General features: G+C 51.0%; 5 protein-coding genes across 7 annotated transcripts in view; 2 read left to right on the top strand and 3 right to left on the bottom strand.

The window, feature by feature from the left end:
- Positions 1-5,517: 5,517 nt before the first annotated feature.
- LOC126488780 (keratin, type II cuticular Hb6) lies at positions 5,518-11,748 on the bottom strand. The gene is made up of 9 exons (XM_050122465.1): positions 11,380-11,748; positions 10,539-10,747; positions 9,837-9,897; positions 8,968-9,063; positions 8,639-8,803; positions 8,283-8,408; positions 7,799-8,019; positions 6,151-6,182; positions 5,518-6,024 (listed from the first exon to the last, which is right to left on the bottom strand). Exons 1-9 carry the CDS (start codon positions 11,746-11,748, stop codon positions 5,843-5,845), a joined length of 1,461 nt encoding a protein of 486 aa, XP_049978422.1. The 3' UTR covers positions 5,518-5,842.
- A 9,323-nt stretch (positions 11,749-21,071) lies between these two features.
- On the top strand, positions 21,072-25,533 carry LOC126488782 (keratin, type II cuticular Hb1). The gene is made up of 9 exons (XM_050122468.1): positions 21,072-21,440; positions 22,058-22,266; positions 22,788-22,848; positions 23,469-23,564; positions 23,729-23,893; positions 24,124-24,249; positions 24,513-24,733; positions 24,940-24,971; positions 25,260-25,533. Exons 1-9 carry the CDS (start codon positions 21,072-21,074, stop codon positions 25,424-25,426), a joined length of 1,446 nt encoding a protein of 481 aa, XP_049978425.1. The 3' UTR covers positions 25,427-25,533.
- Positions 25,534-31,447: 5,914 nt separating this feature from the next.
- LOC126488810 (keratin, type II cuticular Hb1-like) lies at positions 31,448-36,178 on the bottom strand. 3 transcript variants are annotated; one of them, XM_050122513.1, is made up of 5 exons: positions 36,044-36,178; positions 34,984-35,109; positions 32,366-32,583; positions 32,065-32,096; positions 31,448-31,806 (listed from the first exon to the last, which is right to left on the bottom strand). In XM_050122513.1, exons 1-5 carry the CDS (start codon positions 36,044-36,046, stop codon positions 31,622-31,624), a joined length of 564 nt encoding a protein of 187 aa, XP_049978470.1. In that variant the 5' UTR covers positions 36,047-36,178; the 3' UTR covers positions 31,448-31,621. The 3 variants fall into 3 exon arrangements, with proteins under 3 accessions (XP_049978470.1, XP_049978468.1, XP_049978469.1); XM_050122511.1 differs by lacking the exon at positions 36,044-36,178 and having other exon boundaries at positions 34,984-36,037; XM_050122512.1 differs by lacking the exons at positions 32,065-32,096; positions 36,044-36,178 and having other exon boundaries at positions 34,984-36,037.
- An 8,937-nt stretch (positions 36,179-45,115) lies between these two features.
- On the top strand, positions 45,116-51,297 carry LOC126488811 (keratin, type II cuticular 87-like). The gene is given in 6 exon segments (XM_050122515.1): positions 45,116-46,316; positions 47,630-47,847; positions 48,793-48,853; positions 49,589-49,684; positions 50,141-50,305; positions 50,532-51,297. Coding segments are annotated over 6 exon segments (1,068 nt in total). The 5' UTR covers positions 45,116-45,950; the 3' UTR covers positions 50,694-51,297.
- Positions 51,298-54,639: 3,342 nt separating this feature from the next.
- The window catches only part of Krt7 (keratin 7), a 13,566-nt gene continuing 2,784 nt past the window's right edge, over positions 54,640-65,421 (bottom strand). Inside the window, exons 3-9 of the mRNA XM_050122501.1 lie at positions 64,455-64,515; positions 62,575-62,670; positions 62,089-62,253; positions 61,146-61,271; positions 58,926-59,146; positions 55,353-55,387; positions 54,640-54,978 (exon numbers count right to left, since the gene is read on the bottom strand). Coding sequence (XP_049978458.1) covers positions 54,821-54,978; positions 55,353-55,387; positions 58,926-59,146; positions 61,146-61,271; positions 62,089-62,253; positions 62,575-62,670; positions 64,455-64,515 — 862 coding nt within the window. The 3' untranslated portion in view covers positions 54,640-54,820. The remainder of the gene's footprint in view (positions 54,979-55,352; positions 55,388-58,925; positions 59,147-61,145; positions 61,272-62,088; positions 62,254-62,574; positions 62,671-64,454; positions 64,516-65,421) is intronic.

Here is a 65,421-nt window from a genome sequence, read left to right as displayed (position 1 = left end):
CCCTCTCTCTCTCTCTCTCTCTCTCTCTCTCTCTCTCTCTCTCTCTCTCTCTCTCTCTCTCTCTCTGCATGGCCTATGTGTCTGCTCCAAGGCCTCAGGTGACTAACTGCTGCCTCTTGTGGGACCAGTGCCTTCATGGGACCAGTCTACCACAATATGTTTATGAATAATAACAGTAGCACATGCTTGCAATTCCAGAACTCAAGAAGCTGAGGCAGGAGGATGATCATGAATCTGAGACTAACCTAAGCCACAGTGTGAGACACTCTGTCAAGAAAGAAAGAAAGCAAGAGGGGGGAGGAAAGACTAGAGAGAGAGGCTTGTCCCTGAAGCTTGTTTTAAAGGAGAGGGTTATTGACTGTGAGGAGTTACCCAGGCAGACAGGCATGTTTCAGGCTTTCAGTAGCAACTGAAAAGGAACCAGGCAATCCATGGGCTCAGGGAGGCTGGGGATGTCCTGGAAGCTTGAAGTGAACCATCCTGCTTTTCACTCTGCTCCCTGTCCCCAATCCCACCCAGCCTCCACCCCCTAAAGCTTCCTCATGCTGAGAAATTTCTCATTCTTGTCATCTTTGCCCATCACCTCGCTGGATCAAGGGCAACCAAGCTTTGCAGCAGCTCTGATGAAGAATGGAGCTGCTCTGGCCATCAGGCCCTCTGTGCTGACAAGCCTGAGATAAGGTGGCTTACATTGTGATGGTGTCAAAACAACTGTTCCTTGGCTCCTGCTCTGCTCTGTGCATCAGCCAGAGCTCTTGAGCATCCGTGGGCTGGCAACATCACCCCATTAGTCACACAGGTCAGTGGTTCTCAATCTGTGGATCATGACCCGCTTTGCAGGGTGATTGACCCTTTCCCAGAAGTTGCCCAAGACCATTGGAAAACATAAATATTTACATTATGATTCATAATAGTAACAAAATTACAACTATGAAATAACAGTGAAAATAATTTTATGGTTGGAGTCACCACAACATGAGGAACTGTTTTAAAGGGTCGCAGCATTGGCATAGGCAAACTACCTGGGGTCTGGAAGTGAGGGCCCTCAACTACATGTACTGGTTGACAACCCATGATGAAAACCTGAACAACCTGTCCTTTTTCTACCACCCCACTCCACCTTCTCAATCGGATGACAAGAGATGCTGTACCAAATGCTGTTAGTAGGGCCCTGGAAGCTCTGGTATGCCAAGCTTAGCCACCCATCCTCAGTAGGCCAGTTAAAGACAAGTATAGTGGACAACAGAGGAAGAAGATTTACCCAAGGAGGCCACATTGGGAAGAGGAGTAAAAAATCTAGTGACTGCCCCCAGTCCACTTTTGGGATGCTGGCATGAGGTTTAAGTTTAAACTGACTGCAAGAAGCATGCATAACTAGGCAGTTCTAATCAAGGTGCCATCCCATTTAACCATCTGTCTCTGCTGCAGTCTCCCAGCCAGGTGATCTGACCAGTTGTCAGAATTCCTCAGGTTTGGCGCCAAGCTTTAGTCTTTTAATTCTCCACATATGATATTCCTGGGGCATTCCTATTCCCACGGAAACATTGTTTCGATAGCCTGACAATGAAAGGAGGGCCACAAGTCTCTGTAGAACATCCTCATGACAGCTGGGATGCTTCCAGTGCCACTTAGAGCAACAGTAACAAAAGGGATGAAGACCTCATCCCCAGTATCATTTAATGCTACACAGTGTCCAACAATTTATGTCTTTTCCAAGTTCATCCTCCTGAGGAAACTGTCTTCAAATATGGTCCCCAACAATTCTGCCCTTCTCTGAGCACAAAAAGGGTTTAAGACTCAATCTTGACTTGGGATTGGTCCCTACACTCTCTTTGCCTGTGAGGGCCCCTCCAGGCTTCTGCGCTCTGGCATTGTGAGAACTTGAAGCCATGAAGGAGAAGAAAGGCCCCTGATCATCACCCCAGCTGAGCTTTCCAAAATCCCAACCATTTTAGTGAAGGCATTTAGGACTGTCCAGTCACTTGAAGCCCATGCCCGTGTCATAAAGAAAAACAGTTACCTGCTACCCCATGAAAAATAGTATTTTAAGCAACTGCCTTTGGGAAGTTTGGTTATGCTATAAGAGCTAAGCACAGAGAAGTTGGTGGTTATAGGAATCCATTCTGCCACTAGCTTTGGGGTACTGGCCTTAAGTCATGTCTTCTATCCCTTCTTTTAAGAGATCACATCTGCAGACAAGGAGCCACACCTTAAGACCAGTGCCCCAAAGCTATTACAAAATGCTCCATATGGAACTTGCTTTTTGTTTTTTTGGCAAAACTGGCCTATTGGGCAAAGAAGTGCCCTTACTTGACTTCTGACAGTAAGTATGTTGTCCAACCCAGACAGGATACAAGGAAATGTGACTACTGAACCTTGCCAAGACAGGGTAGAACAGTCTTTCAAATTTTTCTGCTTCTAAAAATGGTCTGTCAGATATTCTAGGCCTATATCCAAATTGGTTGCCTAATGTTGCAGAGAGACTTTGGGTGACTATCTTGGTAGCCAGTTATTCCTGTTGTTTCTCTTGGAAGTTACTTGCTTGCACTTCAAGATTACTCAGGAAATATTATTTTCCATCTCAGGTCTTTGATGGGATTGAAGACTAGATGGTCACTATTACTATATTCTCTTAGCTAAGGCGTATTAAGTACAAGACTTAGACTCTTCAGGATAGGACAGATATCAGAATAATCTCTGTTATTTGCCAATTACCTACAGTCTGGACAACTAGAATGTGTTTCTTGCTTGATGTTGTTCCTGTCAGTTGTACTTTCATTTTGTTTATGTGGTTAAGATAATTATTGTAAATAGTTTTATGTTAAGATTAGATCCTTCTTATTTAGACAAAAATGAGAAGTGTTGTGGGAATTCATTCTGCCAATAGCTTTGGAGGCACTGGCCCTAAGGCATGGCAGGCATGATCTTTTAAAAGGAGAAAGAGAAGTCACGCACATTCTCTTGGGTTGTGAAGACCCAATCAGGCAGTGTGAAGTGGTGTGGTCGGTTCTCAGCTCCCTCGATTCCCAGCTCTGTGAATCTTGTCTTTCCCAAACCCCTTAATAAATTGATATGTATAATTATACATACCTTTGTGGATCATGTTACAGTTAGTACTTGGTATTGAGGTGCTGTTGTAACAAAATCTAGAAGCTGTGGTATTGACTTTGGGACTCAGGCTGTGCTTAAATGTCCTCAAGAAGATATCTGGGGAAGAACTGATTAGAGTCAGGGGGTGAACATGAATACTGGGGAGCAGAGGGGATGCTCCTCATGTCTCTGTGTGTGTACGTTTGTGTTCTCTCTCTCTTCTTCCTTTCTCTCTCTCTCTCTCTCTCTCTCTCTCTCTCTCTCTCTCTGAAAACAGGGGCCTCACACATGCAAAGTGTATTGGATTTTTGACACCATGGTGAAGCACAATTAATAAAAACTCAGAGAGAGAAATTGGGGTTCAACGTGAAGATCCAAAAAGTAAAACAGCCAGCCGCTGGCTCTTTACTTGACCTCAGTCTGAAATGGCAATTCTGCCTCCAGGAATCTCAGAATGAGACTGTATTTGAGAGCTGTTTCCTCCCATTTTATAATCCTCTCTAGTGCTGGGATTAAAGGGATGCACCACCCAGTTTCTATGGCAACTAGTGTAGCTACTGGGATTAAAGGTATGTGTCACCACTGCCTGGACTTAAGACTGATCAGTGGGGCTGTTTTACTCTCTGGTCTTCAGGCAGTCGTCATTTATTAAAATACAAATGAAATACCCCTACCCCATGGCATCAACGTCTCTGAGAAACTATGTGAGACAGGAAAGAGTTACTTTGGCTGGATGTTGTGGACATCTCCATGGAGAGCATGTTGGGGGAGCAGAGTCACGCCCTTACTGCAGCCAGCAAACAGGAGAGAGCTCTTTAACTGACTTCCTCCTTTTCTCCTCTGTCATATCCAATCCTCTAGATTGCGGGGCAGTGCCCTCATGTTCAGAGTGGATCTGCTCCCCTTCGATCAGTTTCCTTTGGAAACCCCTTCACAGACACAACCAGAGGTGCGCTTTGCATTGGATGGTCATTCTCCAACCAATGAACTAAGAATCAAGGTTAATACAGCACCAGGCAGGCCCCAGCCATGTCTATCCCCACAGTCCTGCGGTTTGCTGTTTTCCTGTTTGCTAGCCCACCCCTCGTTCCCCTAGTCCTCCACTGTAGTTAACAATTATTTGTGATCATTTCCTCTGCTCAATTATTCCCCTCCCATCCAAACCTAGATGATATAGTCTGGCTGACAACCCTTGCCCAAGCTCCCAACTGGCAGCCAGCACCAGGACCAGCCTTGCCAGAGAGGCCCTGAGAATCTCTCAGTCATCACAGTACCCAGAAAGATGCCAGGTAAAGAGGAAGAGCTTCCCTGCAAGCCACAGTCAAGAGAAAGCAGGTGGAGGGAGGAAGTTGTGTTTGAAGCCTCTCTGGCTGGAATTAGAACTCAGTGGGAGCGGGGAGGGGGACACTTGTCTAGGATGTGCAAAGTCATGGATTTGGTTCTCAGCACTGGTCAAAAAAAAATATTTATTTTAAATTTTAGAAAGGACACTGCTCTGGAGAGATTTGCTGTGTACCATCCTTGCCCAGCATTCTCACCCACACAACGAAGGCAGCATTGCCCCATTTTGCAGATGAAAAGCTGAAGTCTGGTGAGAGTGAGACCCTGCCTGCTGTGCGGGGAGCTGGAAATGGCCCAACCAGAGCTGACCCCAAGAGCAAGGCCCTTCCCTCACCTCAGAGAGCTGGGAGCTTCCTCACTCCCCAGCGGGGAAACTGAACACTCAGGGTGTCAACAACTCGCTCATTCACCCACAGCAGGTGACAGCGCTCTGAATACCAGCTTTTCAGACTCTGGCCTGCCAGGGGCTCCTCTCCTCCTCCCCTCCTCCCCTCCTCCCCTCCTCCCCTCCCCTCTTCCTCTCCTCCCCTCCTCCCCTCCTCCCCTCTGCTGCTCACTACGTTCCTTCCATTCTCCCAGTCCCTTCCTCTAGCACTGCACCCCAGAATTGCCTTTCAAGAAAGGGCAGCAAAATGACTATGGCTGAGAAGTCCTAAGTGACATTTCACCTTGTCTAGAAATAGCTTTGTTTATCACAATAAGGGGAAGAGAAATACTGCCTGCATCTAGTGATGGGGCCAAGGATGCTAAAAAATAAAAAGTCCCAGGGGAGCGCAGGGACAGTCGCTCAGCCACTAACACACAGTTCTGAGGCCTCAGTTAGAATCCTGACTACCCCACAAGACTCTCTGGAATCTACCATTGTTGTCCTCAAGGCCTGTTGTCTCCAGGCCAGAGAAAAGGTGCCTACTGCGGCCTTGGCCTACTGAAAACACCCAGGTAGCTGGTGGGGTCCTGAGATCTTTGGCCGAGGCACCATTTTGGAGAGTCTGAGGCTCAGGTTTGATTAGCTGCAATTAGTTTATTGGGAACGCAGAGGGAGACAAAGGCAAAAGTGCAGGCAGCTGGGTCCCTGGTTTGGGGGGAGCTGCTGCAGGCAGACCCTGAAAGAGATACTCTGGGTCACTTGGTCTCTCGCTGAGCGGCAGGAAAACCAGCAACCATGTTGATCTACATGTCCAGGCAAAAGCATGCTAAGGACCTGGCGGTCAAAGAGGATTTCAGGGCAGTTGATCCTCCAAGACCTTAAGACCAATGAATCCAGTAAAAACAACAGAAGGGGAAATGAAAGCAAGAATCGTCGGTATAAGTAGCTCGGGAAGGCTAGAGAATGAGATGGTGGCGTCGAGGCCACTGTCCTGCGGTGCAGTCACTTTGGGAAGGGGGAGGGTGGTGGCAGGATTGCGGCTTCCTAGCACTTCTTACAGCCTCCGCTGCAGGAGCCCACCCCGGCACAGGGGGCGCAGGCATTAGGGGTGCCCACCACCACGTTGCCGCTGCAGGGGGCGCTGCACACTCTTGTGTTGACAGCAGGGGCAGTACCAGAGACGCAGAGATCGCCAGAGACGACGCCACCGCGGGAGCTGCTCACGCCTGAAAGCGGGGAGAACAGAAGAGGCATCAGGCACTGCCACAGCCCGCTCTGCAGCAAGCGCAGGTGTCCCCGCCCCCAAAGGCTCGCTTCACCCGGCAGGAAAGGGGAAGGCTGGAATTACTTACACACATTCACGGAGCCAACGCCCTCACACAACCTGTGAAAGCGGAAAGGGAGACGTTAGTACACCGGAAGCATGGAGCAAGTGCCATCGTGGGCCCTCCTAGGGAGAGACTGGGAAACCAGGAGCTGGGGATAGACCTGGGGGCGCTATGTGAGGTCAGAAGTCAAGGTATATCATCCTCCATCTCACCATGTTTATTCTCTGTGCAGCCTGAATTTTAGCCTCCCCAGTGGGGTCTAGGTAACCTGCCAGAATAATCCAATTGTCCTTGTGGCAACAGAGAGACCTAGGCACACATGCCAAGACACTGCCTGTGTTGCCCTGTTGATTCTGAGTTGTGAGTGCAGTCCAGAGGACCAGATGTGACCTTCTAAAAATCTTATCTGATTGTCATCATGAAAATATGAGCCTAAAGGAAACCAGAACATTTTGCCCCAGTGTCTGAAGACAATGCCGGTCATCACAAATGACTCCCTGGGGAGGAGACGAGACATTAGAAACCTAGAACCAGATTAGAACCACCTACAGCAGTAATCTCACTGGGCACCCACAGAGGAAACGGCCAACGACAGAGAAGGGCTAAAACTCAGCTGCAGCCAGCCTGTGTCTCTTCCACTTGACATCATCTCCCAGAAGGGAGCTAATCAGAGTTGGAGTTGTCCAGAACACACAATGGCCAAGGGCTGGTAAACTCAACCTCAGATCCCAGCGACCATTCCTCTCTGCTCTCTTACGTAACCACTTTCCCCGCCACCCACTCAGTGGAAAAGCTGTGGTTCCGTTCCTAATGCTATGTCCATCTCTCTCTCCAACTTCCAGACCCGTGAGTACCATCACCCTGTGCTTCTGGGTTTCCCAAGCTACTTCACTGTGTTGGGGGGGGGGTCTCTCTATGTGATCACACAGAGTTCCAGGTATCAAGTCTGTGTCTCCCATGTCCCCAGTACACATGAGTTTCAATCTACGTGCCATCCTGGAGGCTGGCTATAACACAAAAAGCAGCTCCAGGCACAACAAAATGGCTGACTGGAAAAAAGAAAGCAAAGGTACAAAATGAGATCTTGGTTTAGATTGGGGTCCTTAAGGGGTTGGGTTGTAAGAACCCCTCCACATCACTGAGGCAGAATGGCCAGGGGTTCCTCCACCAGTAGCCGACTCCAAAGCACAAAAATTAACTAAATTCTTCTGCCGTCCTCTACTGCTATCTGAACTGCATTGAGAGGGCACTTTAGGGCACTTTTTATCAGTTAACTAAGCAGGAGTAGGTGGAATCTGCTACCACAAGCTGCTATAATGAGATAAGTCTGAAATCCAAGGTCAGAGTGGAGCTAGCCAGTGCCAGGTTAGGAAAGAAGATGAATTCCTGAGGATACATGCAGGCCATAATAGGGAAAGGGGAAACAACCCTAGGATTGGACTCAAGCTAGGCCTCAAGGGAGCAAAGCCAGTGCTTCCCTGTAGGGAGCCTCAGAAACAGTCAGCCTGAAGAAGTGTGGTGGAGTGAGACCAAGGTTAAATGACTTACACGGATCTCCTATGCACGTGCAGGATGGTGACTGAGGAAGCGAAGATTGACAGGTACCCAAGCTGTAGGGCTTTAAGCTGAGGACCCAAGAGGGGTTGAAAGAATGTAAAGCTACAGGACCCACCTCTGCTCCTCGCCCTCCAGCAGGCGCCTGTAGGTGGCGATCTCGATGTCCAGGCCCAGCTTGGAGTTCATCACCTCCTGGTACTCCTTGAGCAGGCAGGCCATGTCCTGCTTGGCCTTCTGTAGGGCAGCCTCCAGCTCAGCCAGCTTGCAGCGGGCATCAGTGAGGGCGGCCTCTCCCTGCTGCTCAGACTGGGTCACTGCAGCCTCCAGCTTGGTGTTCTGGGGACACAGAAGAGAATGGGATGGACTATGGTCCCTGGGTCTCTTTCAGTTATCAACATGTTATCCAGTATTTCCCACCAATTGGGGACATTCTAGAAGCAGCCTTGTGCCTTGTTCACATGGGTCAAACTGAGTGACCGTGGGCATACATAAATAGGAGGTATACTAAATGGTAAGATCTAGGCCGCGCACATGCTGGGACTAGGTCACTGAGTAGGCGCCCAGCCTCCCTGGTCTCAGCACAGCTGACCCCCACATACCTGGCACTTGGCGTTCTCAATCTCGGCCGTCAGCCTCTGGATGATGCGGTTCAGCTCGTTGATCTCCTCTCTGGTGCGGCGCAGGGTCTCCCCATGCCGGATCACTGTGGCCTTCATCTCCTCACACTGGGGATGGGGGAAGCAGAGATAGATGCCATGGGACACAGGACCCAGTGAGCACAGCCACTGAGTGCACAAGACACACAGCAGCACGGTGCTCAGCCAGGGCTGCCCCCCACCCACCTGAGCGCTGTCTGCAATCTTCTTGTGATTCTTGGGGTACAAGAAGTCATTTCTGATAGAGCCCGGAGTCCTTCCCACTGTCGCATCTCAGGACAGGTGTTGTGACCACTCACCTTGGTGCGGTACCAGGACTCGGCCTCTGCCCGGCTGCGGGTGGCAATGTCATCATACTGAGCCTTGATCTCAGCCACGATGCAGTCCATGTTCAGGTCCCGGCTGTTGTCCATCTTGACGATGACAGAGGTGTCTGAGATGTGGGCGTGGAGGATTCTGATCTCCTGCAGGAGGAGGGAGCAGCAGTCAAAATCTTGTTGAAAATTCAGTCCAGCCCCACATTCCTGTGCCAGTCTCTCAGCCTCCCCTGGTTCACACAGGGCTTCGCAGCCATGGAATGACTCTCTTCAGCCTACTTGCTGGGTTTCCACCTGGCTGATGCCCTCACCTCCTCGTACAGCCTCCTCAGGAAGTCGATCTCCTGGGTCAGTGCCTCCGCGTTGGCCTCCAGGTCTGATTTGCGCAGGTAGGCACAGTCCACGTCCTGGAAAGCAGGGATGTGTGAGCCTGAATCACGAGGCTGATCGTGCCCCACCTCCTTTCTTTCCTCATCCATCCCATGCAGCACAGGAAGAAGATCCCTGTATGCAAGCTATCCCTGCCGCTCTTCCCAGCATGCACCTGGCAGCTCCTCAGGACTGGAGACTCTTGCCTCTCAGCCCACGAGACAGCTTCCCTCATTTGCTCTTTGATCCCATTCTACTCTCCAAAGCTTCCCAGTGATGCCCAGATCAGCCAATTGGCCTTGACCTGAACCAGCAAGGGGTCAAGGGGTCACCTAACTGCTCCTAGTAATGCTATCATCCTGTATGCACTGGCTTTGGTCCTAATGTTCTGATCAGACTGTTGAATGAGATGTAGACCACACCGTTATTCCTTTGACCGAATAAAACCCTTTGTCTGTTGGCACCCCAACCACATACTCAGAAATAGGGAAATGCACAGTAAGGTCAATATAGCCACCACCCTGCAACAGGCTACAAGCCAATAGACATTCCAATCTGATCTGTGGTTCCATGGCAGGGGAACCACTGACTCTCCACTAAGTGCCAACCTTTCAACTGACCAGTGCCTTGACAGCAGCCCTTTGTCACAGCCCGGGATATGACATTCATGGGGACAGCTCTGTAGGATTTTTCCTATCTTGATGTAGAAAAATCCCAACTCTGTAGAGGTTAAGCCTTGGGGTGTCACCACAAGAACAGTGTGTCCCTCAGGTAGCCATGTTGCCCTGCCTCCCACAACCTTGCTACTTGCCTTCTTCAGAGCCACAAACTCATTCTCAGCTGTGGCTCTCAGAGAAACTTCCTCCTCGTACCTAGGACAGGAAAAGAAAATGAGACAGTGTGAGGAAACCCTACACTCCTTGCCAGGGAGTGCAGGAGAGGAGCCCTCACAGCTCTTGGCCCTGCCAGGGTTTTCTGGGGGATGCTGGGCTACCTGGGAGTAGAATCTAGATGTAAGTGAACCTCCCAGTGTTCTGAAGTCACTGCAAGAAGGAAATGAGGCTTCAACTTCATCTTCATCTGGGAGTGGGCAGAGTCTTGGGTACATAAGCTCCATTCTCCCCTCACTTGCATGTCAGTCCCAATCTAGCTGTTAAGTAGGCCCACAGCCCAAAGACTGAGAACCCAAGCTGGGAAGACAGATGAGCTTGGACCATGACCCTCCTAATCCCTGACTGATTCTGTGTAGAAGATCAAAGTCAGACGGAATGAATGGGGTTCCTGGGGCTTTCCCTTCCTAGAGAAGGCAGAGCTGTTGGTCTCAGTCTCTAGAGGGAGGGTTGAGGGAGAATAGTTCACTCTGAGACACCCCGGTTCTTTCCAGGGAGAATTTAAGCAAATATTTCATAAACAGTAGGATCCCACAATGTCCTCAGCCGGCCCAGACTGTCTGTGTCCTGGCTTTTTATATAAGGCATTATCTAATGCCAGGGCCATGCCAGGCTCTTTTCACCTCTTCTTGTAGCCCTCCATGGCCTCCTGGGCATGGTTGAGCTCAGCAGCCAGTCTCCCACTGTCAGCCTCCACACACTCAGCCTCCCTCCTCAGGGTCTCGATGTAGCCCTCGAACAGCGGCTCCACGTTGCTCTCACAGCACTTGCGGTTCTGGTAGAACTGCCACTTGGTCTCCAGCAGCTTGTTCTGCTGCTCCAGGAAGCGCACCTGCCATGGGAGTGAGAAGGGTTCAGAGTGAGATCTAGGTGATGGTGTAGATGAGGTGGAGGGGCCTGGGAGGGAGCCCAACTCTCCATTCCCTTATCTTGCCCTGCCTCAGCTTCCCTGCTTGGGGAGAGTTCAAGGGACAGGGTCAGTGCCCGCACTCACAGATCCAAGTGACCACTTCAGTGTCCTATGCTGGGCTTGGGGCTTTCCTCTGAAGCTGGGAAGGCAGGAGCCCCCACAAGCGAGCACCCACATTCCCATGCCAGGATAAGGGACTGACAAGGAGCCAGGGAGGCAGTGTCACAGATCACTTGGAGGACCTCGCTAGGCTGGCTCTGTCCTCCCTCAGCAGCCTGCTCCCTTCCTGTCAGCTGAAGTGCATCCTTCCTCCCTGGCTGCCCACAGCTCCGTGCTGCAGTCAGCCTGTGCCCAGGGCAGCCTGGCCATAGCCCTACTTCTCAGGACTGACAGATGAGCCTTGTGGGTCCTTAGTGTGCCCATCTGGACACACCTCTCCCTTGAGACTAGGGGCTCAATGTGAGAGGCCTTTCTTCCTCCTGTCCCCCTCAGTGCTCTCGGCCTCGGCCATGCATATGGTGGGCCCCAGGAAGGGCCTGGCTCAGGACACCCACCTTGTCGATGAAGGCTGCGAACTTGCTGTTGAGGCACTTGATCTGTTCCTTCTCCTCATGCTTCACGCACTGAGCATTGGGGTCGATCTCCAGGTTGAGGGGCGTGAGCAGGCTCTCATTGACAGAGACGCTGGTGATGCAGGGGGGTGTGGGTCCGCAGACGCCTCCAGAACGGTATCCAAAGCTGCGTCCACAGGAGCCAGAGCGGAAGCCTCCACAGACGCTGTGGCTGCCAAAGCCCCCTGAGAGTCCACGGTAGCAGGAGATACCCCTGTAGGGAGCTGCGGAGATGCAGCAGCGGCCAGGCCGGGGGCCACATGCTGAGGCGCAGCTGAAGGCATGGCCACCACAGTAGGATCCACAGGTCATGGTTGTTTGGGGAGATGGGAGACTGTGAGACTGGCGACGTCCAAGTGGAAGGTACAGTGGACGTGGATTCGGGTGTTTACCTCTTTAGATTCTGTCAGCCTTTTATATATGTGGGGACCCTGACTGTGGCCACGTGGTCTGAAGCAATTAGATGCCTTTTATGAGCTTGGCTTGTTTAGCTGCTGTGGCTCCTCCTTACATGTGCTTAATTGGTGCTCAGTTGCAGCCAAATGTTTATGGTCCTTTACCCTAAACTGTACAATTTTCTTCTTCAAAGGGCCAGCTCATCTCCTCCATCCTCTGCTCATGCGCCCATACTCAGAAACAGAGGTGGAGAGACAGGGGTGGTGATTCAGGTTGCAAGAAAAATGGAGAAGGACTGAGCTGTAGTGCCAATGCTGAAAAGTGTGGGTCCCGCTGTCCGTGGTCCTGACCCAACCAGGACTGGGAAGTGGACAGAGTGGAATTGGGGTTCTAAGTGGGATTCCTCAGCTGGGTGGTTCTTTTCTGTTTCCTCTAAGGCACCTTGTCGGAAAAACCTCTAAACAGTCATCTTCTCCCACTTCCATCACCCGGCCCCACTGATCTTTCTCCCTTCGCTCATCATGTTGCCCTTCATACACACACACACACACACACACACACACACACACACACAGACAGACTTCATGTCTACGTTTGCCTACAGAGACACACACACACACACAGACTTCATGTCTACGTTTGCCTACAGAGACACACACACACACACACACACATTTATGAACACAGACTATTCCTGGCTCACCCTGGCTGGCCTGAACTGAGAGTGTGTCTTCCGTCAATCTTCCCCAAGGCCTAGGGGTACACACTGCCTCACTGGCCCCAGGAAAGCCCAACATTTTGCAGAAAGCCTGACAACAAGAATTGAAATGCCTTCATTTCACCTCAGGAGCCTATGCCATCCAAGGCAGTGTGTGACCTCACTGTTATGGGTCTCCATAGTGTTTGGCTCAGAATATAAAATCCAGTAAGGTGACATGAAGAGAACATGCAACCTTCAACTGCCACTTGAGTCCTTGCTGTGTTCCACACTATGGTGCCCCCCATGGAGCTTGCCAGTGGCTTCGATGGGCATTACAACACATCTATGCCATCTGGTACTGCCTGTCCAGTATAAGCCTTGAACTCAGGGCCAGAGCGCTGCCTTGTCTAGTCTGCATGTCCTGGAATTAGAGGCTTCACTCTGTTAGGAAGCAGGCTGAGACTTTGCTCCCCTGGCAGTCCTGGAAGTGTGCAGAGATGTGTGTAGGCTCAGTAGCCTCCAGAGCGCATTGCCATTAGGCTGCATCCCACCCTTTCCCAATTGCTCTGGGCAGTGCTTTTCCAGAGTGAGCACTGCACCCCACTAATGGGAATACCCATCATTTTTCAGAACAGATGGGAAGAAAACCATCCAGGGTAGAACAGAGAACATGATTGTTTGCCTTGCGTCACTGCTGTGTCCTGACCTTCTGGTTCCGCCATATGTGGTTTACGTTTATTCTGTCATTGCATAAAATTATTCCTCCTGCAGCTGCAGTTCTTAAAAAGTGGAAGTACATGTTATACCAGTTGAGGACACAGATCCGGATTCCAAAGTGCCTATTTTCAAACCCAGCTCCACCACGCTCCTGGGAAACCCTGGGCAGCTCCTTAGCGTCTCTGAGATACCATTATGATTTGTAAAATGAGCTAATTCTAGCACCCACCTCGTAAAGTTGTCGCAAGAATCAAGGAATTAATCTATGCTAAGCACTTAGGTCTGAGCCTGATACATTCTGAGGGCACAAATAGATGTGAATTGTTGTTGCTGTGCTGTTGATGTTGTGAATATAGTGACAGCTTTGATGTACTCGCTCACATTCCCAAACCACTTATGCTCAATTACCAGTAAAGTGGCCCAGCCTGGAAGAGTGGTGGGGGAACTGAATAACACAATAGCACTCAACGTAGCTGCACCCAACACTCAGCACAGCAGCGCCCACAGAAAGCGCTTAACACTCAACATAGCAGTGCTTAACACTCATCCTAGCAGCGTCCACAGAAAGCACCTAACAGACAACTTAGCAGAGTGCACAGAAAGAGCTTAACACTCAACATCGCGGTGCCCACAGAAAGTGTTCAATTATTACTGTGTGCACTATTGTCCTACCATATGAGCCTGTCCCAGTAGAAGAAAGGACTATGGACTTTACCCTGGGAAAGAGCCTAAGTGACCTCCCTTCCACTCCATCCCAGTTGCTGCAGGAAAGGCCTGCTCAGGAACCCTCATGTTGGCCAATACTTGGGAGGCAGCTCTAAGAGGAAATAAAGCTCAGATGACCTAAAATGTCATTCATTGAAAAATAGTTCCAAAATTTGAATTTTTCATTTGGCCTTAAAAGAGCATCAGAGATTGCTGACCACACAACCAACCAAAAAGGCAGAGTTGTGGATCCCTGTCCCAACTTGATACACCTACAACAGTATCAGCCCAGTAAGGGATCATGGTGAAGGGGGCAGAAAGATTGGAAGATCCAAAGGAATAAGAAGTTTGCTGGGAGAGTGTGTCTCTTATAAATATCAGAAGCTACGTACAGTCTTACTATACAGGTTTGAAGAAGGGCACCCATAGACATGTTAATGTAGACAGAGGGAGTCTCACAAGGCCTCAGAATTGCAGGCAACTGAGGGAAGTTGAGATGGGGAATGCAGAGTCTTCTCCAAGGAAGGGCCATACATTGATTACCAAATGGGCATCCCTGAAACACATATGCAAGTAACATTATACAGACTGAGCAGGTTTTCTTTATGCATTTAGGAATGTTTGTATGAATATATACACATAACATGTATAACAACAATTAAAGAAACAAACATGAATTTGAAAGAGGTCAAGGGGGTCCTTGGGGATTGAAGGTAAGAAAGGGAGGGGAAATGATGTAACTGCATCACCTCAAAAAATAATAAAATACTATTTTGAAAAAAGAAATCCTTGGTCATAAATTAAACAATATCTAGCTTGTATATCTTGTTTTTTGTTTTTTGTTTTTTTTGCCTAATCCCCAAAGCTCCTGATTGGGTGGTAGCCAGAAATCCCATGGGGCTGTTGAGGGAGATCTACCCTAACACAATAGGACTGCAAAAGAAGCAAGAGCAGGCAAGCCCTGGCTGGCTGGAAGCTGAGGCTGAGGAAGAACTCCCTGGGAAAGGACAGCAGCCATTCTGCTGAAGGACATTAACAGCATGTTCTCTTCTTCCAGCCCATGTGGGCAAGTGGGCCTTGTGGTGACAGCACCTCAGACATTTTCATCTTATAAAGTCCTCATTCAGAGCTTATTTCCTTCTGATCTGCTTCTGGGGAAACTCCTGGGTGTGAGACAGATCCTCAAGAGGGATGGTAGAGAAGACTCCATGTACCTCACTGATGGAGCATCTGGGGACTCTGGGGTGATGTGTCCTATCTCCTGAACATGTGTTGACTGGAGAGAAACACGGACCCTGGAGCTCTCGCGTGTCAGGAAAAACAGAGCTCCCATGGTGAGGGAATGCCTGACTGTGGTGTCCTTCCGGGAAGAAAAAGGGAGGCTCTCTGGGGAAGGGGGAAGAAAAGCAGTACCCTGGGGGTGACTCAGAGAGGAGGGAGCAGGGAGACAGAGTCAAGGATAGAAGTCCCTGAAAGAAGGATCATGAAATTCAGTGGTTGGTAAGAGAGAGACAAAGTCAGAGAGAGATGGAGAGACAACAGAGACAGAATGAGAGAAAGACCCCCATCCAGCAAAGCCAAGACTCAGGAAGCAGGCTCGTGTCATCCTTGAGACCACTGGGAGTTTAGACTGAAGTAGCCCATGGGCTCTACAGTTGGAAGACACCTAAGCATCACCTGCTGTGTGTGCCCTTCTCAACTGTGAGCAGAAAGAGAAGCTGAGGCCAGCGAAGCTTCCAAGTTAAGGGAGGAAAGATGTGTCTACATTAACAGGACTCTGGAGCAAGAGAACTGAACTCAGGTCTAGCCTCTACAGCTGTGAGGCAAGTTGGGGAACATTCCACATCTGAACCCTACATCTCTTCTTTCCCCTGCCCAGGACACTGGATAAGCATTCATCAGGATGCAACAAAGGAGATGAGAAGCAGGGTTCAGATGTGAGATGCCCAGCCCCTGGAGCTCAACCTGCTGAACCTCACGCTCCAACCCCTGTGCCTGCCTGTTAGACCTCATAACCAGGAATGTGGGCTGAAGGTGCCCTCTGCAGACTGGTCCAGAACCTGCCCTCACGCTGCATCTCTCCAGCACAGCAGCTGCCTCCTTCTCTTCCTCTTCCTCCTCCTCCACATTCTCCTCTCCCTGCTCATCATCCTCGCCCTCCTCCTCCCTCCCCCTTCCTCTCCTCCTCTTCATTCGCCCCTCATCCATTTCTGCTGAAGTGTTGCCACCACCCAATTCTCCTCTGGATCTTCACGCACTTGTCCACCACCCCCTCCACTATCTTCTGTCCTCTCATTATTTCCAACCTCATCCCACCACTTCCTTCCCTTCCTGCCAGCGGCTCTCGAGAGTAACTCATTTAAGATCACACAGTTCTTCCTCAAAAAAAAAAAAGCCCTTCCCATTCCTATCTCTCCTTCCACCCTCAACCTGGCACACACCACATCTGCCTTGCCCTGGGCTTTCTGGATCCTTGCCATCACTGGCTGGCTCTCTTTGGCCAATAACACATTTCTCTTACGTCACTCCTTCAGACCTCAGCAAGGAGCATCTCCCTCTCCACTCCACCCCCAGGAATGGCCACTTCCTGGTCTGTTTCGTGTGACCCCACCCCATTTGACCACAAAGCTTTGTACAGCAGGCCGCCAAGCTTCAATGACCCCATTACTCAGTACTTAATGTGTAGCTGGTACTCATTGTATTCATTCAGTAGACATTTATTGAGCACCTACTATGTGACAAGCCCTTGAAATGCATCCACAAACAACATTTTTGTCAAATAGTAATGTGTTTCAGGATATACCTCACTATCCATGATCTGTGTGTGCGTCCGGCTTTGCTCTTAAAGCTAGAAACTCACCAAGGGCAAAAATGAGCTCCCGTCCATCCTCCAGCCCAGAACACTGAGAACAATGTACAAAAAAAAGCCTTGAAAAGGGTGTTGAGGAGGCTAATGAGTGTGTGTGCTCCGTGCAAATATGTCTTCAGTGTGTTGATGGTGGTGGGCAGATGGGAGTGCCAAGAGCCAAACTCATTCCTCCCAACCTCTGGCACGTCCACTCTGGGGTCAGTGGTGTCCGACTCTCACTCTGAGAAAATATCTTCAGTTTCCCTGGTCTCAGTATTTCTGAACACTAACCTCAGAGGAGACCCTATTACACAGGGTGAGGGGGCCACTGGTACAGCACTTGTTGCTCTTGCAGAGGAGTCAGCACCACAACCACCCATAACTCCATCTCCAACTCCATCCCCAGCTCCAGCCACAGCTCCATCCCAGGCTCCATCCCAACTTCATCTACAGCTCCATCCACAGCTCCATCCCACAGCTCCATCCCCAACTCCATCCACAGCTTCATCCCCAGCTCTATCCCCAACTTCATCCCCAGCTCCATTCACAGCTCCATTCCACAGCTCCATCCCCAACTTCATCTCCAGCTCCACCCACAGATCTAGCCACAGATCCATCCACACCTCCATCCCCAACTCCATACCCAACTCCATCCACAGCTCCATCCCCAACTTCATCCCCACCCCATCCACAGATCTATCCACAGATCCATCCACAGCTCCACTCCACAGCTCCATCCACAACTCCATCCACAGCTCCATCCCCAACTTCATCCACAGCTGCATTCACAGCTTCATCCACTCAGTTTCCAAGGAATCTGATACCCTCTTCTGACCTCCACAGACACCAGACATGAACATGAATCACAGACATATATGCAGGTAAAACGCTCACACACATAAAATAAAAATTGTAATAAAATAACTATACAAAGGCCAGTAAGATTTCTCAGTGGTTAAGAGTGCCCGCCACCATGACTGATGATTTGTCAATCCAGGATTCAGATTGTGGAAGGAGAGACCTTATTCCCATAAGGTGTTCTCTGACCTCCACATGCACACTGTAGTACACACACACACACACACACACACACACACACACACACACAGAGGAAATAAAAAATAAATATTTTTAATTACACAAGTTCATATGTATTGATCTGTTGGAATAGTACCTTACATAAGATGAAGTTGGCATCAGGAGAGATTCTTTTGAAAGTTGGAAGTATCTAGAAAACACACCCTATGAGGCTGGTGTGCAGCTACAGCTGCATCAGAAGACGGGAAGGGATGTTCCCAAGGTCTGTCTTCGATTGTATGGACACTAGACCATGAGCCTACCTTCTCTAAGTGACTGGATGCGGTCTCTTCTCATACAAAGAGCACATACCAAGTGAACACAGCACAGGAAGCTACAGAAGGCAACACAGAACAGAAGCCAGGCATGAAAGAAGACAGACAGTGTGAATCTATGCAAAATTTAAAGCCTGGAAAATGGACAAATATGCCACTGTGGGTTCTAGAGCCAGTGGTTCTAAACCCATAAAGAGAAACAAGGAATAAATAATTGTAAGACCCTAGTAATGGATCGCCTAGGCCAGGGGGCAGAAGGTATATTTTTTTTTTGGTTTCTCTAGCTGTTCTGGAACTAGCTTTTGTAGACCAGGCTGGCCTCGAACTCACAGAGATCCGCCTGCCTCTGCCTCCCAAGTGCTGGGATTAAAGGTGTGCACTACCACCACCCAGCCACATTTTAATTCTTACTCTAGTGTTAGAGCAGATCAGTGATAGATTCTACCCGTCTGTTGGTACACTTTGCAATTAAAACGTTTTTAACTTCCATAGTTGCTATGTTCTGACTTTATGCTGTCAGAGCTGAGACGTTAGAACAGCATGGGTCCGTCAACCACTTGTCCTTCCATCTCCCTCTCTCCTACCCCTTTCTCACCACCCCCTTTTAGTTTTTCAGCTTTTCACTGGAAGAAAACAGGCTAAATGTCCTATTAAGTGTTCAAAAATCAGCAGCAATTAGTAGCCTCTGAAGTCCAATGATGTGCTGTCATAGCTGGGTTTCTTTGTATCTTGTTCCAATTGCTTCTTGTAACATGAAAATTGCTTAGCAAGAGTGAGGCATTAGTAATGGGCCCAATACTTCTGCACGGCTTTTTGATGAGGAGTTCCCCTGGCAGAAAATGCCTTCTGGACGGTGCTGCTTGACTCGGCACTCTCCAGGGACACCTGGCCAACTGGTTGGCTGGGGACACTGTTGTGGGCAGTGCCCAGAATGGTTGCATAGCCTAGCTCTCTGCCACACCCATCTGCAGGACCAGATCCCTGACACAGCCTATGACTCCCACGTCTGTCCTGTCCATCTCTGAACGCTTTGTGCAGATGCTGTAGCCTGCCCTGAGGTTTCTCCTTCTGACCCTTTCACCGAGCCCACCCCTTGCTCCTCCTTAAGATCTTTCTGCTTGCATGGTCTCACAGGGACTCCATTACACCCTGTGCTATCTGTCCTCGGTACCTTTCCAGATGGTTTTGCTAGGGTATTATTGGAGTAGAAATGGCTGGTGGATACACAGGACACAGAAATGAAGCAAAAATAAATGCAGTTTACCCAGAGGATGCAAATAGCTAGAACTGTTGCTTCCCATGGCCTCGCTACTGCTCACATCCATGAAACTACATCTCAGCCACATGCCAGTCCCAGACTAACCTGGGAGGACACACACCACTGGTCCCTCCCAGTCAACCTGTCCCAGTCACTGACTCTGCCATCTCCCGTGTACTGTCTAAGTCACAGATATCTACCCCAGCCAGCATTCTCTACCCTCTGGAGCTTTCTCAGAGACTAGTAAACCAGAAGGTTGTTCTCTCAAAGGCTCAGCATCTCCCAAATTCATCGCTTGACAGCTGGGGGACTTTGGGTAAATGGCTCAACCTCTCTAAGCCTCCATTTCCCTCAGATGGCTGATGTAAGAACTGAAGGTTGTTTCTTGTTGATACTGTTGAGCACATAGTAAGTGATCTGTGCACAGGGACGCACGCTTACCAAAGTAAGAGTTGTACTCCCTACAGAGTCCTTGCTCTGGGTAAGGGGAAATATTCTCAAGTATTCCAACTTCAAATTCACAGTCTGACATGTGCCTCCTGATCAGAGGCAGTAAGAAGAACCCAGAATTCATCATGAAGCATTCTGCCACCTATGATGACTTGGAAATGAGCCAAGCCTCTAGCGCAGCACTGTCTGAAAGAATTTCGACAAATGGTGGATGTTTCTCCTCTGTGTTGGGCCCCACTTACAAGTAGGTAGTGAGGGCCAGAATGTCCACACAGAACAGTTGCCACCATAAATATGATGTCCCATATGAAGCCATTAGTCTCAAGTTCTGATCCCCCTACTCCACAGAGGGCATGCGGGCCAGAGTGAGAAGTTAAATTGTTAAAATCTCCTTTAAAAAATAATCCCGGGAAAACTGGAGGAGTTGAATATGGAGTAGGTCGTAGTGCTTTTCCGGATTTGTTGTTGATTTTCTTGCATGTGAAAGGGTACTGCCTGTGTTTTTATGAAATGTACATTGAAGAGGGCGGGATGCCGCTCAGGGGTGGAGGACTTGCTAGAACACTCAAGACCCTGGGGATGGGGATGCTGAAGTACCTGAGGACTGTATTCACACTTTCTGGAACTCCAGGCAGGTTCTAACGAACTAAACAGATACAAAGGGGTGGGTGCTACCCCTTCAGGAAGAGCAATTCTCACAGGACAGTGAGGGAGGAATCCCACTGTGCTTTGGAGCAGCCAAAGTCCTGGACCAAAGTCTGTGGGGGTTGGGGGTTGATTCCCCAGCCTTGCCTGGGTGCCCTTCTCTCTGCACACTAAAGGCACAAGTGCATCTGCACCCCATTCCTGGCTCTCCTCTATACTTGGGTCTTTCCTGCCCTCCCCGATGTCACAGAGCGCATGCCCCACTTCTGGCACTTTGAAGGTGCAAGCAGCTGAGTGCCCCAGGCACAGGCTGGCATGCCTTACAAAGGGGAGTGAGGGTGCTGGCCACTCCTCCATTAAAGCGCACTCTAGAGAGGCTTGGACAGGGCTAACCGCCCAAGCCCATAAAGTGCAATTGCCTCAACCACCTTCTTAGCCAAGCCCCCAAGAGTCTGCCATAAATAGAACCCAGGCACCAGGACGAGCACATTGGAGTTACCACCAGGACTCCAGAGCTCCCTTCCAGAACTCCATATTCAAAAGCAGTCCGTATTCAAAAACACAATGACTTGTGGATCAGGATTCTGTGGCCGCGCCTTCAGCTGCGCCTCGGCCTGTGGCCCCAGGCCTGGCCGCTGCTGCATCTCCGCAGCTCCCTACAGGGGTATCTCCTGCTACCGTGGACTCTCAGGGGGCTTTGGCAGCCACAGCGTCTGTGGAGGCTTCCGCTCCGGCTCCTGTGGACGCAGCTTTGGATACCGCTCTGGAGGCGTCTGCGGACCCACACCCCCCTGCATCACCAGCGTCTCTGTCAATGAGAGCCTGCTCACGCCCCTCAACCTGGAGATCGACCCCAATGCTCAGTGCGTGAAGCATGAGGAGAAGGAACAGATCAAGTGCCTCAACAGCAAGTTCGCAGCCTTCATCGACAAGGTGGGTGTCCTGAGCCAGGCCCTTCCTGGGGCCCACCATATGCATGGCCGAGGCCGAGAGCACTGAGGGGGACAGGAGGAAGAAAGGCCTCTCACATTGAGCCCCTAGTCTCAAGGGAGAGGTGTGTCCAGATGGGCACACTAAGGACCCACAAGGCTCATCTGTCAGTCCTGAGAAGTAGGGCTATGGCCAGGCTGCCCTGGGCACAGGCTGACTGCAGCACGGAGCTGTGGGCAGCCAGGGAGGAAGGATGCACTTCAGCTGACAGGAAGGGAGCAGGCTGCTGAGGGAGGACAGAGCCAGCCTAGCGAGGTCCTCCAAGTGATCTGTGACACTGCCTCCCTGGCTCCTTGTCAGTCCCTTATCCTGGCATGGGAATGTGGGTGCTTGCTTGTGGGGGCTCCTGCCTTCCCAGCTTCAGAGGAAAGCCCCAAGCCCAGCATAGGACACTGAAGTGGTCACTTGGATCTGTGAGTGCGGGCACTGACCCTGTCCCTTGAACTCTCCCCAAGCAGGGAAGCTGAGGCAGGGCAAGATAAGGGAATGGAGAGTTGGGCTCCCTCCCAGGCCCCTCCACCCCAGATCTGACCCTGAACCCCTTCTCACTCCCATGGCAGGTGCGCTTCCTGGAGCAGCAGAACAAGCTGCTGGAGACCAAGTGGCAGTTCTACCAGAACCGCAAGTGCTGTGAGAGCAACGTGGAGCCGCTGTTCGAGGGCTACATCGAGACCCTGAGGAGGGAGGCTGAGTGTGTGGAGGCTGACAGTGGGAGACTGGCTGCTGAGCTCAACCATGCCCAGGAGGCCATGGAGGGCTACAAGAAGAGGTGAGGGCATGGGTGGGGAGCTGGCACGGGATTCCACTTAAATGGATACCCAGGGCACAGGAAGTAAGATTGTTTCAGGAAAGTGTGTGGTCCCCAGCTAAGGCATTGCCAGATCCTGCCAGTCACCTGAAGGGGAGCTGGTGTCGTTGATCAACTCTTTCTAGCTCACCTGGAAGCTTCTAGCACTCTGCCATGTCCCTCTGGGGGAGGACACTCTCAAGACACTCCACCCGCTCCACCTGACTTTTGTCTTCTGCACTGTGGCAGCCAAGTACATGCAGCCTAAGGCATTAGGAGGACCAGGACCCAGGCCCACAATGTCTCGCAGTCTTAGGTTCTCAGTCCTGGGTCTCCAGATCTTTCCACAGCTAAGGTAAAACTAGTGTGTGAGAGAGAAGGCTGGGACTACATGCCCACGGATTATGGTGTCCTCCTGGAGGCTGGGCCTTCATTCCTCTCCTAAGGTGCTGTGGGGTTCAGAGACCTCCTTCCCTTCCTGATCTCTCCTCTCTTTATGTCAGATACGAGGAGGAAGTTTCTCTGAGAGCAACAGCCGAGAATGAGTTTGTGGCTCTGAAGAAGGCAAGTAGCCGGGCTGTGGGAGGCAGGGCAACATGGCACTGAGCTTGAAGGGGAACTGGTGCTAACATCAGGGAGCAGGGGCGCGGACCTTTCCATGTAGGATTTGAAATGTCCTGAGAAGCAACTCATTGTCATGTCAGGCCTTTGACAAAGGGCAAATTACCTGGAATGTCTAGTGGCCCTGACGCAGAGAGTCACCTGACACAGACCTCTGCTGCCTTATCCTGCCTTAGAGGCTGTAGTCTGTGCCTGGCATCTGAGGGAATCCTGGACTCCCTTCTGCCCACGGAGCAATTCTGTGGTCCACTTCCCATTCCACAAGTCAGAGCACAATGTGAGACTCAACTGAGTATATAAGGAGTGAAGGAACAAACAGATCACTGTCGGAGGCAGGAGAGGCTCCAGGGGCACAGCTGGAACCCATCTGGGGGGCTTGCTGGAGCAGTACAGAATCACTTGGAGCCATGGCTAAGAGGCAGGGAGGATCTCCACAGAGAGGACCTGCCAAGTGCTGGGAAGGGCAGCAGAGAGGGTTTGCACATAGAAGCCCTTGAAGGACTGTTTTCCCCTATGCTGCATGGAATGAATGAGGAAAAGGCTCACACATTTCTGCTTTCCAGGACGTGGACTGTGCCTACCTGCGCAAATCAGACCTGGAGGCCAACGCGGAGGCACTGACCCAGGAGATCGACTTCCTGAGGAGGCTGTACGAGGAGGTGAGGGCATCAGCCAGGTGGAAACCCAGCAAGTAGGCTGAAGAGAGTCATTCCATGGCTGCGAAGCCCTGTGTGAACCAGGGGAGGCTGAGAGACTGGCACAGGAATGTGGGGCTGGACTGAATTTTCAACAAGCTTTTGACTGCTGCTCCCTCCTCCTGCAGGAGATCAGAATCCTCCACGCCCACATCTCAGACACCTCTGTCATCGTCAAGATGGACAACAGCCGGGACCTGAACATGGACTGCATCGTGGCTGAGATCAAGGCTCAGTATGATGACATTGCCACCCGCAGCCGGGCAGAGGCCGAGTCCTGGTACCGCACCAAGGTGAGTGGTCACAACACCTGTCCTGAGATGCGACAGTGGGAAGGACTCCGGGCTCTATCAGAAATGACTTCTTGTACCCCAAGAATCACAAGAAGATTGCAGACAGCGCTCAGGTGGGTGGGGGGCAGCCCTGGCTGAGCACCGTGCTGCTGTGTGTCTTGTGCACTCAGTGGCTGTGCTCACTGGGTCCTGTGTCCCATGGCATCTATCTCTGCTTCTTCCATCTGCAGTGTGAGGAGATGAAGGCCACAGTGATCCGGCATGGGGAGACCCTGCGCCGCACCAGAGAGGAGATCAACGAGCTGAACCGCATCATCCAGAGGCTGACGGCCGAGATTGAGAACGCCAAGTGCCAGGTATGTGGGGGTCAGCTGTGCTGAGACCAGGGAGGCTGGGCGCCTACTCAGTGCCCTAGTGCCAGCATGTGCGCGGCCTGGATCTTACCATTTAGTATACCTCCTATTTATGTATGCCCACGGTCACTCAGTTTGACCCATGTGAACAAGGCACAAGGCTGCTTCTAGAATGTCCCCAATTGGTGGGAAATACTGGATAACATGTTGATAACTGAAAGAGACCCAGGGACCATAGTCCATCCAATTCTCTTCTGTGTCCCCAGAACACCAAGCTGGAGGCTGCAGTGACCCAGTCTGAGCAGCAGGGAGAGGCCGCCCTCACTGATGCCCGCTGCAAGCTGGCTGAGCTGGAGGCTGCCCTACAGAAGGCCAAGCAGGACATGGCCTGCCTGCTCAAGGATTACCAGGAGGTGATGAACTCCAAGCTGGGCCTGGACATCGAGATCGCCACCTACAGGCGCCTGCTGGAGGGCGAGGAGCAGAGGTGAGTCCCTACCTGAGGAACCGTACCTCGATCTTACCCTTGGCTGACCCATAGCCAAACTCTGGTCATGAAATCCTTCATTGGTCCCTTTGAGGCTGTGTTCATAGTGGGCCATGTTTTGATTGACTTTTGTGGGGAAATTCTGACTTGTGGCTGTGTTTGCTACTTTGTTGGGCTTCATAAGTGTTTTTCTCTTCTTCCCTCAGACTGTGTGAAGGTGTAGGAGCTGTCAATGTCTGTAAGTACTGGGGGTTTGGTGTGGACAGATTCACTCCCTGTGACGGGAGAAGTGTGACGGGAGGGGTTTAGGTGAGAGTTAAATTCACAGCAGCGGGAGGGATTTGGGCTCATACAAAACCACCATGTCTTTGGGTCTAAGATGGAACCAGAATTCTTCACGGAAATGGGTTTGTCAGGGCCAGGGAACAGGGTCCTTAGGAAATTAGGACGCTTTCCGGGCTACCGCCCCACACCCTCTATGCCCCCCCCCCAATCCTCACTCAGACCCTTTCTTCCGGATCTGCAGGTGTCAGCAGCTCCCGCGGAGGGGTCGTGAGTGGGGACCTGTGCGTGTCAGGTTCGCGACCAGTGACCGGCAGCGTCTGCAGCGCCCCCTGCAGCGGGAACTTGGCAGTGAGCACAGGCCTGTGTGCACCCTGTGGCTCTGCAGTTTCCTGTGGCCGTAAATGTTAGGAGCTCCGTTCCCCCCTGGCTCAGGACAAGGCTTTTCTCCTGCTGAGAGCTATCTCTGGCTGCCCAACATTGGGACCTGGCACAAGGCACTCAGCGACTTGCTCACACTGAAGCGACCCTCTCACTCTCAGCCCCTCTGGTCTCCCTAGACGACCCCCTGCTCTCAGAAGTGAATACTGGGATGGGCTTCTAGAAGTGTCTTTGGAGCCACAGAGTGGAGTTCTGGAGGGTGGGGGGCTAGGACAGCACCTCCCCTGCTTGGCCTGGGAGCCAGTTGCTAGATCCACAGCTCCGCCCCTTCTTCTCTAATCTGTCTTGATCTGTTTCCAATAAATTAATGTAGCCAACTCTGAGCGTTGTCTGTCTCTGTTAGCCTTCCAAGGGTCAAGGTTCAAGTCTCCAACATCACTGAAAGCATGGCTTCTAGGAAAGTCTTGGTCCCTAGGCTCTCGCCAGTTTTAGACCTGACAGAAGCCCATGCTAGGCCCATGCATGGTGTAGTTATCCCCACACCACCTTAAGAGTACATCTCCCAGGACAGAGGAAAACAGTCATCAGAGATGAGCAACAGCTGGGCCAGGGACTGTTTCTTAGTTGAGGGTCCAGCTGCAGTGAGTCCTGTGTTTGTGGTTTGTGTTCATTCTGGGTCACTGCCATTACCTCCCCTCAAACAGAACACTTTTGTAAACCAGAGACAAGAAGCAGCATATTCCCCAGTGTTTGAAGCTTGAGGAAACGTCGCTCACTGTCATGTGGGGAAGTCTCAGACCTGAGGAATTTACTGGAATCCTAAAGGCATGAACACACAAATGTGATGTAAATCTTTAAAAAAAAAAAAAAAAAAAAAAACCTTTGATTTGACTGCCCTTTCTTGATGGAGTCCCTTTGGGGTTTGGAGCCCTGCCAGAGCTGCCGCCTGCCCCGAGCACAGCAAACAGCACACAACAGTCCAGGCTGCTCTGTCTTTTCCGGCTGAGTAGACGTAGGCTGCATGCTTGCTCTCCCTGTGCATGACTCTAAGACAGGGGTGACAAGAGGGGGCCCCCAACTCAGCGTTCATGGGAGAGGAAAGCAGTTTCAGAGATGTACAATAGCCAGCAGATAGCAACCACCATCTGCATTTATTATTTATTGCTCTTTTGTAGAATATAAAGTAAAATGTCTCCAGGGAGCAGGGCCACCACCAGTCTCTTATTACATGCATATTTGTGATCAGAAGTCAGAAGCATTGAGAAATGCCCATATCCTGCAACTAGGGGCTGTCCTGTGGCCTTAAGTCTTGTCTCTGAAATACATCTTTAGAGCAGAATGCACCGCTAAACTTCCCCTTCCAGGCTCAGAAGACAATGCAGAAGTGGAAGCCCTCACATTGAAGACTATTGAGAGAGCAGGAGACAGCCTGAACAAAGACTTTGTCAGAATTAGGATCAAGCCAATGCCAGCCACCTCTGATAGACAGAGTCCCCAGAGAGTTCCAGAATGTGAATCTTCTTGACAGCCCTCTCCCCAGGATATCACATAGCTAAGAAGCAGAGCGTATTATGTACAGACCCCAGCCCTGAAGCCCCAGCCCAGCCTCAGCCCAGCCCCAGCCCAACCCCTACCCCAGTCCCTGCCCCTGCCCCTACCCCAGCCCTGCTTCATGCTTCTACTTCATCCCCAGTCCAGCCCCAGCCCATCCCCAGCCCAGCCCCTAACCCCAGCCCAGCCACAGACACAGCCCAGCCACAGCCAGTCACAGACACAGCCACGGTCCAACAACAGCACCAGCCCCTACCCCAGCCCCTGCCACAGCCCCTGCTCCAGCCCCTGCCCCTATTCCAGCCCCTACTTCAGCCCCTACCCCAGCCCCTACCCAGCCCCTACTCCAGCCCCTGCCCCTGCACCAACCCCTGCCCCAGCCCCAGCCCTCTAGGACTGTTCCAGGCGGAAGCTCATATCAAGCTGCAGTCTTGATGAGCCACTTCTCTGCCCCTCCCTGTCAACTTTGCTGCTCTGCCAGACAAGTTGGACCATGACTGGGTTTCTCCTCTGTTACTCCTTCATCTTGCTGAGCCCTGATCCTCTCTTCCCTCCTTCCCATTCCAGCTACACAACTTTCACACCCTCCAAGCTTCAGGGATCTGTGAGCACACGGGAGTGCAGTACTGGGATGTGGACAGACCCTACATGTGGTGGTTAATCTAGACTGTTCTGGGATCAACTAAGAAACCTGTTCCTGAGCAGATCTGTGGGGATGGTTCCTGGAAAGATTAGCTGAGGGGGAACCCCTCCCCCAAAGTATGCAGCACTTTATGGACCAGCTATAAAGAGGCCTGAAAAAAAAGGTAATGCTGATTTTACCTGCCTGTTTTTGCTCCTTGTTGGTGAGCGCATCTAGTCTGTGAGTGCTGCAGGCATCCTTCATTTCTTCAGACTCACACTGTGGGCCAAGACCAATGATTCTGAAACTTTGGTGCCTGACTGGGCCAGCTGAGAGACGTGCACCCTCATGGATTCAGCAGCGACGTGGTCCTCAGCCTCTCTAGTGTACAGCCAGCCATGTTTGGGCTTCCTAGCCCATATTGTTTAAGCCAATCACCCCCTATGTAATATGTATGCATTCTCTGGGTTCCATTCCTTTAGAGAACCCTGATTACCACACCATGTGTGCTGGTTAGGCAGGTGTCCCAGGAGGACACTGGGTGTCACATAGAAGAGGTGATGGCCTCATGCCACTGGGCAGCAATCTGGGAAGTGTTCCTCTGGAAACACGGTCTTCCATATTCTGACCCCTAGGCTAAGCTTCCTGTTCCTGCCTGCTGTTGATCTAGCTGTAGCCGAGTGAAGACAGCACCTGAATGTTACATGTGTTCTAAATGCCCATGAGGGACTAGGCGTGCAGATTGGAGCAGAGTGCACACTTGGCACACACAAGGCCATGGGTTCAATCTCCAGCCCTGCGGGAAATATTTTTAAATGACTTCAAGGAATTGTGTAAGATGAGATGGCCTGGACAGATCAGTTTAGACCAGAAAGTCTCCATCTGTCCACAGCTACTTATATGGCTGAGCCCTAAAGACAAGTGAATGAGGCCGTCACTGTCCTCAGGGAGCTTGAATTGAAAAATGAACCCAGGTCAGCTTCTGGCACATCTGAGAGCTGTGAAGTGTGGGGCAGAGAAGCAGTGGGGGCACAGAGCCAACTGAAGGCCCTCTTTATGAATGACTTCTGGGGGGGGGGAGTTCCCAAGGTGTCTTTCCCATAGGGGCTTGAAATCCCGACAAGTCAGTATGAGCTGAGTATAGTTTATTGAGGAGGAGAAAGGAGAGAGAGACCTAAGCACTGTGTGTGTGAGAGAGAGAGTGTGTGTGTGTGTGTCTGTGTCTGTGTGTGTATGTATGTGTGTATTTTGTAGCTTTTAAACTTTTTATTCAAAGGATGCAATTTACAACCAGGCTCAAAAATTAAAGTGTAAAAATAAGTAAAGCTTAAGTGCTTGATGGTGCACACCTTTAATCCCAGCATTCAGAAAGAAAGGAAAAGGAAAAATATATACACTGTTTTACTTCTCTTATCTTAAAGAATTCCCTCTTGTGGGAGCTGGAGAGATGGCCCAGCAGTTAAGAACCTTTTGTTCTTCCACAGGACCTGAGTTCAACTCACAGCACTCATGTCAGGGGCTCACAGCAGCCTGCAACTCCAGTTCTAGGGGATCTAGTGCCCTCTTCTCACCTCTTCAGGAACTGCATGCATGCTGCAAACATTACACAGGCATACACACGTACCCATAAAACTAAAAAATACATCTTAAAAAAAATGTAGGAGACTTGTGAGATGCATTGTTCAGGTGTAGAATAAGAGATGAATGCCCATAAATTAGACTCAAAGCTGAACACTCAGTCTTTAACAGACACGACCCATTCACGGCTCTGACGCTCGACTCAGATTGCCGCTCAGAGAAAGGTTTTTTTTCTCTTAAAGGCCCTCTTCCCTGATTCGGGCAGTGTGTTAAATGTATCCAGCCAGTTAAACATACACACCAAATCCTAGGTAAGGGGCTGTCCCTCTTCTCATGACCCTTAATTGTCCTCCTCTCCTGCCTCACGCTTGTAAGGAGAAGGAATGACTGAACAGGGGACAGCCCTGCTCCCTTCAGAGGACAAATGACTCCTCGTAAAGCTACCAGGCGGCTCTCCTCCATCCCTCGCTGGAATGTGGTCCGCGGCTTGGGGAACCTCTCAGAGAACAGCTCCCAAACCACAAATATTCTGATGATTCAAATGGCCCTAGCCCTGGCCCCAACCTAGACCCGACCTCAGGCCCTTGGGATCTCTGGACAGATGTCCAGGAAGTCAAAACTTAGGGGTTGGAAAGGAAAAATGTGGGCATCCAGTCTCTGGGGAGCCAAAGTCCTGCCTGTAGGTCCCTGAGATATCCTGTCTGCCCTTCCCTCAAAGCCCCCTCATTAACACATACACTCAAACTGGAACAGAAAAAATACAAAAACCTGCCTTTGAAAATCAAACTCTTTTTTTGAGTTTTGAAAAGCAAAATATAAGGGACAAGGCGCTGGACTCTGGACGCTCACAGAGGGGGCTGCACCCCAGGGTTCCTTGCTTTGGGAGAGTCTGTAACAGTGAGTATCTCATTAGAGGGGGCCAGAGAAGACCCGTGGGGCTGGTGAGGATATGCGTGGTCACCAGCAAGCAAGTTTCCATCCATTCCTTTTCCATGAGACTGTTGTGTTTACCCAGGAAAGAAGCCTTCTGGATACCTGCTCCCCAGGTGCTCAAGCAGGGAAGCAGCAGACACTCAGGCACTTCTGCGCCTTAAAAGGCGATGCTGGGCCTCTGGCTAATGACGCGCGGGCGCCCCACCCAGAGACAGAGAGCAGCAACTGTTGTTCCCAAGGCGCACTGATGATGTAATCCTTTTCGCAAGGGGAAAGAATGTGAAGGCTCTGAGCACGCTCTGCTCTCCAGGCCTGTAAAGCCAGCCTTGCTCCAGCACCTTGCCTTCAGAGACTTGTTCTATCTTCTGCCCCCCCTGTGAAAACCAGCGTATCCCTCCGGTCTGGAAGTAGAGGTGAGGATGCTTCCCCGTGCCTCAGTGTGCTCCTGGCCCACTACCATCACTTCCTACATTATAACCCAGGTCTGGCCCACCCAGTTTTGACTATCTTTGCCCAGCCTCAACCTGAGCCTGGCCCTTAGTGTGTATCGGGGCAGCAGAGGTGGTCTATCTTCCCCGTGTCATCCTTCTCTGTGCCAGTGTCCTGCATCCAGAGAGCAAGGTAAGAGTGTCTTACTCACCGTGTGGACCTTATACCGCCATTCCAGGGGGAGCTGGGTATTGTGGTGCATACTTGTAACCCCAGCACTTGGGATGCTGAGGCAGGAGAATTTTGAGTTCAGTCCTGGGCCACAGGAAGTTCGATGCCAGTCTGAGTTGCAAAGGGAGACCCTTTCTCCAAAGGGGGGAGGGGTGCGGGAATGTAGCACAGCGGGGGAGCACACGCCTAGCATGTACAAGTCTGGCGTTAACACTCTCAGCTCCAACACAAGGCTGACAGAGTGGAGGAGTGGGTGAGGGGACAGAGTCCTGTGCCCGGCAGTTGACTGTGGACCCCGGCACAGTCTGTGGGATGTGCCCTGCCTCATTTCACCTGCCCCATCATAAAGCCCCTAGTTGTACAGTAAAGTCACCCAAAATGTAAGTCACTTTGCACCCACACAGCGGCGTATCGTTTTCCCCCAGAGGGGTTTCTCTGTAGCTTTGGAGCCTGTCCTGGAACTTGCTCTTGTAGACCAGACTGGGCTCAAACTCACAGAGATCCGCCTGCCTCTGCCTCCTGAACAAATCATATCCTTTTACAGTATTGGTTGGAGCCGAGCTAGAACTCCGCTGTGAGGTAGCCAGAAAGTCAGGTTCAGACAGGCTGGCTGTTTAGCCACCGCAGAAAGTTTTATTAAAGGGGGAGCCTAGAGGAAAAGGGATGGGGCAAGTAAGAGGGGCAGGGTCCAAGGTTCAGGTAAGACACAGGCGTTGGTACAGAATGACACCAGCATCCCGTTTAGTTCCAGGTGAGGCACAAAAGAGACATTGATGTGAGGGCCTGCTTTGTGGGCGGGGAATCTGAGACCAGAGGGCCAAGTCTTCAGGCAGAAGCACGAGTTCCTAGTCTTCTCAGGAGGGGAGTGGAGAGGGAAGGGTTCAACACTCATGGGAGCCACGGGAGCCACGGCAGCCAAAGCCCCCAACACAGCCCGCGGAGCTGCAGAGAGTGCAAACACCGCCGGGGGCGCTCACATCCAGGCCACGGGAACAGACTCCTGGTGCTCGAGGTGGTACAGAAACTGAGGTCACGCCCGAACCTCGAGTGACATCGGTGCCTGGAGCTTCATAGAGAGTCACGTGAGAGATGAGACCAAAGGACTCAGGAAAGCCTTCCTGCCCAACCCCTGCCAGGGACTTCTAAGTCCTCTCCCAAACACACGGGGAATCACCCCCTGAGAAGAAACAGCCCCCACCACAACCGCGATCTGCACAGAGAGACAGATAAACCCCTGCCTGCTGCCTTCTCAGGGGACCGAGGGAATTGGGGCGGGGGGGGGGGGCGGGAGGAGAAGAGCTTACGTCTTACCCAAGTTCCTTACCTGAGCTCCCTGCCCCAAGTCCCAGACCAAGCCTGTGCGACAAAAAGAAGCCACAGCTAACTCAGTTCCCCGAGGTTCCTACCAGTTCCTACCAGGGTCCCCAAAACAGACACCTCTGACTCCCACACCCCCAGACCAGATAAGCCTTTACCCTGCGAGCTCCTTGAGTCTGGCCTTGGCACCTACACTGTCTCCTGTCTGACACTGACTCCGCCCGCACCAGTGCTAGGGCTTTTTCATTCAAGGTGTTATTAAGGTGTGGGAAGACCGTCATGCGTTCCCTCACTTCCTGGCACCTCACCTCTGCTGCTGGCCCTCCAGAAGCCTGCGGTAGGTGGCGATCTCAAAGTCCAGGCCCAGCTTGACGATCATGAGCTCCTGGTACTCACGGAGCTGCCGTGCCATGTCCTGCTTGGCCCGCTGCAGGGCGGCCTCCAGCCAGGCCAGTTTGCCCTTAGCACTGCTTGAGGCCACATGCGGCCCGGCCTCCCCGTCTTTGGCTTTCTCTAGTTCACAGGGCTGGGATGGAGCAATGAGCAGAGGAAGAAAGATACTCTTAGCCTCATTTCTTTGGCCTCAGAAGTCCTGAGGTTCCTCAAAGCCCTGGGGTCAATGAGGGTGTGATCTGTGGTTGGGAAGAAGTGTAGGCTTGCTCTGTAGTTCGTGTGTTTGTCTCACTATGTCTAAACCACGAGATTAAAAAGAAAGAAAGAGAAGAAAAAAATACTGCCCACTCCCTGCACTCAAGATGACACTGGAGGCCACCAACTGGGATGGCTAAGAATTCTGTGTCTCAATGATGGCACTCCTCACATGACTTAAGATTAAAGATGTGCCAAATATTCTTTATCAAAGAAACAGTCAGGTGGTGGTGGTGCACACCTTTAATCCCAGCACTCAGGTAGCAGAGGCATGCGGATCTCTGTGAACTCAAGGCCAGCCTGGTCTACAGAGCAAGTTCTAGGACGGGCACTAAAGCTACACATAGAAACCCTGTCTCAAAAAACCAAAATAAATAAATAGATAATCTGGTTTAGTGTTTCACAAGAAAAGAACAAAATCTGAAGACTTTGTAGTCCCAGCTATTCGAGAGGCTGAGGCAGGAGGATCAAAAGTTCAAGGCCTTCCTAGACTCCAGCTCGGGGGAACTCAGGGAGACTTCACACTGAAAAGGGATAGACGGCTGGCAGCAGCTCAGTAGCAAAGTGCTCACCACTATGGGGATCACTCTGGGCTCTGCCCCCAATACCACCCAAATCAGAACAGAAAGTCTCCTTTCCCGTGGGAGCCAGAGTGAACATCTGCCTGGTGAGGGTGCTGCTGCCTGGGCAATCGGGGCAGCTTGGCTACTGGGAGACTCAACCACTGTGGGCCTTCCCACCCTTCTGTCACCACCAGAACCACAACCAGGTCATTTGCATCAAAGCCACCAGTTTCTGGACAAGGAACCCTACACCAAGAATACACCTCAAGCCTAAGACACTTGGATCTGCAAAAAGTAAAACCAGACCCTGAACAGAAAGCTCTGGACAGGGGTACGGGATGAGCCAGGTAGATCAATTGAGAGGACTTCATGGGTAGAAAGAGGAGGCTGGGAGAAGAAAGGTATCCGTGAGCATCCTCTCCCTGCACACCGGGGCCTCAAACACCATCAGGGCCTGCCTGATGAAGATGAAGGCCAGCACACAGAATCCTGTTCTCTGAGAGACTTGGTCTCTCCCACTCCTGCTAAGACAGGACTTCTACATGCATCCAGTCCTTTTCTCCAGTGACACATTCCTTCCTGGAGAAGTGTAGAGTCAGAGGCCCTCCTCTGCTGCTGGACAGGCACGGTGCCCCAGTCAGGAGTGGCAGAGCTGGGGGCGGCCCACAGGAAGCTGCTGGGCCTTGTGAGGAGCCAGATCTTCCCACCAGGTTGCTGCTGCCAGTTCTGCATGCTTCCTTTGGTTTGGGACAGGGATGGGGGGCTTTTGTTTCTCTGTGTTGTGTTGTTTTTGTGGGTTCGCTTGTTTGTCTTGGGACAGTGTCTCAGTCTGTTTAGTCTGGACTTGCCTGGACCTCACTGTGCAACCCAGACTGCCCTCATCTGGAAATTCTTCTGTTTCAGCCTCCCAAGCACAAGGATTGGGGCTCTATTTTATGGTTGGTTTTTCAGCGAGGGACTTGAGAACCAGGGCCTTTGGCAGGCTAGGCAAACATTCTGCTGATGAGCCAGAACCCAAGCTAATAAGCCTTGTAGCTCAGATGCTCTTGAGCTCACCCTACTGCACTAGGAGGCCTGGAACTTGAGATCTTCCGAGCACAGGAGTTACAAACGTGTGCTACAACACCCACCTCAATTGTCACATGTTTAGAATAAACTGGAAAACTGAGTTTCTGGCTAATCTTGTCATTTCTGAACATAGCTCAGAATTATTACAAGGCAAAACAAAAACCAAACAAAGGGAAGGCCAAGCAATATGCGTTGATATATAATTTCTTGGTTAATTGTCTTTTTATATAAAACAGCCCAGGCAAAGGGAATCATGAGTGGTAAATGCAGTCAGACAGACACACATACATCTCACACATGCACACACACTCAAACATGCACACACATACACTCTCATACACATACACAAGCACATACACATACACTCTCCCACATACACTCACACATACCACACACATACACTCTTCCATCCACTCACGCACACATACATTCTCACACACACATACATTTTCACACACATACACATCACACACTAACACAAGCACACATACACTCTCCCATCCACTCACACACACATACATTCTCACACACACAGCATACACACAATACACTCTCACACACACATACAAAAACTCACTTCTTCCAAAGGATGAAGGGAGCTAGAGGAAGTGTCATGGCAATGGCTCCCTCCTGCAGCTCTCGCTCACCTGGCTCTGAGCATTCCCCACTTCCTTCTTCAACTGCTGGATGGCTTGGTTAAGTCTGTTCAGGGCCTCCTTGCTGTGCTGAGGGCCCTGCACACAGTTTTGCCCAGTGGTTTTCATCTCCTCAGACTGGGATGGAGCAGCAGAGCAGAGGTCAGGGGAGAGGCGAAGACAAGGTGAAAGGAGCCCAGTGCCCACCAGACTGACTCTTCTCTGAGCACCCAGTTCTCCATCCATGTTACTGGGAGAATTCAATGAGTTCCATGGGCCAGACTGGGAGTCAGCAGAGAGAGTCTGGTGCAGAATCTAGGGATCTGTCAAGAGGCTTTAGGGGCTGGGCAACCTGGGGTTCATCCCAAGAACAGGGCAAGTTAAGCTCTGTGGAATCAAGCACTGAAACTTATCACATATGACCATCATTTAGGAAAACCCAGGTAATTCTTAATGTCAAAAAACACTTTAAAATTTTTTAATGTATTTGTGAGGTGTTCATGTGTGTGTGTGTATATATGTGTGTACATGTGTGTGAAAGCATGTATGGAGGCCAGGGATCAGATTTTGTAGGAAAACTGTCAATTACGCTAGGCTGGCTGGTCAGAGAGCCCCAGGGATCCTCCCACCTCTGTCTTCCCAGCTTTAGGATTACAAGAACATACTATCAAACCCAGATTAAGACTTGGGGTCTAGGGATCAAATTTGGGTCCTCCTCATACTTGTAAAACAGGCACAGCCTTCATGGACAGAGATACCTCCCCAGCTGCTCAGACTACATTTTAGGTCAAGCCCTTTGCTTGATCTCTGAAGGATCCAAGCCTCCATCCTGACAAGAAACTGCTCACATGAGCACAGTACAAATTTCACAGGCAGAACACGGGAACAGACAGGGCCTGGTGGAAAAACATCATGTCCACAAATGTCTCCTGTACCCATCGACCCCTTTCCTGCTGCGTGTGCCCAAGGTAAGTGGGGTACAGCTGGCAACTGTGGCTGGCAGCCCAAACACTGCTAGTGGAGTCCAGAACCCTCAAGCCCATGCAACTAACAAGCCATAGGCAAGTCTCACCATGGTCAAGGAGCTGTGACTCCTCCACGCCTCTCGAGCACCAAAGCGTAGCTCCAATCTGAAGAGCTCACAAAACCCTCATCTCTGAGGACTCTCCCTCTAGGAGCTCTGTGACCTCACCAGGTTACAGTCGCCAGGTTCTGATTGGAGTTTTCAGAGGCGGGGGTGGAAGGAGGCTGGAGGGGAGGCTTCCTCCTGTAGGATCGAGTTCACTCTGTGACTATCTCATACTTAGCGTAATTCTAGTTTTTTTTTTTCTTAGAAGGACGGTGCGTACATGGGGCTGGAGACATGACTCGGTGATTAAAGGGATTTGCTGCCTTTGCAGAAGGCCCAGGCTCTGTTCCCAGCACCCAGACTGTGGCTCAGCACCATCAGAACTCCAGTTTCAGGGGATCTGACACCCTCTTCTCACCACTGTGGGCACCAGGTACATGCACAGATATACATGCAGGCAAAACACTCACACACACAAATAATCTAAAAACCATTTAAGATGGTGCGTGCTTCATGGCACACGTGCACACAGCCAGGAGTAGAGTTGCAGGCTAGGCAGATACACAGCTCGGCAAGAGGATAGAAAATTATTTTCTAAATTTGTTTGAATTATTTATTCATTGGTAATGTATATAAGATATCCTCTTCAATGTGTATTAACTTTTCTATTTTATTTTATGGGCATTGATGTTTTGCCATGGGTGTCAGGTCCCCTGGAACAGTTACAGACAGTTGTGAGCTGCCACATGGGTGATGGGAATTGAACCCAGGTCCTCTGGAAGAGCAGTCAGTGCTCTTAACTGCTGAGCCTTTTCTTCAGCACCTGTGTATTAACTTTTAACAGTTAAAAAAAAGTAATTGTATTAGTTACTTTACTTGTTCCTGGGACAGGAAGGGTTAATTCTGGCTCACAGTTTGGTGGTACAGTCCATCATGGCCGGGAAGCACAGCAGCAGGAGCCTGCAACTGAGGCTCCCCATCTGCAGTCAGGAAGCAGAGTCAGAAACACCCATGCCAGGCTCACTTGCTCCTTTCTGTTCAACCCGAAATCTCAGCCCATAGAATGGTGCTGCCCGTATTTAGAGTGTGCTCCCAACTTAGTCAACCTAATACAGAAGCTCCCTTCCAGATGTGCCCAGAGGTTTTTTTCCTATTCTAAACCCCATCAAGTTGATGACAAAATTAACCGTCACAATAATGAATCCTGGTTTGGGTCTGACTGAAGTTTAATATCGCTTCAAACTCTGGCTAAGGGGGTGTCTACAGCTTGCTCCCCCTCTAGGCTGTCTGTTTTTTCTGATGGGATTGTGAGTGTTTTTTATGTTCCGGGAAGTGCCACTTTTCACAAGTACTACTAACACTATCTTCAAGTTTATAGCTTTTTTGTTATCTCTCTTGTTTTTAACTAAATCTCAACTGTTTGATTTTACCAATAAAGAATCAGGAGCCAGATGCTGGGATGAAAACCTGCTAGCTCAGAGAGGCAGAGAAAGCAGCTAACTGACCTTTCTCCTCCGCCAATGTCCCAGAAAGAGCGTTCTCCTACTCAAAACTCCTTAAACTGAATGGTCCCTTCTACTTCCTGTGTGTCTCTCTATCCGTCCTCCTGACTCCCTCTTGCTCTCTATGGTTTTTTTCCTGTCAGCTGATTACTTGTTCTGCCTCTTGACAGAATTAAAATCTGTTTGATTTTATTTAATCCTGTTTACAATATTTATGCAGAAAGCTCTTATATTAGAGATATGTGCTAGGGCTGAGCCACACACAACTAGAAACAAGTTTTTGTAGTCAATAATGCAACCTTGGGTTCCACAGTGTGATTAAATATCCTGGAACACTCTTTGGCTTATTTTGATAAATAAAAGTATTTAAATTTAATTTAATATTTTTATTATCTTCTTGTTATCTTGTTGCCCCTCTTTCTAATTATGATCACAACAAACAAATCCTTTCCCTGCTTTCACATTGCTTGTTTAATGGGCTTATTGAAGATGAGTGTCTGAAGCCAGCTCATTGGAGCTGACCCTTGATAACTCCAGTGATGCAGGAAACATTTTCTAGGTCTTTGTATTGTGTTTGGAGATCTGGAGGGTCTTGAGAGTGGTGTTTTTCTCAAACACTGGACATTATATATTCTCTCTTGCCTCACCTTCCTTTCCTTCCAGGCAGCCTATGGCAAGGATGGTCAGTTATTTACTGTCCTTCGGACCCCTGAGGTGCTGCTATTTTTCCTTTGGTAATTTTTTTCTCTATTCTTTGGGTTAGAACATTTCTACAATCTGACTCCAAAATCACTGCCTCTACTATTATATGGGCAACACAGACAAAGGTAGCTCCCAGGACATTAAAAACAGAACACTACACCTCAGTGGTGCAGACCTCTGGAGAGGTAAGAACTGAGGCACATCTTCCTCCCGGAAGACTGGATGCCCCACTTCTCCCATTACTTTAAGCCATTTAACCATAAAATGTTGTACTCCTTATTCCACAATGTATACTAACTGCCTCCTATCTGTTTCACTACCCCATACACGCCTGACCCTTACTGCCTTACAGGACCCAAGAATGGGACTGCCCTCATGGCGCCAACCCTGTTCATGGCTGTGCCCTTTGGGGGTGGTACATTTAATTTGCATATTCCATTGGAAAAACCAAGAGTTGCCTCCAGCCAATATTTTCCAAAAAAAACAGGGAGGGCAGGCACTGGGTTAGATGTGTAGGCAGAGCAATGTAGAGGCACACATAGACTGGACACAGACCAGGAAAGATTGCCAAGAGCTTATGCCCGTTATCGGAGCATCCTGTAAGCTACACACTCAACTCCCTCCATTTCCCACAAGGGAAGAATTGCTATTTGCTCTGATACTGGAAACCTGGTTTTTCTAGGACTTGGTTTTTAAGATTTACTTTAGTGTGTATGTGTGTCCACACTTGAGTGTGCCACACTTGTAAGATGTCTGCAGAGGCCAGAAGAGTGTGCCATACTCCCTGGAGCTGCAGTTAAGGGACGTTGTGTGCTGTGGGGGCTGCGAATGGAGCGCTGGTCTCTGAAAACGCAGGGAGCAGTGATAACTGCTAAGCTATCTCCCCCAGCCCGTGGGCTACTAATGTGCCCATCTTTGACATATACAGTCTACTGTTTGGGACCATTTTTTAAGCTTTTTATTTCAGTTCCAATATTTCCAATTCTAAAATTTTACACTTTATTTTGTCCTATTTTAATTTCTTGTACTCAATGAGATCAAACAAGCACTTTGAACACATTTGCATCAGTTCCTTGAAGTCTTCATCTGCTAAATTCATCACCTTGGCATCCTGAGGTCCACCTCTCTGGGCCTCAATAAAGGAAGATTCAAAGAACCCCTACCCTGTAGGTCTATGGGGTTAAATTGTCCATTCGTGGATGGGGCCTGCCGATCCAACCACTCACCTTGATTATGACCGACTTAGGCTCGCTAGTGGTCCTCAAAGATGTCAACTTCATCCCTGCAGAAGGAGAGAGATGCGAGCAAGGGAAATCATGCACTGCCAACAGCCTTTTAATTTCCAGCTATTACTCATATTTTTACTTTTATCAATTCTCTGTGGATTTCATATCATGAATTCTAATCCCTCTTATCTCCTCATCCCCCTTGATCTGCCCTCTGCCCTTGCACCCTCCCCACTGCCAAATCAAAAACAAATTTAAAAAAACAGAAGAAAAATCTTGTTGTGGAAGCTGTGGTGTGGCCCACGGAATCACACAGTTCACCCTAGAGTCATCGGTCTGGCTCAAGGCCTCTAGTTTTTGCTATGCCACTGATAATGGGTTCTCAGTGGGACTCCTCTTGGATATCCTGTTGTTGTCCTGTGTCTTGGAGAGTCTGCAAAGATTTCAGTCTTGTTGTTTTAACATATAAATAAGTTTCCTAGGCTTAGGAGAGCTCATCAGTAGGATGCTTGCCTAGCATGTTCAAAGTCCTGAATTCAGTCCCTGCCAGTGAAAATGGAGCTTCCCTGAGCTTTGTGCCATGGGGCAGGAATGGGCTCTTTCATCTCTGTGCTCGGGTACTCAGCATAACCAGGCTACAGTTAGTGCTCAGAAGAGGCGTGCAGGATGTATGAATGGATGGATAGAGGACAGATGGCGTCCTGGTCATTTCTGTGACTCCCTGGACGGATAGAGGACGGATGGCGTGAGAGAATGGTTTGTTTGGCTGCAGTATCAAATCATACCCATTATTTCTGGGAAGGTCACAGTCAAGAGCAAAGAGAAAATAAAGACTCCCCGACTTGCTCTCTCTCTCTGCTTCTTTATAGAGATTACACTATAAAAAAGTCACTGCTCTCCTGAGTGTGGTGGCACGTGACCTCAATCCCAGCACTCAGAGGGCTGGAACTCTGAATTCAAAGCCAGCCTGGTCTACGTATACAGTTCCAGCATAGCTACAACTACATAAAGAGACCCTGTCTCAAGAAACAGCAACAAAAATCATACATTCTTAAAAACTCCTGTTCTAGCCCCGCTTCTCTGTCCCCTGGATGTCTGTCCACCCCTCCATCAGACTGGGAGTCTCCCATTGAATGAAGATTTGAAAAGGATACAGGACAAGACAATAGCCCTGTCCCTTATTTTCTTGTTACTGGAGACTGAACCTAGAGCCTTGTAAATGGTCAGCCTGGAAGCTCCACCCACAGTGCTCCAGGACACCCTCGCTAATGAAGGCTGCCAGAGACATGATGGTGAGGAAGAGCTGTAGAAGTCTCTAAAGCTGTGTCCAGAGGAGCCCAGGCCAAAGTCCCCCGAGATGCCACATACGGCAAGAGATGCTGAGATGGGGTGCAGAGGAAATGCAACTGAAGACGTACCTGGACACCGCTGTCGGAGTTCTGAACCAGCCACCTGTGGTGGTGGCTCCAGGTCAGAAAGGGTGGAGTCAGAGGAGGAAGAACACGATCATTGCCGCCTGTTCATAACTCCAGATACAAGGGTCCTCTGCCTCCCTACATGCAGTGATCACTTTGTCACTTACAGGCCTGGAGAATGTTGGCCATTTCCCCTTCCCCTGGAGTTTGCCCCATCAAGATGTAGCTTTGGCTGTCCTGCGTTCTGGCAGTTCTAACATCTTAGCAGGCTTCTTCCTGGGTTGAGGGCCTGAGTGTGTCCACTAGGGCCTGTGCGTGCCGTACTCCATGAAGTGATCCAGTGGCAGGGGAAGCCACATTGGGCTGCTTCCTCTGGATTATTAACCAGACCCAGAACCTTGACTTTTCAATTGGGCCACAGGATGAGCTGTGGCCAAGAATAAATGATAGGCCATCCTCACTCTGTGTACCTTGGAAGCTTTGAGACAAAGTACCTCTCGGGAGCCCCCTAGGCAGCGCTCCAAGGGTCAAGTTCTCAAGGTAACCTGGGATACTTGGATCCCAGCATGGCCCGAGGGAATGTGTCAATCTCTACCAGAACATGGAGGTCCAACACGCAGCCAAAATTATTCTTTCTCCTTGAGGACCCATGGGCTTGGTGACCCTATATGAGCATCTGATTTGAGAGTTCCAAATACCTGTGTCTTTAAGGACCACAGCCAGCCCACCTGCCTTCATCCTTCCTATGTGCTGTCAAGGTTTCTTAACCCCACTACATGCCTCTCCCTCAATGTGCACAAAAGTCCATGACTACTCTCGAATCGGTTCTGTTACCTTGGGCTCCCTTCAGGAGGGCTTGTCTCACAAACTCTGAGTCCATCCACCAGATTCTGAACTGAAAGTGGAAACTGAGGCCTCTCCAGACCTGGAAGAAGAGATGAGGCTGATGGGGGTGGTGGCTGTTGTTGATGACCAGGGCGGGCACCCAGAGTGACCAGCAGGTGAAGGAGAATGAATTGCTACAATGTATTGACAGCACAGCTGTCCACCAGCTGTAGGCTGACCCTGCGTGGACACCTGTTGCGGAATATCATTTTAACTAGGCAAAGAGGTTTTACATTTATTTAAGCTGTGGAATATTACTTTAGCTGTGTGAACGTGTGTTAGTTTTGTTTATGCTGCATTTATTTAACAATGCAAGGATGTGTGCTTAATTATATAAGGATGTGTTGTTGCGTTTTTTTTCACCTTGCCTGCCTAAGGCTGCTGATTGGTTTAATAAAGAGCTGAATGGTCAATAGCTAGGCAGAGAAAGGATAGGCAGGGCTGGCAGACAGAATAAATAGGCAGAGAAATCTAGGCTTGAGAAAAGGAAGACGAGAGAGAAGTGGATAAGAAACCAGGTAGTCAGACACAAGAAGCAGTAAAAGTAAGATATACAGAAGGGAAATAATCTGTTGGAGTGGCGGGGCTGCATCCCCAGCACCCCGGCTCCTGGCCGCCTGCTAGCTTATGCCCCAAAATAATTACACTGACACTGTATTCTTTTAAACACTGCTTGGCCCATTAACTTTAGCCCTTACTGGCTAATTCTCATATCATGATCAACCCATCTCTAATAAACTGTGTAGCATCAGTCTTACCGGGAAAGATTCTAGCCTACGTCCATCCTGGGTCAGAGCTTCATCGCGTGCGTCTGCCCGGGAGAAGGGAGCATGGCGTCTCTGCTCCAGAGAGCAGAGCTGTCGGAGTCTGAGCTCACTTCTTCTTTCTCCCAGCATTCTGTTCTGTTTACTCCACCCACCTATGTTCTAACCTATCAAGGCAAGCAGATAAAGAGAAACAGGTTAATTTAAGTTAAAAGGGCTAGATATGAGCCTAAGCCAGGCCAAGCATTCAGAACTAATAATAAGTCTGAGTCATGACTGGGGAGCTGGTTGGTAACCCTAAAGAACAAACTGGTAGAGACACACCCCTCACTTAATCCTCATGGTGTCCTGGACAAGTCTGATTACATTAGTACCAGCACAAAAGAAACTGAGTCTCAGATGAAATGTACAGTTTATCTCAGGTGGAAAGTCGTAGAGCTGAGGTGCATTCGATTTGATTCCATACTCCACAACTATGCCATGGAGAAAGAAGAGGTAGGAGCATTGATATTTGTGGTGATTTGAAAAATGGCTGCCATAGACCCATAGGGAGTAGTATTATTAGGTGGTGTAGCCTTGTTGGAGTAGATGTGGCTTTGTTGGAGGAAATGAGTCACTAGGATGGGTTTTGAGGTCTTTTATTAGAAGTTCAAGCTTACAGCCACTTCCTGCTGCCTGCAAACCCAAATGTAGAACTCTTAGCTACATCTCCAGCACCATGTCTGTCTACATGCCGTCATGTTTCCTGCCACTGTGATAGTGGACTAAACCTCTGAAACTGTAAGTCAGCCCCAATTAAATGGTTTCCTTTATAAAAGTTGTTGTGGTCATAGTGTCTCTTCACTACAATAAAACCCCAACTAAGACAATGTTCAAGATATTTCAAAATGACATTATCAGAAGTAATATACGTACACACACACAGGCACACACCACACACACACACACACACACACACACACACACACACACGCGAGCTCTCTCTGCTCTGCTCTCTAATCTTGGTACTTTCTAGCTCTTCACAGAACTTGCCCTGACCTGGCCCCAAACCCCAAAGCGGGAGGCTCACCCAGTGAAAAATTCATATGACTTGGGGTTCCAAGGTCAGACCCCTACTACTTTCTATTCAGGACCTGTGTATGCCCACCCCATCCCTGCAACCTCCTCATCACACTCTGAGCCTGGCTCCTGGTGGGCATGATGACCAGGACAAGAGAGCAACTCCACCCGAATGCCAGCTGAAGGCCAAGGACACAGTTTCCAGGATTGAGATTGGGGAAGCCCTTCCCCTCCCCAGCACCAGCACTTACCCTCTGGCAGAGATGCCCGTCCTGGGTTGCATCTGATATTCTCATGATTCAGCCTGCTTTCTTCCCACATTCTAAGACTAATAGAGGGGTCTTAGGAGCATGCTTTCCTAAGCTGGATAAGAATTAGTATGAACATTTGGGGGGACCATGGGGGCCTATGTGTCAAGCTAGCCCTTTCAGGTTGTATACTTAGCAGTCTCAGCTCAGCCGCAGCTCTCCCAGTTTGTGCTGACTGAGTGCTCTAGCACCAAGGGTCTACTCAAAACCCAGAAAGGCTCCAAACCCGAACTGTGCAAGCCTACCACACATCTGATTTAAATACTCATACTTCAGAGGAAGGCCCCCAGGAAGGACTCCTCAACACTATCATTCCCAAAAGGAAATTGAAACGTGGGCTCACTGTAGGATCAAGTCATCAGCATGCACAAGGTCCTAGTTTTCATCCCCCAGCAAACTGAAAAAGAAAAAGGAATAAAACTATACAATCTTGAATCAGATATGGTAGCACATACCTTCAGGAGGATAGAGTGTTCAACACCACCCTGAGCTACAGATAAAACCTCGTCAATAAGAAAAAGAATCCTATATCCAAGACACTAGAGTTGGGGGACCATCTCATGCACAGAACCATGGTTGGGCTAAACCTATATGAAACAATCCCAGGTTGGACCAAAACAACCCAACCCAAGAGAGAATGTAAAAAAGACAGCAATAATGGCAATGGGACACTCCTTGGAAATGAGAGGCCGGGATGCCCGTGATGATCTCGGAGTTCCCAGATTTAATTACTGCATACACAATAATAGCACAGCTTTAAAACAAAGGAAGCGCGGTGGCACGCATGCTTCCCTTTAATGCCGGCTGCTGAGTCCACACTCCGGTTTCCGCTGCTAATAATAAGACACACAATTAACCTCCTTTGTCATGGCTCTGGCCGCCTGGAGTCAGTGTCCTTGACCATCAGTGAACTGAGGGGAGCCTAGAGCAGCCCAAATCCTGCCTCCAAGAACTCAGCTTTACTCCTGCTCCAGGTGCACAAGCACATGCCCCGTAGAGACAGCACCTAGCAGCCCTAGACCCTCAGGTTCCAAGGCCACTCCTCGGAGCCTTCCCCATGAGTCCTGTACCACTGTGGGGCTCATCTTCCCGAGCAGGTGATTGGGCACAATCTCTGAAGAAAGCCTGAGAAGGCAGGAGAAGAGTTAAGAGTTCAAGGCTAGCGGTGGCTACACAGTGATTTGGGGTCAGTCGGGACTACTGAAACCCTGTCTCCAAAAACAATGAAAACCCCTCTCCAGTGAGCTAGGCGGGTTGTTGGCGAACCCGTCAGTATTACCGGCTTCCCTCTCCAAGCTGCACAGAGAAGGGTACGAAGGGCAAGAGGAGGCAGGAGCTGAGCTGTGAGAGGCGGAAGAGAAAGTGTCTACCCAAGGGGACACAGGAGAAATAACAAATTAATAATAGTGGAACAAATAGATAAACAACAAACATCTCAGGAGCTCTTAGTAAGTGCCAAGTCTCGTCCTGGAGGCTTTCGGGTCCATTATCCCATTAGTTCCTCCCAGCAGCGCTCAGGTGGATATTATAATTATTATCCCTTTATCCCTACTCCCCACAGGACATCTAAGGCTCAGGAAGATTATTCACCTGCCCAAAGTCGTGACATGAACTTGCCCATAACTTCAAAGGCCTTGTCCCTCATCACATGTGCGCGCATGACCCCCCACACACACACACACACACTGAACTCAAAGGTCACTGGACACCCAAAGCCCGGATTTCCTAGCCTTCATGGTGAGACCAGTTGGGGTGTGAGCCAGCCTGGAATGGACAAGGTGACACACTGAGTCCCAGCGCAGGGCAGGAGAGTCCCGCCCGATGCCTAGAGTGCCAGGCCCTGGAGCTGACCAGGCTCTTCGTGGCACCATAAAGCACAGGCGGGCGGGAGAAGAACGCTGTTTTATGGGGGCGGCCAGGCAGCCCTGGCTGCTTTGATTCCGAACTGCAAGCTCGTAAACGCCGGGGCGGAGGGTGCGCGCCTTCTTCACGATATAAGGCTGAGCACCGGCGTTGGGGTCCAGATTGGCCCTGTATCACCTGCACATCATGTCCTGCTTCTCCTCCCGCCTCGGAGCCTTCAGCTGCGCCTCGGCCTGTGGCCCCAGGCCTGGCCGCTGCTGCATCTCCGCAGCTCCCTACAGGGGTATCTCCTGCTACCGTGGACTCTCAGGGGGCTTTGGCAGTCTCAGCGTCTGTGGTTTCTTCCGCTCTGGCTCCTGTGGACGCAGCTTTGGATACCGTTCTGGAGGCGTCTGTGGTCCCACACCCCCCTGCATCACCAGCGTCTCTGTCAATGAGAGCCTGCTCACTCCTCTCAACCTGGAGATCGACCCCAATGCTCAGTGCGTGAAGCATGAGGAGAAGGAACAGATCAAGTGCCTCAACAGCAAGTTCGCAGCCTTCATCGACAAGGTGGGTGTCCTGAGCCAGGCCCTTTTTGGAGCCTAAGGACCAATTAAATGGTTTTAGAAGCTCAGGCAGAATGGAAGCTCTTAGTTAACTTTAGCTGAGGAGATAAATCACGCCTCTTCAAGCTGTAGCCAGCCTTAGAACAGAGGGCAGTTGAAGACTGGTGCCTTTATACCCAGAAGAGAAAACGGCAGTTACAACATTGTCCAACCACAGAGAGTCAGATTAGACCCAGGCCCGTATTGTCCTGTTCCACAGGCCCCTGAATTAGAGGGCCCAAGGCTCACAGCCACAGGTCCGTGCAGTCAGGCTACACCCTGGAAAAGTGGTAACAGTCGAGCAGTATGGATCCTGGGCCCAAGAATCTGTGGCCTTTGCCCAACACCTACTTCCTCCTCTGGCTCACTGGGTGACATGGAGCAGTGTCCTCCTTGCTCCACCTCAGAGTCCCCACCATGACCTTGAAATGGAAAGTAGAGCTAAGACAGTCACAGGATCCTATTGGCTAAGACACAGTATGGAGGACACTAGACACCGTTTCTGGAAGCTCCAGCCCAGGGCTCCTCAGCTGTACTCTTTGGTAGAAGGTGCACAGGGGCCAGGCCTGGCTGTAAGAGGTGGACCAGTCCTGCAGCCAACAGGCAACTCTGCTCCAACTCAGGTCTAGAAACCTAGAGGCCCAGGGCTAACCTGGGTTACTGTCGTTCTTCTCCGCCAGCACAGTGGGTCTTGGCCACATGGGCACTTCTGTCTTCATGAATGACAGTAAACAGTGACATCTTTTTCTAAAATCTTTTCCTGTCTGCATCATCTACATGGTCTCCAGAGACCTGCGAGTTCAGGTTCACTTGGGACTGCAGGCCTCTTCTGTGACAAGAGCCCCAGAACACTCACCCCCTGCCTCTCTGATACCCCTTCCCTGTGCCCAGGACACCCACCCCTGCCTCTCCGATACCCCCTCCCTGTGTTCAGGACACCCTACCCACCTCATCCATTCTCAGTTGTTCACCAAGCTCTCTGGTTATCAAGAAAATCATCTAAGCTACAAAAAGTCCTGAGGAAGAGCATAGTGAAAGGCCCCTTCCCTCCCCCTCCACTGTTCTGTGTTCTTTCCTCCAGGGAGCTTTCCTGATTGCCTCTGCCTTACCTGCAGTCTCTCTGTTGCCCAGCACAACTCCCTGCCTCAGTTTCCCCATCTGGGCCCACCTGAGCAGACATTCATTTGCCCATCCATTGTACACCTCTTCAGTGAGTTTTATCAGGAGACAAAGGCAGGTTGGCTCCCTTCCACAGACTTTCTCCCTCTCCTATGGCAGGTGCGCTTCCTGGAGCAGCAGAACAAGCTGCTGGAGACCAAGTGGCAGTTCTACCAGAACCGCAAGTGCTGTGAGAGCAACTTGGAGCCCCTGTTCGAGGGCTACATCGAGACCCTGAGGAGGGAGGCTGAGTTTGTGGAGGCTGACAGTGGGAGACTGGCTGCTGAGCTCAACCACGCCCAGGAGGCCATGGAGGGCTACAAGAAGAGGTGAGGGCAGTGGGGATGGGGGTGCACAGAGACAAAGTGAGTTTAAGTCAAAGACCAATGGCTTTAGATTGGACTCTAAAGGGATCCTCGAGAGAGAGAAGACAACGGCGGCTCCTGCTGCCAGAGCAGCGGCTCTCACCTTCCTATGGCTACAGCCCTCAGGCTGCTCTGACCCCCAACCATAACATTACTTTCATTGCTACTTCATAACTGTAATTTTGCTACCTACTATGAATCATAATATAAAGCATCTGATATGCGACCTTCAGGGAGTCATGACCCACAGACTGAGAACCACTGCTCTAACGAGCTAGAAACTTTCTCTTAGCCTGGGAGTTTAGAGATGGCAGAGGGGGCTAGGACTAAGACAGCTCAGGAGTAAAGAGCACTGGCTCTTTCAGGAGATCAGTGTTCAACTCCTAGCACTCACATGGCAGCTCACAACCATCTGTAACTCTAACCCCAAGAGGTCCAGCACCTTCTTCTGGCCCCCACTGGCATCTTATGCACATGAGCACACAGACACGCATGCAGGCAAACATCCATACACTTAGAAGAAAAATAAACGAAATCTCAAAAAGCTTTTTAAAATGAAGATTGTAGATTCTAAGATACTCATTTTTACTTATTTCTTTTCTTAATTCACAAAGGCTTATTGAGCACCCGCTGTGTTCTAGGTGGTGCTGGAGTAGGCCCTGGATGGGGACCGGGCAAAGAAAGGGTGGCTCCAGAGCCAGGCAGGCTTCTTATTCTCAGACAGCCGCAGTACAGACAGAGAGAGGAGGCCTTTGAAAGGCATAAGGTCCCTCTTGACGCAATCAGCCAGGAGAATGTAGGAGCACAGGGAACTGTCATGGTCCCCTCCAAAGTGTGAGGTCCTGGGGTATGTCTATCTGGTCCTTTATTTTCTTTTTCCCCCTCCTCAAATCTGTGCCTTGTGCCCTCTGTCCCCAGGTACGAAGAAGAAGTGGCACTCAGGGCCACTGCCGAGAATGAATTTGTGGCCCTGAAGAAGGTGAGTGACTCAGTCATCCTTCAGCCCGAGCTGACGCGTGGCAGCTTTGCTGGGCCCTGGAGGCCAGTGCTTCCCAGAGTCACAAAGACTAACCCCTGCATGGCCCTGGACCTCAGCGCCCCATGCTAGCCTCACTCGGGGCACTGTTATCTCATGCTCATTAGTCTAGGCTTCTAATGTCCTTTGGGGCTGGGCTGTCAATGGAGCGGGCACTTGATATGTTGTGGTGAAGGAGAGAGCCCCAGTTGCCAGGGCGCCCTGGACAGCCACAGTGTGAAACACATGGTGATGAAGATGCCTGGTGTTGCTTGCTTCCTAAACGTGACTCTGCCTTGTGGACTCACCTCCTAACCACCCGGATGAGGGAACTTCTGTGAGAAGGTCCTCAGTTCTGTCCTAGGCCTGGTTCTTCTCTAAGATCCAGAACATAGCTGCAGGGCCCGGTCAGAAATGACCCATTCCGCACTTCCACACTAGACCCCAGGTTTTGGTGGCAAAACCAGCTGTAGGTATAGAGGACCCATTCCAGTGGCAACAAGCAGGCTGTGCCTGGGATCCTCGCGTCCCCTTCCCACTCCTCACCAGTGACATAATAGGTATTGCTCACTCCATGGCACCGGGCCCTGGGATGACCACCAGCTGAGGGCCTCCCAAGAGGCACTCAGTCTAATAACTGGAGAGGAGAGAGGCACTCTGGTGTGCTCCCCATGGACTCCTGCTTCGTCTTCCCTTTAGGATGTGGACTGTGCCTACCTCCGTAAGTCGGACCTGGAGGCCAATGCAGAAGCTCTGACACAGGAGATCGACTTCCTCCGGCGACTGTATGAGGAGGTGAGGGGACACAGGGCAGTCGGGCAGGAGGAGCCTGCAACACTTTGGGATGGACTTGCGACCACTTTGGTCTCTAAGCCTCCCAGCAGAGTCAGGGGACAGAATACTGTTGAGATCTGAGACAGATGTCAACGTGAAGAATTGTAGCTTGCATCTCATTGCACACCCATGCAAGCTAGATTCCCTGATTAGTGTAACCACAGCGATCACAGCTGGTAAACCACGGGCTTGGGCAACAGCACCAAGCTGAGGTTACAGACATCAACTCTGTCTCCTCCTCCTGGGCCTGTGGTATGATGTGAAGAGCACTGAGGGATGGTCCCGGGGGGACACTGGGACATGACAGTGTCCACCAGACTGGGACTACTGGAGACACAGGGGAGGAGAAAGACTGGGAGAAGGTAGTAAGCCAAGAGTAGGGGTGTGAACTAAAAAGAGCTTTCCTCTCCTCCACAGGAGATCCGAATCCTCCATGCCCACATTTCAGACACCTCTGTCATCGTCAAGATGGACAACAGCAGAGACCTGAACATGGACTGCATCGTGGCTGAGATCAAGGCTCAGTATGATGACATTGCCACCCGCAGCCGGGCAGAGGCCGAGTCCTGGTACCGCACCAAGGTGAGTGACCTGGACACTTGTCCTTTAGACATGGTGATAGAAAGGATATGAGGTGTCCTTTGTCTAAGCATTCTGCCTCCTAAAGAACAGAAAAGAGCCCATAGCAGGGTGAGGCTTGCTGCCTGGCTCTACGGGCTAAGCACTCAACAGCCTTACCCTCACTGGCAGTATGCTCAGTGGGTGGACATCCTACCCTGAACTTCATGACATGTCCAATTCTTCTCAGTGTGAAGAGATGAAGGCCACAGTGATCCGTCATGGGGAGACCCTGCGCCGCACCAGAGAGGAAATGAACGAGCTGAACCGCATCATCCAGAGGCTGACAGCCGAGATTGAGAACGCCAAGTGCCAGGTAAAAAGCCCAACCCCCACCGCATGCCCAGCATGAGGAGAGAGTGCAGTCAGCTAGCAGGAGGCAGCTTCCCAATGGGTGGGTTTAGAAGCCAACTCTAATCTCAGCAGTTTCCCATCGAATGGGGACAATGCCCCATGTGGAGATGCAGGGACTTTCCTAGTCCCCAGGCCAGAATGAGGCTGAGAGAATGTCAGTGGTTTGTAAGGTGCTGGGAAATGAATTCAGAAACCAATCCTGGCACCCACAAGTCACGGGTTTGGGGTAAGCAATTTAACATCCAGCCCACCGTTCTAGGTCAGGAGTCACACACTCAGGCAAACGGAGGCTGGGATGATGAGCAACAGGCTAGTCCCAGGCACAAGAGGTAGCCAATTTAAAAACACAAAGACCAGAACTGACCAGATTCAATAGGAACAGCTAATGAGGGTGTGCAGGACAAACATGGCGAGGCCTCTTAACTTTTTCAAAAGAAGCCAGAATCTGCACCAGTAGGCTGGTGTCCAGAATTGAAGACATGGCACTGAGAATAGGAACTTTTAGCAGTGAATACTGGGACTTGGCCCTTGAACATAGAACAAGGAACTTTAACAACCCTCCCTGCATCCCAGAACACCAAGCTGGAGGCCGCAGTGACTCAGTCTGAGCAGCAGGGAGAGGCCGCCCTCACTGATGCCCGCTGCAAGCTGGCTGAGCTGGAGGCTGCCCTACAGAAGGCCAAGCAGGACATGGCCTGCCTGCTCAAGGAATACCAGGAGGTGATGAACTCCAAGCTGGGCCTGGACATCGAGATCGCCACCTACAGGCGCCTGCTGGAGGGCGAGGAACACAGGTGAGCTGAGAAGAACCATGTGGGGGTTCATTTGAGGACCAAACTGTCCTGAAAAAACAAGCTGGTTAGGGCCTGTCAGTCCTTGCATGGAAGGGGCAGAGACCCTGGGCCTCCTGGCTAACGGTTTGGGCACAAGTGTGACATATAGCTCTGACCACACAACTCCAGGCCAGGCTTCAGTAATAATGGTTAGCTATCACATATCCTATGCTCTATGTCAAGCACCCATTTATAATCTTCCATCCTGTCAGGTAAGTACCATTTTTCCTATCCAAAAACAGAGAAGGGATGGCTCAATCTTCAGCTCCTTTCCCATGGCCACAAAGTTACTAAGCTGCAGAGCTAGGACCCAACACTAGGTCCTGGGCTTCTGAAGCCCATTCCGAGTTTCCCTGGAGTTGGACTCATGTACAATAAGAATGCTGTGCCCTGTATACCCGTAGCCCTGCCTCATGCTTACTGTGAGCACTTATTGGCATTCAGCAGGCTCAGGCACTGATGGCAGGCGGTGTGTGGAAGTCACAATTCCACTCACTACTGCTCTAAACCAGGAGGGCTGGTCTCCATGGATGGGGACACTTTAAAGACAGAAAATGAACATTCTAAAAGAAGATTTGGGGAGCCCTTCCTGACTCTCAGGAGATAGCTCCAACCTAGAACAAAAGCTGGTCTTGTCTGTCCCCAAGCTACTGTCTCAAGGACCCAGGTCACTGCTTAGAACTAATGGTGCTTTCCTTTCTCCTCAGGCTATGCGAGGGTGTGGGCTCCGTGAATGTCTGTAAGTATCTGCTGGAAAGGACCCCTAGAAAAATGGCTCTGGTGCACCATGGGCCTACCCCACCGATCCTCCAACATTCCCAACATTCATAGTCTTTCCTCTTCCCCAGGCTCCTCCCTAAGGACTACTGGTCAGGAAGGGGGTGGAAGGTGGGGAAGGGTTGTAGGGCCGGGGAAGGAGGGAGGGTTAGCTTCAAAAACAGTTGAGCACCCTTTAACTGGTGGCCACTAGACACTGCAGTCCAGGGAAATGGGTCCAGATGTGCCATGAGGTTGAAAGAATAGGACATGTCATATTAGCAACTGATCCCTTGAGGAGGACACAGACCCTGCATGTGAAGCCCTCAGGCACCTGCAGTGGGTGGGTGACACCAGCAAGCCCCTTATCCTTCTCTGTTCCTCTTCCCACAGGTGTCAGCAGCTCCCGTGGTGGAGTCACAAGTGGGGGCCTCACATATGGCACAACCCCAGGGCGCCAGATTGCCTCTGGCCCCTCTGCCATTGGGGGCAGCATCTCAGTGATGGCACCTGACTCCTGCACTCCTTGTCAGCCAAGATCCTCCAGCTTCAGCTGTGGGAGCAGTCGCTCAGTGCGCTTTGCTTAGTGCCAGGACCTGCAAATGGGATGTCTGTCTGCCCCAGAGTGGAGTGATGTGTGTATAAAAAAAAATGTGTGCTTGCTTCCAGAATAATCTAGATGTTCCTATGGGAGGAAAGAGTCAGGGCCGCTCTCCTCCACCTTCTCCTTTTAGGGAGCTGTTTCTTGGTTTTCCTCGGGCTTCACTTTAGAAGATATTCCCAACCCTCTGCTTAATTCCAACCTGTCTTCAAACACTTATAATTGATTTGTATCATCCACCAAGCCCTCTGGGACACTACCTGTCACCCAGGGTGGCTAAACAATAAAGCTTGGCCTTTGTGGGTCAAGGCACAGTCCTAACTACCCAGCCATTCCTCCAAAAACTAAAGCACCAGAGGGAACCCTGCCCTAGAAGCTCCCGTTTCTGGCCCCAGAGGCAGCAAGCACCTGCCTATCATTGGTTGTGTTTGGTCACCTCCCTGACTGACTGCCTTCCTTGGGACAATATGCTCTATCCATACTCCTTGGGTTGCCTCCCAGAAAACAGTCTGCTCTCTGGGGATTCCTGCTACCTACAGCCCCTGGCTAAGGAGCTTTGGTCTTGCTATTCCTGACGCCTTTACACATTTCAAAGACTCCATATTTGCTCCAGGCCTCCCCTGCCTGTGCAGAAGGGAACTGCCCTCGGGAGGGCTGATGGGATGGGGACTCTGAGGCCACTTTCTGGTTCTGTCTGTGGGTGCCTTGCCTTCTGGAGTGCCCCATCTGTGTTTCAATAAAGGCTGCTGCGATGCAAGGGTGTGTGGTGTTGTGTGCCAGTGTCGCCACTCCCTGCTTGTTTGCCTGCACCAGCCAACCAGTCCTAAGCCAGGGAGGAGGGTTGTCTCTGGATTCTTACCCACTCTGCACAGCATGGTGCTCAAGACACAGGGGATGAGTTGGTAGGCCCCAAACCCATATACAAGGAATCGCAAGGCACTGAGAGACGGACTCTACCCTGGATGAGGACTGCACCACTCAGAGCTCTAAGACACCAGTGGCCCACTTCCTCCATGTCCTGTTCCACACCATACCCCAGTTCAAAACTCCATATCCATGGGGTCAAATCACAGACTCCTCAGAAGTCAACACACCCTTGATGATGGTCTCCATCCTGTCCCCTGTGCCCACCCACTCCCTGCTATCCTTTGAGGCTCACTCGTAGACCTTTATTACAACCACCTTATGCTGCTCCCATCCTACCCTGTGGACCCCACACTTGGAGACCTCAAACCAGCCCCAGTGCCCCCTCATGCCTGGGACCAAAACTCTCAATGCAGAAACACCTGAAGCTCTACAGCAGAGACCCAGATATTCGAAGGCCCCCGACAGAGGTCCCCTCCTCCCTCCCTAGGTATCTAGACACAGCCATTCTTTCATCAGGGATCCAGACTCAGGCTCTCTCTCAACAGCCTAGGCTCTGAGACCCCTGCTCTGTCACCCCCAGGAGTTACCCCCGGGGAATTTCAGTTACAGAGGAACCCCTCAAAAGTATCAGAACACATAGTCCTAGGCCCCAGGAATTGACGAGGATGGCGTTCTTCAACATCTACCTGCCGCCACCTGTTCCCTGAGGCCTTCTTGGATGCCCTCAGGATAGGCACTGGAACCAATGCCAGCCTGGACAGGGGCCTAGGTGGCACCCTGGGTAGGGTTAAGCACCTTGGAGCCACACCCCTATCAGTCTGAACCCCAGTCCTGAGCATGCCATACCCTCTGCTCCCTGTGCACATCAGTCCTGGCCACAAGGGAAGGTCGCTCAGAGGAGAACTTTACTAAAACCAACAGCAGTTTCAGACCGTATTCTGTCTTGTGACAGGGATGTGGAGCAGGAGGGGGCCTGTGTGTGGGACAGGGACGTGAAGCAGGAGGGGTCCTGTAAGTGGACAAAGGGCTGTGGAGACTCTCCAAGCCCACAAGCTTGGTTATATGTGCTCAGTTGTGGGGGCTCCTGCGTGAGGTAGATGTGGTCCTGATGGAATGGGCCTTGAGGCCTCCGAGCCCCCCACTGCTTGAGAAGCTCAGAGCATTGCTCCCCATGGTTCCGTCGAAGACGAGCCTGCTGCCACTGCCCCCAGTGGAATTCACTACAGCTGGAAGAGGAGAGGGTCTGATTAGTGCACACACCCCCAGCCCACCTTCCTGCCATAGCCGCCCCCCTCCTTGCCCTGCCTCCCTTCTCGAACAAGACCCCCCAGCTTAAAAGAAACTTCTTACAACCGTGGGGCCCTCCCCAGGGTCTCAAAGCCATTCCTGGCCTGGCTTCCCTCTACTCTCGCCTTTGCATTCTTGCTCTGGGCCCCTGAGCTGGGTGGATATGAGTTCCATGGAACCTGCCAGAACTGTGTGTGGAAGGGGAAGCTCCTAACTCCACAAGCCGGGGCTCTTGAGCCAATCTACTACGCTCTAGCTATCTAAGTCTTCACAGCTGGCACTGCGGGGGGTGGGGGAGTAGCCAAGAACTTACAGATGTTCACAGGGCCGATTCCACTTCCAGACAACCTGGGAGAAGAGGACAGGTCTGTAAGTGTGGCTCTCACCTCAGGGCAGAGCTAGCACTGCCAGGCACCAGCCTCCAGAGGCCAAGCAGAATCTCCATCCCTCCCTTCTTGTTCCCAGCCCATCTTTAGCCTTGTTTCACAATCACTGAGGAGCAGGAGTGAAGAGGCCCACTTAGTCCCCGTTCCCAGTCAACTACACGGCCTGCATCAAAGTTCCATGGCGTTCGTATCCCACCTCTAGACCGGGCCTACCTCCAGAACCAAGGTGACAGGTTTGTTTGTGAACATTGCAGCATGCACTGTCCCTACTAGCCCCAAACACCCAGGGCTTGGAAAACGATTACCACGTTCATTAGTTGTGAGCAGGCCTGCCCTTCCTCACCAGAAGTTCTCAAAATGGGCTGCTGCTTACGGACTCCTGTGTCCAGCCCATAGCACAGGCCTGGAACTAGCAATTACTTAATAGATGCTGAAATAATTAATGAATTGTTGACTGACTTTGGCTCCAGCCAGGACTGAGAGGGTAGGGGAAGGCGGGGTGGCTTTCAGCCGCCCTGTGGGCCTGAAACAGGTCTTGCAGTGGAAATTCAAAATCTGAGACAGCTGGGTGTGTTTGTTTGGTGACTCATAGTCCCATTGTCACCAAGATCTTGGCCTTGGGGTTCAGTTGCTTGGCAGGGGGGCAGATACCTTACTTTGATGGGGAGGGGTAGGGGGATCCACTGGCCTCAGCAGCCTCACAGTGAAGGTGGGAAAGGGTCAGGTTTTCGGGATGCTTCCAGGATGCTAGACCAACGGCGGAGACTGCTAGAAGTTGGAGCTGCCAAGGGCTGGGTGCCATCAAGCAGCAATTCCAGGGCACTGTCTAAAGGGCACGCTGGGATCAGGCCTGATGTCCAAGTTACAGTGACGGATTTGCTCTTCCATTCCGAGTATATATTGACTTTGTGACTATATTTGTAGCATTGTATCTCAAAGAATACAAACTCAAAACAATTATGAAAGTTTCAGAGCCACAGTCCCTGAAATTCCCAGGAAAAGTTAAAGGGATTAAGGGATTTAAAACAGGAAGAATCAGGGCCCCGGTGTAGATAGGAAGGTTCAGAGAGGCCTCTCAGATGCAGTTGCCTGTGTGACAGCCTGTGGGAGAGCCTGGGACAGCCTGGGATAGCATGTGACAGCCTGGGACAGCCTGTGGGACAGCCTGGGACAGCATGTGACAGCCTGTGTGACAGTCTGTGTGACAGCCTGTGTGACAGCCTGTCTTCCAGAGGCCTCTGATATTCAGTTCTTCTTCTCACAAAGAAGTCAGGTGGTTAAATAAAAGTTCGTATAAACAGTGTAATAAAGAACACTAAATAGGGTGCACAGACCCTCTTTTACCTCTGGCCTACATTCTCAACCATGCCCCCCCCCAACTTCCTACCACCCAGGCTCTCTGCCTCAACACTCCCCCACTCCTTCCCTGCCCCCACACACCCCTACCTTCTGGTCTGCTCCATTCATCTTACTTACGCACACAGCTTAGAAGAGAGAAAGTTCTCCAGTGAACTTAGCATTTAAATATTGTAAGTTCCTGGAACCAGGATGACGGCTCTGCAGGTACGAGAGCTTTCCACCAAGCCTGACAACCTGTGTCCCATCACACAGTGAAAAGAGAGAACCTACTTGCCAAAACTGTGACCTCCACACACACTGTAGCATGTACACACACACACACACACACACACTGTAGCATGCGTGTATGCACATATACACACACTGTAGCACACTGTAGCATGTGGGTACACACATATACACACACTGTAGCACACTGTAGCATGTGGGTACACACATATACACACACTGTATAAATGTTTTTTTCTAAACTAGTTTGTTTTCTAATAAGTGCAAGCAAGCAAATATAATAAATAAATAAATAAATAAATAAATAAATAAATAAGCAGATAAATAAACAAAGCTAAAGATCCTGGTTTCTGAGCTTTCCCTTTGCAGGTGTTTATCTCCACAGTGAATGCACTTCCCCCCTGAGGGCAGAAACATGGCTTAAATATTGTCTGCCTCTTAAATAAATAAATAAATAAGCAGATAAATAAACAAAGCTAAAGATCCTGGTTTCTGAGCTTTCCCTTTGCAGGTGTTTATCTCCACAGTGAATGCACTTCCCCCCTGAGGGCAGAAACATGGCTTAAATATTGTCTGCCTCTATGCTGGATTCTAACGAGGCTACTCCCATGCTTTCCCAGCATGGTTGCTTCTCACCTCTCCAAACCTTAACCTTCTCCAGAACAAAATTGTGTATGGCCCCCGGAAGGAATCAGTCCCTGCAGCCTCTAAGAACAAAAGCAACTTCAGACTGAGGTGCTCTATCCTGCAGGAAGTCAGCCCAGCCCCTGCCAGCCTTCCCCATCACTGCAGTTGACTATGCACACAGCTCTGGGGACAGAGAAAATGCTCCTAGCACACTGAGTGCCACATGGTGAGCCTGGGTAGCCATGAAAAGCGGCCTAACTTGTTCTTGGGCAGCAATCAGCAGCCCTCAGCTGCACACTGCTCAGTCCCTCAGGTGACTGAACCACAGCTTGTCCTTCTGCAGACCCTGGAGACAACGCTCCTGACCTGCCTCCCTGAAAATTTGCTGAGGATCAGTAGGAGAGCCCTGCTAGGAGCTGCTGAGGCCTGCATTTGAATCCCCAGGACCCACATAAAAAGCCAGGTGTGGCCTCACATGTGCCTGAGACCCTAGTGTTATGGGAGAGCAGGTGGGAGACAGGATGATCATGAGCTATCTAGCCACCAGCCTAGCTCTAGGTTCCATAGGAGACCCTGTCTCAAAACAAGGCAACATGGAGCAGAACACTGGCATCCTCCTCTGACCTCCAAGCATCAGCTTGGATGTGGGAACCTGCGCACACATGTACTTATACACCAGACACATGCACCATACCAAGAAATAAATCGTTTTTTAAAAGCTCTGCTTGTTAGTATTAAGGCATCTGTATTGGCCTGACCTTGGGGTTCAGACAGGATTTGTCCTCAGCTGCAGTCACTAGAGCCCCTCCTGTGCACATTCACTATGCTCCCTTTTAAAAGAACCCTTTCCTCCTCCTCTCTCTCTCTCTCTCTCTCTCTCTCTCTCTCTCTCTCTCTCTCTCTCTCTCCTACTCTCTGCTTCTCTCTTCTCTTCTGCTGTTTCTGTCCCTAGAGGCCTGTCCCCACCTCCCCTTCCCTCTTTTTACATTCCCTTTATAGAAACCCCTCCACATGAACTCTGTTGCTTGGTATCTTTCTCTCACCCGCCACTTTTTAAATTCCAACACTGCTAATGGCCCTACTTAAGAAGGCTTACCACATGGCTTTTCCATCCAGAAGAAAGTTTTCCACGGGGCTAAGCAGCAATCAGGGGCTTTAGGCACCCTGTCCCTCTCACCCTATACCCTGCAGAGGGCGGGCACCTAGGAGATGCCTGTGGGTATATTAATAACAAAGCCAGACCTTACTGATCCCCCAGGACCTCCTGCTCTGCCTGCATCTCTCACCGGCTCTCCTCGCCCTCCAGCAGCTTCCTGTAGGTGGCGATCTCGATGTCTAGGGCCAGCTTGACATTCATGAGCTCCTGGTACTCGCGCAGCTGCCGCGCCATGTCCTGCTTGGCCTGCTGCAGAGCGGCCTCCAGTTCCTCCTGCTTGGCATGAGCATCTTTGAGTGCTAGCTCCCCGCGCTCCTCAGCCTCAGCAATGCTGGCCTCCAGCTTGGCATGCTGTGGGTGGTAGTGAGACCATGAGCAGAGGGAACAGCCTGGCTACTACCTTCCTATCAAACCATGATGCTCCTGTCCGTCTTGCTTGAGATGGCTTCACTGGCCCTGCCTGCTCCCCCAAACGCCAGAAAATCCTGAAGGTTAGACCCAAGGATATGAGGAGCCAATGTTTAGGATCTGATGCTGGCTCTGCCAGTATCAGTATCTATCCCACCGGAATGCGGTAAGGGTAAGGAAGATGAGGCATAGTTCCCACAGACTGGTGTCTGCTGAGGGCAGCTACCACTTACTATGGGCGTTAGGGCTTCCCCGCCTTTGGGCACTTCCCCCACTATCACAGTTTAGGTCGTGAATGGACATCAAGGGCCCATGTGTGAAGCTTTGGTCCCCAGCTGATGGTGTTTATCAGGAGGAGGTAGAACCATTAGGGGATGGGGCTAGTGGAAGGAACTGAGGGCAGTGGGGACATGTCCATGAAGGGGTGAGGAACCCTGGTCCTTCCTCTCTGTACTCTGGCTGAGGTAAGATGAGGAATTCTATACAACCATCCACCCACACACACACCATGATCTACATAGCCACCTACTCAAAGTGACGATGCTTAAACCAGGCACTGAAACCGTGAGCCGAAGCAAGTCTTTTCTCCTCTAAATTGGTTCCCTGCAGTGTTTTACACAAAGGGTAGATCGCTGGCTAACACAACCACTAACAAAAGCTGCCTCCCTCTCCCATCCCCCACACTCCAGCCCAGGGTGTCTCTACCCTTTACGAGGATCCCTCTCCATCCTAGGGGCTTCTTCCTTCAGCTGAAGTTGCCACCTCTCTACTCCATGGACACCAGTCAGTGGAGTCCTCTCACACTAATGTCCCCTAAGACGGGCAGGGCAGCCCCTGTCTCTAGAGACCACCCCAGTCCTTTGAGGCTCTCGGTGGTGATTGCTGTCTGAGAAAGCTGGTGGATGTGGTGAAGGCTACGGTCTGAGGAAGGACCATTCATTATCTTGAGCCTCCTGTTCTGACCAAGAAGTTGGTCTGCTTCCCTGGGTGACTCACAGTTCTACATCCAAGCCAGAAGGCAGCAGCTGCCCTGTGTATAACCCACCTACAGGGCTCAGAGAAGGCTCTTCCTGGGTAAACCACTCTACCTTCCAACCGCAGTTCAGTGAAATGTTTGCTGAGACCGCGGCACGCATCCTCTGCCCACCCACGCTGCAGACGCCTGCTCAGGCTGAGCAGTCATGACCACATTGGCACCTCAGTCCCTCAGGGGACCCTTCCCTCACTGACACCCCCATCTCAGCTTCCAATAAAGTACATGTTCTCTCAGACTCTCCTTTGAGACTTCTGTCCCTATGGCATGACAGGACCAGTGAGTCAGACAGATGGCTTCCACTCTCAAGGAATATGCAATTCCAGTGGGGTGAAGACAGCCAATAATTTAATAACCTCGAACACTGCAGACAGTAGAAGGTGCTTCAAAGCCCTTCAGGTAGCTGCTAGTGGGTGGCTGGGGGTTTGAAGATGCCAGTCCCCACAAGGGGACTCTTGTCCTAAGTCCCAGAAACGATAAAGCAAAATCCCTGGACAGAGCTGGGAGAATCACAGGCTGGTGGACTGAGACCCTTGGAGCATGAATGCTAGGTGAAGGAAGATTTAGGAAGCAGGCTAGCGTGGCCTGAGTAAAAGGAGAAAAGGGTGTGGTCCAGACTGAAGATGGGGTGGGGCATGTAAGGATTTCTGATGGATGCACTGTGAGCCCAGAGTTAGGTGCAAGCAGAGTGCTCAGTGACCTGAGCCTCCTTCCACCGGCTCCACACCCAGCCCTGACTCTTACTGTCAACCCAGCCCAGGCCCTGGCCAAAAGTTTTCCATCAGGTAGGCCTGAGATGTAAGTACACCCACCTGGGCCCAGGCCTCCCAGATTCACCCTGACCTTGACCTGTCTAGCTGCCTCTCACCCAAAAAGCAAGGATAAGGCAGCAGAAGGGCAGGTCCCCACCTGGTTCTTCACGGCGTCAATCTCAGCTTGCAGCCTCTGGATGGTGCGGTTCATCTCCGCAATCTCATTCCGGGTGTTGCGGAGGTCATCTCCGTGCCTCCCGGCCTGCGCCTGGAGGGTCTCAAACTGAAAGGTCGTGAACACAATGATGGCAAGGTGGGCCATCACTGCCAACCACCAGAGCCTTCTCTCCACCCACAGACAGCCTCTCCCAGCTATAGTCACCCCTCAGCCACCACTACCCACCCAAGCCCCCACCTTCACAATCAAACTACAGGGCAGTCTCTGTCCCCTCCTAGCCAGGATCTGAGAGCAGAGTCCAGGCCTATACTTCTCTATCTATGCACACTGCTGGGCTCCACACCCTTTGCACCCCTCAAACCTGGCTTCTGACTTCCTTCAGTGACACTGGTTTAGCCCATGTCTTTCCCATGTCTTTAGCAGATTGCCCTCAGCTTTTATGACTCTATAGTAACAATTAAGCCTCCTGTTCCTGGAACACTGCACTTCAAGAGCTAGTGCCCGCTCTTCACCTACCAGCTGTGTGAGCTGGAAAACTGACTTAACCTCTCTGGGCCTCATGTTTAGAATGGCAATCACAGCAGTGCCCACAAAACAGGGCTATTCTGTGGATTAGACACGTGGGGTGACAGAAGACTTAAGATGCTGCCTAGCCCCGTGCACGTGTGTCCCACCTCATCAGCACTGACACTGAGTCATTCTCAATGTATGTCTCATTGCTCTTCCTCTGACCCATCAGCCTGGGTTCAGGCCTAAGGCAGGGAACTAGCCTTGGCTCCTTCTTATCCTGAACTCGAGCACACCATGTTCTTAGTCACTGGTGCCTGCCAGGTCCCGAAGACTGGAAACACGATGAGGAGAAAGGGGGCTGCCACCCAGAGTCTAGCAGGAAGAGGAAAGATGTCCCCAAAGGGCCACACACCTTGGTCTGGTACCAGGCTTCAGCCTCAGTCCGGCTGTTTTTGGCCATCGCCTCATATTGGGCCTTGACATCGGCAATGATGCCATCCAAGTCCAGGGAGCGGCTGTTGTCCATGGACAGCACCACGGATGTGTCTGAGATCTGGGACTGCAGCTCTTCTAACTCCTGCAGGGACCAGACATGACCTGCCCCATTGCACACCACACTGGAACCCACCCAAGGAAAAGAGAAAGAAGAAGCTGGAGTGGGGAGAAGCCAGTGAGGCCCCAGAACAGGCTGATTAGTTCTGCCCACCCTGGCTTCTGGCATCTCAAACACAGAATCTGGTAGGATTAGAAGAAAGAAAGAGAAAATACGGTGCACACAGCAGCTCCTCCTGTGAGGTCCCCTCAGGGTACTAGCCTTGGCCCAACCCCTGCCAGATGATGGTCAGTGGGGCTCCTTTCTAAGGCTAGAAGATGGCACGCCACCCACCCTGGAACTCACCGTCTCATTAAAGGTCTTGAGAAAGCTGATCTCATCATTCAGACCATCCACCTTGCCCTCCAACTCCACCTTGTTCATGTAGGCGGCATCCACATCCTGGGGTGGACAGACAGGATAGAGAGAGAGACACCACGTCCTCAAGACAGGGTAGTGACACCGTGTCCTCAAGACAGGGAACAGCCAGTAGAGATGAGACCAAGTCCATCAATCCTGCCCGATATTTCAGGACAATACCTCTGCCTCCCCGGAAACTTGCTCGCTGGCCCTGCAGGTTGCTGGATCGGTCACATTTCCAGCCTTTTCACAACCAGCATTACCTCCCGAGCACCTTCGACCCAGAGACCCTGGACCCCAGGCCTAACATGTGACCAGGTCCCAAAGACTTCATGGTATGGACACAATCCCAGCTCAGACATCCTGGCTGTGTGAAGAGTCACACTGAACACCTCCTCTTCTCCATCCGTGTAAGAGCAGAGCGTCAGTCATTCAGATCCCTTCACCCTCCTAACGATGAGCAACTCCAGCCAGCCAGCTTCACTGGAAACACTGGGCGACTCCGAGGCCAGGGAGCGCAGGTCACAGCCCAGGTGGGAGACGGGCTTCTGTCAGTGCTTTTACATCACTGTGACCAAAATGTCAGCCCAAACAATGTAAGGGAGGAGAGATTTGTCTAGGCTCTGGGTTTCAGAAGCCTCAGTTAGTCAGAGCAGAGAAAGCCTGGAAGACACTGCAGCTCACATCATGACTGACGGCTGACCAGAAAGAAGCAGAGGGAGGGAATTCTGATGCTCTTTTGGCTCAAGCTCGCTCTGTCTGTCTGTCTACCTATCATCGATCTACCTACCTACCTACCTACCTATCTATCCATCCATTCATTCATCCATCTACATACCTACCTGTCTATGTCTCTCTCTATCCATCCCTTTTATTCTGTCCAGGGCCCTAGCTTCCCGCCTCAGTTATCCGTCTCTGGAGACACCCTCTCAGATACACCCAGAAGTGCACCTCATCAATGTTGCAAGTGATTAACAGTAATAATAATTAAAAATCAGGTTCTTACTGTGTGGCCTGGACTAGAGTGGGATGCACTATGTAGTCCACACTGGCCTCAGACTTGCAATCCTCTACCTCAGCCAAGCTAGAATTAAAGGTCTGTACTGCCATATCCAACTCCTAGCTGATCAAAGCCCAGTCGAGCTGACAGTGGAGAAAGCCATTGCACGCTTCCACCTACCCTCTCTGGGCTGACCTCGTGGGTCTTCAGGGGCCCACTCTGTGGCCAGGCAGTACACCTGCAGTGGGGTCTGCGTACAGAGCTGCTTGGTGAGAGGGTTTGGACTTAGGATTCTAAAGGCAGTTAGCACAAACCCTCTGAGACACTTCCAGGCTTACCAAAAACCACCTACACACCTTGGAACAGGGAGCTCATCCTGACTCGAGACAGATCATTGTTCATTCTGCAAACATCTGAGACCACCCAGGAGCCCTGAGGTCTGGGGTAAAAGTTCTGACCCCCAAAAGATACTTCCTTAGATGATCCTATGGCCTCCCTCTCAAACTTCTATCTTTTGTCTTAGTTCTAATCCCAAATGTCTGGAAACAACTCTATTTGCCCACCAGAGACGTGCATGTGCACAGGTGCACGCATGCATACATGTGCACACAGACGGTGGGGGGGCACATACAAGCATACATGAACATAGGGCATGTGGACACAGGTTGTCCTACCCTATGTGACTGAGACTTCCCCAAATTCATCATTCCGTTCTGTTTAGTCAAAGGCAGGCCTTGACCACAGACCTAGCCCTGGGGTATAAGGGCCCTAAGGACCCTGGTACCACCCTGGGTATGAGGCAGCCCCCAGCGCCTCTGCCCCTCACCTTCTTCAGCAACACAAACTCGTTCTCAGCAGCTGTGCGCCGGTTGATTTCCTCTTCATACCTGCAACCAGAGAGGGGCATGGGGACGGCCCAGCTTTGCCTCGGACCAGTCACACACAACACTCAGTGGCACACCTGAGTCAGCAGGTGGCACAGTTACAAAACCTAATTTCTCTTACTTCCATGCAGATAGTCCCAAGTCTTTGCATCCCAGCATGGAGGGAAGAGGCTCGGGAAATGTATGGGAATTAGAAGCCAAAGACTGTATCTACCGGTGGGGAAAGCAAGCAGAGCCAGGCTTGGGGGCTGTTTAATGGGGCCTAAAGTGCATGTTTAGTGGCATGCACTTCCTGTGGGATAACTCACGCCCCCTCCCAACAGCCCTACACTATAATTCTGTAATTGTCAGAGCTGAAAGCACGGAGGCAGGTCACCTGGCCGGGTCATTGCGCTGCAAAGGGACAAAGCCCTGGCCTAAGCGCTGGCAGCTGACTCCACTGCACCTGCCTTGACCACTAGCAAGGCCCATCCCTGAAGTGTGCAGAGGAAGTTCAAACGGGGAAAACAGACAGAGTACATATGAAGCGCCCACGCTGGGTGGTAGCCCACATCTCTCCCCCAAATCCCTCTTCCTCTCAAGGAGCTGGCACCTGTTTCGGGGAGGACCTCTGCCGGCAGGAGCCCAGACTCAGGACATTCGTGCATCCAGAGTGGCACGTCAGTCCCACAGAAGCTACAAATCTGCAAGGCTCCCTGAGTCCCTGCCTTGGTGCTGGGCTGCTGGGCTGCTGGGCTGCTGCCACCAAATGCACTGGCTGATGCTCTCAGAGCACCATGCCCTTCCCTGTGCCTGCTGCCAGCTTCCCATTCACCCTCTGCCTGGAGCTCAGCCTGCTCCACAGAAGCCAGATGCTCTGAGGCGATCTAGTGCGGCTGAATCCCAGGCAGCAGGGGTGGCTGGATACTC

Source organism: Alexandromys fortis, unplaced genomic scaffold (genome assembly GCF_014885135.2).
Source record: "Alexandromys fortis isolate MF-2015 unplaced genomic scaffold, M_Fortis_MF-2015_v1.1 scaffold_216, whole genome shotgun sequence".
Lineage (NCBI taxonomy): Eukaryota > Metazoa > Chordata > Mammalia > Rodentia > Cricetidae > Alexandromys > Alexandromys fortis.
The sequence above is the reverse complement of the archived record's forward strand: the minus strand, read 5'-3'. Positions and strand labels throughout refer to the sequence as shown.

Excerpts from the sequence above, each read along its gene's own strand:
- LOC126488780 (XM_050122465.1), bottom strand. The coding sequence starts at position 11,748 with ATGACCTGTGGATCCTACTGTGGTGGCCATGCCTTCAGCTGCGCCTCA. Across the intron at positions 8,804-8,967 it reads TGAGGAGGCTGTACGAGGAG|GAGATCAGAATCCTCCACGC; the intron begins GTGAGGGCATCA and ends CTCCTCCTGCAG. Across the intron at positions 8,020-8,282 it reads TTGAGAACGCCAAGTGCCAG|AACACCAAGCTGGAGGCTGC; the intron begins GTATGTGGGGGT and ends CTGTGTCCCCAG.
- LOC126488782 (XM_050122468.1), top strand. The coding sequence starts at position 21,072 with ATGACTTGTGGATCAGGATTCTGTGGCCGCGCCTTCAGCTGCGCCTCG. Across the intron at positions 23,894-24,123 it reads AGTCCTGGTACCGCACCAAG|TGTGAGGAGATGAAGGCCAC; the intron begins GTGAGTGGTCAC and ends TTCCATCTGCAG. Across the intron at positions 24,250-24,512 it reads TTGAGAACGCCAAGTGCCAG|AACACCAAGCTGGAGGCTGC; the intron begins GTATGTGGGGGT and ends CTGTGTCCCCAG.
- LOC126488810 (XM_050122511.1), bottom strand. The coding sequence starts at position 35,217 with ATGGATGGAGAACTGGGTGCTCAGAGAAGAGTCAGTCTGGTGGGCACT. Across the intron at positions 32,097-32,365 it reads CTGGAGGGCCAGCAGCAGAG|GCTTGGTCTGGGACTTGGGG; the intron begins GTGAGGTGCCAG and ends TTTGTCGCACAG. Across the intron at positions 31,807-32,064 it reads ACTTGGGGCAGGGAGCTCAG|CTCCAGGCACCGATGTCACT; the intron begins GTAAGGAACTTG and ends CTCTCTATGAAG.